The sequence below is a fragment of the Dendropsophus ebraccatus genome, chromosome 15, assembly GCF_027789765.1.
Source record: "Dendropsophus ebraccatus isolate aDenEbr1 chromosome 15, aDenEbr1.pat, whole genome shotgun sequence".
Classification (NCBI taxonomy): domain Eukaryota; kingdom Metazoa; phylum Chordata; class Amphibia; order Anura; family Hylidae; genus Dendropsophus; species Dendropsophus ebraccatus.
The window spans coordinates 7,761,411-7,833,499 of NC_091468.1; the positions used below are offsets into that span (position 1 = coordinate 7,761,411).

At 45.3% G+C, this 72,089-nt stretch overlaps 1 protein-coding gene across 3 annotated transcripts; it reads right to left on the reverse strand.

The window, feature by feature from the left end:
* Nucleotides 1-3,673: 3,673 nt before the first annotated feature.
* SERTAD2 (SERTA domain containing 2) lies at nucleotides 3,674-52,720 on the reverse strand. 3 transcript variants are annotated; one of them, XM_069954655.1, is made up of 2 exons: nucleotides 52,482-52,720; nucleotides 3,674-12,433 (listed from the first exon to the last, which is right to left on the reverse strand). In XM_069954655.1, the coding sequence occupies exon 2, from the start codon at nucleotides 12,427-12,429 to the stop codon at nucleotides 11,479-11,481; it is 951 nt and encodes a 316-aa protein (XP_069810756.1). In that variant the 5' UTR covers nucleotides 12,430-12,433; nucleotides 52,482-52,720; the 3' UTR covers nucleotides 3,674-11,478. The 3 variants fall into 3 exon arrangements, with proteins under 3 accessions (XP_069810756.1, XP_069810758.1, XP_069810755.1); XM_069954657.1 differs by lacking the exon at nucleotides 52,482-52,720 and adding an exon at nucleotides 51,342-51,430; XM_069954654.1 differs by lacking the exon at nucleotides 52,482-52,720 and adding an exon at nucleotides 33,354-33,423.
* Nucleotides 52,721-72,089: the final 19,369 nt, after the last annotated feature.

The window sequence follows — 72,089 nt, forward strand, 5'->3', positions numbered from 1 at the left end:
CAACCAATCACAGCTACTATAGCAACCAATCACAACAACTATAGCAACCAATCACAGCTCCCATAGCAACAAATCACTGCTCCTATAGCAACCAATCACAGCTCCCATAGCAACAAATCACTGCTCCTATAGCAACCAATCACAGCTCCTATATAACCAATCACAGCTCCTATAGCAAAGAATCACAGCTACCATAGCAACCAATCACAGCTCCTATATAACCAATCACAGCTACCATAGCAACCAATCACAGCTCCTATATAACCAATCACAGCTCCCATAGCAACCAATCACAGCTCCTATAGCAAAGAATCACAGCTACTATTGCAACCAATCACAGCTCCTATATAATCAATCACAGCTCCTATATAATCAATCACAGCTCCTATATAACCAATCACAGCTACAATAGCAAAGAATCACAGCTACCATAGCAACCAATTACAGCTCTTATATAACCAATCACAGCTACTATAGCAACCAATCACAACTTCTCTAGCATATAACCAGGTGCCCCCCATTAGGCAGATTGGAGGGTGCCTGGTTAACCTAAAAGTTACAGTCTGGCTTAACTCTATGGGGGCAACACTGAGCTCAGTTGGGGGGGGGGGGGGGGGGTGTTATATTTACCATCAGGGGCTCCCGGCATGAGGTCTTCACTATTTGGCTTCTTTTTTTTCAATGAGCCAATCAGCGACTAAGGTGGGACCAATTGGAGTGGAGATTCCTGCAGTTTCAGTCGGCCAATCCCATCTCATCCGCTGATGGTACTTGCAAAAGAAGGGTCCGAAGAGCGAAGAACTCAGGTCGGTGAGTTAACCCCCTCCCTCCCAAAGCAGCAGTCTGGCCCCCAGTGGGTTAAGTGGGCCGGGCAGTCAGAAGCTATCGGTACAGATGTAGCAGAACACCTGTCAAAATTATTCCATGGACCCTATAAAGCCAATGACCAGGAACCAGTGGATTTTTTCTCTCTCTCCTGGGGGCTGCGCTGAGGCTTAAAGGGGAATTATGACGAATCTAACCTGCTCATAGCTTCCTAGTGGGCACAGGACGCTGAGGATAAAGGTATATCTCTTACCTTCATCCTCGGCACCAACAAAGAAATTTACTTCTTGTTCTCAAGTGCAAAGAGTCAAAGAGGCGTTCCCAAGCTGCTAAAGTGCTAAGGGCTATACTGCCTTCTTGCTCTACCTCCCAGCTGTATCTCTGCTTGAAACTCCAAGTTTCCGCTGACTGTCAATCAGGGATATGGATGGGAAGGGAAGCAGGTAGGCACTCCATCTTGCAGCATTTCATGAGCTTGGGACGACCTGTTTGACACTTTGCACTGGAGAATGAAAGTATGTAAGAAGCAGTTCTCTAAATTCCGAGGGCTGACCTAACAGCATCTAACAGTGTCAGCAGTTTTACAACATGTATTGCAGCTGACAGATCCATTTCAAAGGGGTTTGCTAGATTTAAAGGGGTATTCCACCCAAACATAACTTTTGATATGTTGCCCACCATAGTTAGACTAACAATTCCTTCCATACTTGTTATTATCTATTCAGCCTCCTTCCTCCAGTTCTCAGCTGCTGCTTTGTGCTGAAGACACAAAAAGATGTGTATGAGCCTTTCTCTCTGTCTCCCCCTCCCTTCTGAAACAGCTGATGTAAACAAGTCCCTGACTGTTGATAAGGCCAGGTGATGTGATTTTACCTACTTGCACCGTACCTATATGACTACACCTATATATACTGCCCTCTGAAGAGACAGGAGATGATCAGAGCGGGATCAGAGGGTGACAGAGAGATGTTCTGGATGAAGAAGAGGAATGCTGGCTGCACGTCAATGAGAACAACTCCTGGAAAGTTATCATTTATAGTCCCAATACCCAAGGAACGAAGGAACAAAGAAGAGACTCTCTTATCTATAAACAATTTTTTAATAATAAAACATTGTGTTACCTTGACTGCGCAGTACAGGATGCTACTGACCATATATGGACTGGGCTACCAGAGAGTGACATGTATGTGTCTTGTGACTTAGAACTCCGCCTGTATTGGATGTTACATATTTCATATGAATGAGTAGTACCGCCCCATATTCTGTCTATAAAATGTGATTACCATAATAAAACTTGGGCCATTATCCAGGCTTATAATCATGATACAATGTCTTATCTGTGTCCGTGATTTATAAGGACGAGTTGGTAATACTGCAGGTTACAGCTCTAGATATATTTAAAAACCATCAATCCTGGGTATTTGACTTTTCTCCATAGAGACGGGTCAACATCTAAATTTAGACTTATCACTGTCTGTATCTGCAACATTGTAGCTTCTTTGTAATGCGGGGAGGGTTATTCCTGGTCAAGTTGCTGATGACCTCACTGTGATGAACCCTCTCAGCATTACAAAAAAGCTACAATGTTGCAGATACAGCCTGCCAGGGACTTGTTTACATCAGCTGTCTCAGAAGAGAGGGGGAGAAAAGCTCACACACATCTTTTTGTGTCTTCAGCAGAAAGCAGCAGCTCAGAACTGGGTGAAGGAGGCTGAATAGATAATAACAAATATGGAAGGAATTATTAGTCTCACCGTGGAAAGCAACATAGCAAAAGTGGAATACCCCTTTAAGAAATGGGTTGTTTTCTGTAGCCTGCTTACAGTCATATATACAAGCTGCTATAGCAGCTGCTCAGTCCCTGGGATTACATATACACAGACAATTGTATAACAAAGTTGTCCCCGTTTTTCACTTCAGTGGTTAAAAGTTCTTCTGGAAACTTTCCTGTGACACCTTACACGTTTGCCAATACTGCAGTATTTGTGGTTGCACATCTGGGCATGGTTTACTGCTTTCAGCTTTTGGCTTATTATGTCCTTTACATCAGTTTCACAGAACAATTCACTTAACATGGAGCATTGTTACAGATTGCATTGTCTTTTTGTGTTGAAGGTGTTTCCCCAGCAAGGACATTGATGCCCTATCCCCAGGTCTCAGGCCTCCCAGGTGACTGCATTTCTATGCATAGTCTATGGGCCTATTAGAAATAGCGGAGTACAGCAGCGCACTATCGAGTCCCATAGACACTGAATGGAGGGGCAATGCACGAGCACCATGTGCTGGAATATGTCTCTTCTGAAGAACAGGCAGCAGTTTCAAGGGGTTGTTAACCCCCCAAAAATTCTTTCAGATCAACTGGTGCCATAAAGTGCCAGAAATTTGTAATTTACTTCTACTTTAAAATCTCCAGTCTTCCAGTATTTATCAGCTGCTGTATGTCCTGCAAGTGGTGTATTCTTGTCCTGCAACTGGAAGTGGTGTATTCTTTCCAGTCTGGAGAGGAGAGGGTTTTCTATAGGGATTTGCTACTGGTCTGGACAGTTCCTGACATGGACACAGGGTGGCAGCAGAGAGCACTGTGCCAGACTGGAGAGAATACACCACTTCCTGCATTACACACAGCAGCTGATAAGTACTGGAAGACTTGATATTTTTAAATAGAAGTAAATTACAAATCTATACAACTATCTGAAACCAGTTGTTTTGAAAGAAAGCGATTTTCGTCGGAGTACCCCTTTAAACATAAAACAAGTATCTTTATACAACTTTTCATACATATGTTTCACTCTGACCATATTCATATATTGGTATCAAAATAAAAAAAAAAAAAACGACTTACAAAAACTTTCTTTTAAATGTTTATTGTATAATATAAAACTACAAAAAGACTGCTCATTTCCATGTACATTTGCCCAATTGTTTTGCTTTACAGCCCAAACCTACGAGTGAGTACAGTAATTTGATATCAGACGTGTCTGTCGTATTGCATAGAAAAGGCACAGCTGTAAGGTCTGTAGGAGGAAAATGCGGCCTTAGACGGGGAAAGTTTCATGCATTGCCCGATTCTTTAAAAAAAAAAAAAAAAAAAGTAAATTTTCTGCAAAGACAAAAATGATAAAATTTGCATAAACGTGAGAAGTTTGGTGTCCCAGTATTAAACACTTATTATGGAGACTCAAATCTGAACAGGTTTTAGTCGGTTGTTGGTTGAGGGACGTGTAAGTGCAAAACAACTGATACCCAGAGTAAAGGGGCTGTCTAGGATCAGGGGAAAGTGAAGCCCAGCTGCATTCACTTATATAGCACTGAGCTGCAATACCAGACACAGCCATTGGTTAAGGGCGGCGCTGTTTCTGGAAGAAAGCAAGGCCTTTTAATACAACCCTCTACGCTCTCTAATAATGCTGTGATCGGATCTTTCTAATTTATAATAATACATAGTCAAGATTTTCTGAATATTTTTTAACAGTTTTTGGGGGGCCAACAGAAACCTAATACAATCTTTTTTATAAGAAATTAACACTACAATATGTGTATAACACTTTAGGCGTCATCAATACGACTGATGGACGGAGCTGCGACGCGGTGAACGTATGTAAGTCTAATGTACTGGGAACTATACACCTCTGCAAGGATCATGGCCTCTCTGTAAGAAGGAAAATTCTCTATTGTAGCAGATCAATGGCTAAAATTCTAACAGTTTTAAAGGGGTATTCCACACAAACATAACTTTTGATATGTTGCTGCCCATGGTGAGACTAACATTTCCTTTTTATGTTTTTTTATTATCTATTCAGTCTCCTCCCCCCAGTTCTCAGCTGCTGCTTTCTGCTGAAGACACAAAAATCTTTGTGTGAGCCTTTCTCTCTGTCTCCCCCTCCCCCCCTTCCTTCTGAGACAGCTGATGTAAAGTCCCTGACAGGCTGTATCTGCAACATTGTAGCTTCTTTATAATGCTAGGAGGGCTAATCTGAAGTTACTGTGCTTAACCCTCTCAGCATTACAAAGAAGCCACAATGTTGCAGATAAAGCCTCTCAGAAGGGAGGGGCGAGGAGGAGGAGACAGAGAGAAAAGCTCACACACAGATTTTTGTGTCTTCAGCAGAAAGCAGCATCTGAGAACTGGGGGAAGGAGACTGAATAGATATAACAAGTGTGGAAGGAATTGTTAGTCTCACCATGAACAGCAACATATCAAAGGTTATGTTTGAGTGGAATACCCCTTTAAGGAAAGGTTTTTATAAACATCTAAAATCTATGATTGAACTAATCTGATTAATATAACCAGATGCCTTTGGAAAGATTCCTTATGTCTCCATTACCCATAATTCAATGCCACTACAGCTTGAATGATTTGAGGGAAGTGCTGGGGTCACAGTGCGTCTCTGTTTTCTTTCATCCGTTTTATGTTAAAAAAAACACACAAAAAAAAAACGGATGAAAAAGAGATCAAAACACATTGCCAGCCACATTTTTGTATAAGTTAAAAAAAAGATGCGTTTTTTTTTTTTTTAATGGAAGTCAATGGGAAAACAGATCAAAATGTATGCACACAAATGTATCAAAATTTTCATCCGTTTTTTTTTGCATAAAACAGATGGGGAAAAAAAAACAGATTGCAAAAATGCAGTGTGAACGCGGCCTATCAGGAAAACATATAAAGGATGGAGTATGTCAGGCAGGACACCATGCTCTGCCTTGTTTTGGGGGCCATCTCTCTAGTGTCTCCCCATAATCACTGCTGAGTTGGACAATAGGTTCCCAGTACAGAATGATGGGCGACGGGTAATACTTCTAACATTGTAACTGTTTTTAATGGGACGTATCGGGTTCAGTCCCGGATCACATGGCTTGTGTGGTAGTCACCGCCCTGTGCTTTTCTAATGCTAGAGAACCCCTTTAACTCTCCGATTTTGAATACTGGAACACCAAACGGGATCTTTGTTTTAGTTCTGCACCCATCGAGGGGTATGGCAGACATTTTCCTATCCTTGCCTTACACCCACTTCTGAAATGGACGCACATTCCTAAACAGAGTACATTCCTACCATACATTCTGTACATGTTACAATCCAGATGTTAGCTTCACAATAAAATAAATATATTTACAAAAAGAAAAAAAAAAAGAGAAAAAAAAAATAAAACAAACAAAAAAATAACATAAATAACTTAGGGAAACATCACATCAAAACTCCTAGCTGATCGGATCTGCTCAGTTCTTGTCATCTCATTGCACATGAGTGTAAGGGGATCATTCATCCGCAGTTTAAACCCCATTGGCCATGTTCACACACAGGATTTCCGTCAGTCTTTTTTTTTTTTTTTTAACCAAAATCAGGAGCAGGACTGGCAGGGCAAAATGATAATGCAAAGATCTGCATGGCTTCTGTGTTTTCACCGCCCTCCTGGTCGTGACGGTAACACTAGGTGTGAGCACGGCCTTAATCTGATACCATTGGTTGGCATCAAACGTATGGACTGGATCATCAAATAGTGATATGATAAACAATAAATCTTATTGAAGAACAAACAGAATATAATAAGGAGAGATCACCAGGAATCAGGAGAGTAGCCATTATGTATTTATTTGGGTGGTTTTCTGTGCAGAGGAACATAGAAAAATATTCTTTCCTCTATTAGTGGTAGGTCTCCCGTATGCATCGGGAGGGATCCAAAAGACACGGTGGGATATTCTAAAATCGTTTAAAGGAGAAGTCTGGCCGGGAAGGGGGGGGGGGGGGGGGGGGGGAATTACAATATAGACAGTATGCTTACTGGCCCTCATGCTGCGCTGGGCTCCCGTGCCCCACCGGATGTCATCTTCTCCGGACTTCATCATGACTTGGCTGACACGTCACAAATGGGTGGGATTTAGCCTCCTCAGCCAATCAGTGACTGCAGCAGTGTCCCGCCCCACTCACTGACTGGCTGAGCGGGGCATCCGTCAGCCGGGTCATGATGAAGCTGCAGGAGAGGTAGGAAGACTGCCGGCTGGGGTCCAGGAACGGGATGTGATGAAGTGAGGGCACTGGGTCAGGTAAGTATTCCTTCTTTATTATGTTCCCCCACACTGGACTCTAAGAACGTTGATGCTCCTCCTTCCTCTATTGCACGGCCATACCTCTGTCCAGTATAAGAACACGTTCTTCTGGGTCGGCATTGTTAGATCATACAGAATATAATAAATATTATAAATTATTTACTTAATTGAATACTTATATAAAAAAAATTATATTACCTATACAAAATGGCTACCTTAGGGGGAGGAAAAAACAACCACTCATATCTTCTCAGTGATATATGTACAGGATTCAGCATGGTCGTGCCCGTTTGTAAACACATTTTGTAACTTAAAATATGTCCCTTATATAATTAATCCTACTCGCTATAAAATAAATAACAAAAAATCGATAGTTTTTTTTGTTTTAGCAAATAATTTGTAGCGGAGTAAATTCACATTTCCCGTGCACATATACATCATTATCAAAGCAAACCTTTAATCCAAGCCATTCACAATCCTACCCCCCGCCCCCCCACTGCCGTCACGTGGTGCCTTAAAGTGCCCGAGCTGATCAACGGCAAGAAGTGAGCAGAGACCGCTTTATATCGCCAGAAAACATAATTTAAAAATTTTCTTAAATAAATTAATATAAAAGTAATTTCTAAGGAAGCAATACACATATAAAATAGTAGGATGCAATCTGTAAGTTAACAGCTAAAAGTACCGTACAGAAAGCAAAGAAATACTGCACAGAGTCTGAAGAAGGTCTAGAGACGGTTTCCTTTATAAAATCGGCAACACTCTTAGAACGCCACGGCGGATTTAAAAAAAAAAAAGTTGCAATTGTTTTTGACACAAGACTGGAGTTCTTGTAGTAAGAAGGAGGTGACCCATTCAAGATGGCCGCCAAATGGCCGACAATATTGACTTAGAAGACAGTTTTCAAAATTAAATAGGAAGGATAAATTAAAGAAACACAAAGTATCGGCACAACAAAAACGATATAAAAAAGTACTGATAGAGCAAGTGATGATGTCACTTCCTGACGAACCCTTTAAATATCAAAACAATCGGCTGCTTCCTGCTTACAGACAAAATCTGAGGATCGACAATAGAAAAAGGTTCACTGCAAGCAAAGTGACCCGAATGAAGGCAAGACGTGTACTGTAATGGTAATAGCGTGTCCGAGAGGGTGGAAAAACCAATGCGTTATCACACAGCGATCAGATGACTCCGGTGGGTTCTTACAGCATTTTCCTGTTTTTACAGCCCCCCCCCTTCAGTACGAGGAGGCGGAGCCATCTGACAGATTTGGTGGGAACAAAGAAGAAAGTTTTTGATCGCGTAAGCCCATTTTGTGTAATAAGGTATAAAAATTGCATACAGACCCAGTTACGGGTAATTCATGGTTCTGACCATAGTTACAGAAGCACAATATTGGTAAAATGGCATTTGAACATTTGCTAGAATACAATTATTTCACATCTTTTTTTTTTTTTTTTTTTTCTTGACTTAATGTTGATACCATATACGAAGAGAATGTTGCCGGCTAAAGTTCATCTGTTCCCCTACAAAAAATGTCAATGAGCCGTAATAAAAGAATTATCGAAGGGTTTCCCTATAGAACTGGGTGGGTCAGCAATGGTTCTCATGAGGTAGCTGGGAGGTGTTTATACGCAGAACTCAATAGGAAATTCAAAAAGTTGGAGGGAAAAAAAAACATACCCATCTAGATTTGTCTATGGAAGGATTAGCAATGGGTTCTCCATGGTTTTTATGTCCAATCACAGTTTGGAGAAGGATGCCCCTTAGAGGACAGCTCCAACTATGTTATATACCAGGGATGGGGCACCTTTGGCCCTCCAGCTGTTAAATAACTACAATTCCCAACATGCCTGGACAGCCGCTGGAGGGTAGGAGGGTGCCCTATCCCTGGTATATATCATACCTTTCCCAAAAAGTCATAGCTGTACGTTTAATATTTTGCAGTTTTTGATCTCAAACATGGAGAAACCACACCATAAGTTGGGGTGTACAGAACTAGCGCCCCTAACCTTACACTTATGTAAAACACAGGATCTGAAGTGGTCTAAACATAAGGTCTTGACTGAAGACCAGTTAAATGAGTTATCCCAGGACTTAAAATCATCACCCATTCACAGGACACGTCAGACCATTGGGACCTCCACTCATCACGAGATTGGGGGGGTCTACTGAGCCCCAAGTGGTAAGTGCACCAGAGTGCGTGCTCGGCCTTTGCTTCATTCACTCTCTATTGGACTCTCTCTGAGTGATCTTGGTGATCATTTTAAATTTCGGGATAAACCCTTTAAAAACATGGCCGACATCTTTTATTTCTTCCTTATATTTATCAGCTGCCTGGAAGGATTAAAATGAATAGTGATTCCACACATCAAAAAGGAGCTCTGACAACCCGCTAAAGCTGGCCATGGACAGCGATGTCCCCTAACCGCTATCTTTCCTAACACCACCATAAATGAGCCCATACTGGCTGCTAGATGGACCATGTATCTGTTGAGGACGAGCCATTGTAGCTGGATTGGGCGGGTTGGAATTCGATTCGGTTACCCCCCCGGCACAGAAGTTGGCAGGACGTTTGGCAATCACCATAAACCCAAGAGAATCTCTATCTATGGCCGGCGTCAGTCCTACGCCATGTTTGTATCTGACCTCACAGACCATCTATATGCTCCTGGGCTTCATCACCATAAACCACTGACAGAGTCGTCTATTGCAAGCCGCAAACATCGGGGGGCCAAGGTTTAGTTTGAGCTTGTGCACCATTACGGAGGGTATACAGCCTTCAGAACTACAGATGGTCTTCTGGTCCGACTTCATTGGGTTCCCATTAAGATATATGTACACTTTGGACATGAATGGAAAGGCACGTGTCTGACATATGTCTGATGGGAAATGGACACAAGGAGGACATGGCTGCATTCCCCCTAAGTAATGGTGCTGTTCAGGCTTCTCTGCATCAAGGCAAGTACACATGTGCAATGTTTAAAGGGGTATTCCACTCAAACATAACTTTTCATATGTTGCTGCCCATGGTGAGACTAACAATTTCTTCCATACTTGTTATTACCTATTCAGTCTCCTTTCCCAAGTTCTCAGCTGCTGCTTTCTGCTGAAGACACAAAAATCTGTGTGTAAGCTATTCTCTCCATCTCCTCCTCCCCCCTCCCTTCTGAGACAGCTGATGTAAACAAGTCAGTGGCTCTCTGTATCTGCAGAATTGTAGCTTCTTTGTAATGCTAGGAGGGTTAACCGGAGCTCAAAATGCTCACTGTGATGAACCCTCTCAGCATTACAAAAAAGCTACAAAGTTGCAGATACAGCCAGTCAGGGACTTGTTTACATCAGCCGTCTCAGATGGGAGGGGGAGGAGGGGGAGACAGAGTAAAGCTCACACACAGATTTTTGTGTCTTCAGCAGAAAGCAGCAGCTGAGAACTGGGTCTCACCATGGTCGACAACATATCAAAAGTTTGAGTGGAATACCCCTTTAATATCACCTGTGGTGGCGCCGTCAGATTACAGCTGATGGCCGGTGCTTGGAGCAGGGGGAAACTGTGTGCATTAGGACTGTGTCAATAGTAACAATTGTCACTATTAATGTGATAGAATGTACTGACAACACTGAATCCAGCACCAAAATGGTTATCAAGAGTCTATCGGTGACAGTGGTTCTTGAGTCATACAGCTATATTCCTGGTCTTACCAGAGAAGGGAGAAAAAACTTTTTGTTCTTTTTAAGGAGCCACAATCCTACTGTGTGTATATATATATATATTGGCAGGGACCATGCTGAGAGAAAGTAATGAAGGTCTATGACCAAGTAAAGCGTGAATACACAAGGGAGTTAGAAAATAATACTTTTTGTTGGGCGAGCAGAATAGTTGCCAATTCAGTTCCATTGTTTTTTGGACAATAACCCAATCTCCATTAACACAGAAGTAGAGCCTAGCTATAAACGATATGGAGCGACATTGTACATGTCAATTAGGAAGGAAATCCAGACGCAAATCCTATCAAAATCACTTTGTGGCTCGAAACATCACCTGTCTCAGCTTTTTTTTTTTTACTTTTTTTTTACTTTTCTAAAAAAAACAAACCCCAAAACAATATAATAAATGACAGAATCTGTACAAAAATATAAAAAAACAAACATTTGGGCAAGGGGGATCTAAGCAGCCAGGTATATGCAATTCTTACTGAAAAAGCAGTAATTAATGCCTCCAATGTTTCCTCCCAACCGAAAACGACAAAAGGGGGGGGGGGGGGCAATTCAATTACCTAAATAATAAAATTTACCTCTTGCAATAAACCTTAATGAAAAAATAGACAGTTATGGACATGCAATTTACAGCGTTCCCCAAGGTAACTCTTGTGCTTATACACGGACAGCTTAAAGGGATGTTTAAGTTGTCACTCGATTTGAGTTTGTATGAAATCTTCAGTGGACTGTGGTACAACCCTCCCGAGAGACGGACTTATAAAGTGTATCTCCGAGGTGGTCATACAGAAGGCACTCCGATACAGCGTAATGCAATATCCAGACAAGTATGCATGCACAGTGCTGTGAATGTGAGGGGGAAGGAGTCGAGGAGTATGCAGAGTTCTTCTTTAAGAACCAACCAAAACCTCCATTATGTGATCTAATTCTGTGAGGTCCATCTTGAAAGGCTGATTGGGGGTCACCGCTTGGTTGCTATAAGGAGACAAAGTTTTGAGGAGTTCGTCAGGTGCCATTTTAGAGGCTGCTCCGGTATTGGATGTGCAAGGATCAAAGTCGTACATGGACGTGTCAATGTCAGAAAAAAGGATGTCGTCCAAAGTCAGGTCCGTAAGAAAGCCGGTGGAGGTCGTCAACTCGAAATTCCCCGGGAGAGAATCCATTAGTTTTGGCTCACTTGTTCTGTTCTCTTGTGTTCCCTCAGGCTTAAGGGTTCCTGCCGTCACAGGTTCATCTTTTACATGTAAGGCTGCTTCTGCAGCTGCCTCTGTGGAGGTAGACGATGGACACAGCTCCTCGATTTCATCCAACGCAGAGGAGAAACTGTCTTTTACTGGCTGGACCAGAGGAGGTGGAGGCGGCGGTGGTGGCGGCAATTTGCTGCTAGAAATATTCTGCTGGACTGTCTGGGAAGTGCAATAGGTGTCCTCCTCGAGCAGAGAGGCCGGAGTGAGGCAAGACTCTAGTGGTGTAGTGCTTAACAAGTCAGTGGGCTGAAGAGGCTGGGAGCTGAGATGGCTGAACGCTGGCTGAGCCTCCTGGAACGAGTCGCCCAAAGGATCAGAAGACTGGGAAGTGCTAATAAAAACCGGCTTCAAGCTGCCTTCTTGCTTCAGCTCCTCTTGTATCCGCCTCAGCATGTTATTTATTAGAACGGTCTTCTGCAAGCTGGGCTCCGTCAGCGGCCGGTGGTTGTAGAGCTTCATAAGGGAAATGTTGAAGATAGTCTGGCGCTGTAGAGTGTAGGATACTTTCGATGGCCCGTCTGTCGGAGACACCACTTTGCCTTCCAGCCCATCTTCATGCTCGTCAAACTTTCGCTTTCCCGGTTTAGCCAACATATATCTGAAAGACAAAAAGGCGGAGGACATCAGAGCTATAAATATCACTGTCGCTTTAAGAGATATTTGGACAAATTATTAATTGCTGAAGAATTTAAAGGGAATGTGTCACCTTAATTTTATTTTACTGATCAGAACAGGGATGGGGAACCTTGGCTCTCCAGCTGTCACAAAACTACAACTCCCATCATGCCTGGACATCCAAAGCTTTAGCTGGAGAGCCAAGGCTCCCTACCCCTGGATTAGTTAGATATAAAACTTGTCCTTTTGTTCTAATCTGTTTCTATTTCACTTTTTGTACATTGTTATGGGGGCGGCCATGTTGCCTGGGTTGTTCATAACAGCATTTAGTGACATGCTTTACAGTAAGACTCATGGACATAGATGACAATAGACAGACTCCCCTTGAGATGACTGTGAGACATTACTGAGCACACTCTGTGACCTGTGAAGAGGTAATTCCACAGGGAGCTGCTATTGTCTCCTCTATCTACTGGTGTCACATGACACTGCAATGCTGTACATATCGCTTTACAGCAGCCTCCTCTTATCACCCCAGACACAACAGGAAGTCTCAGCTTAGTTTCAGCCCCAGTGGTGAGAATGAAAACTGCAAGATATCAGGATTATTTTTTAATATAGTTAGAAAAATGGAAAATTAGAAATAAAGTCCCCAAAAATTCTTAAAAATCTGCTTAACATAAAACCTTATTTATACAATAAGTCATTTTCTGATGACACATTCCCTTTAAATCAGGTTTGGAAAAAAAATACAAAAAAAAAAAACAGATTACACCTAACCAATAGGGGTTCCACTTTGTGAGATCAATTTATTATCAATAGAGCTTTACGATATGTAAGGATTGGGCACGGTGGAGAATCCCTTTAAGTAATTCTTATGTTAGTTTATCTAAACAAACACGATTATGTAAAGTGAAATCTAATTGTAGACTTGCAGAGTATGTTGCATGAAATCACAACCATCTGTATAAGATGCTGGCCGTGCCTTGCAAAGAAGGGGTTAACCGGTCACCATTAAATCATACTTGTCCTGGGAATGAACTCTGCTCTGAAGCACAGGAGAATTTCCCTCCTGTAGTGGAAGCTTCACAGTGACCCCCACACCTCACTTCCGTCCCCAGAGAATGTTCAAAAAAGATGAGAAGCCGCAATGGTCCTCGTATTCACAAATACAAATGGCTTCTCCTTCGAATACGTGGAGACTGCGATTAGTCTGTATGTATGGCGGCCAGAACCACTTCATTACATATGGAAATGGATGAGACTACACAGCACCAGGACCCAGCAGGTGAAGTGGTCTGTAGGACCCCCCTCCATCTATACATAATAGTAATGGCTCCAATGGGGTTGTCTTCTGCAGATCCTCTGGTGACCCTACGCTGTGTTGGATCCTGGGCCACTAAAGGTTACTCTGGGACTCCAGGTGGCGGCTTATAGGGTACCTGTGGCCAATCCCATCAATCCTGTGTCTGTACAATCAATAAATAACTTAGGGGGTCTTAAAGGAGAAGTCCGGCAGGAGGGAGTTACTTCGCGTTCCGCTCCTGGACCCAAGACAGCAGTCTTTATAGCTCCCCTGCAGATACATCGCGATCCGGCTGACAGATGCCCCGCTGAGCCAATCAGTGAGTTGGGCGGGACACTGCTGCAGTCACTGATTGGCTGAGCGGGCTAAATCCTACCTGCTTGTGAAGTGTCAGCCGAGTTGTGATGTATCCCGAAGCCGGGAGAAGATGACATCCGGTGGGGTTCGGGAGCCCGATGATGCTGTGCAGCGCAGGCACAGAGGCCATTAAACATATAGGGGGAGATTTCTCAAACATGGTGTAAAGTGACACTGGCTCAGTCACCCCTAGCAACCAATCAGAGTCCACCTCTCATTCCTCACAGACTCTTTGGAAAATGAAAGGTGGAATCTGATTGGTTGCTAGGGGCGACTGAGCCAGTTTCACTTTACACCATGTTTGATAAATCGCCCCCACTGTCTTTATCTCCCACCCCCTGAGGGTAATGATTGGGAATGAGGATTGTGCTAGAACTGCCAAGCCGGTCCCGATAACGTAGACTGCTGCCTGCAACGCGCAGCGCAGCTTTGCCATCCATTGCTTCCTGATCTGAGCGGAGGTCGTGGTGTTTTAGGCCCAGTCAGCCAGTAAGCGTCTGTAGAGAGGTCCCGCCTCGCGGGGGGGGGGGGGGGGGGGGGTGATACGTCATGACCTGGGTCCCCGCTCAGACAGAAGGCGGCTGTAGAGAGGCCCCACCTCGCGGGGGGGGGTGATAGGTCATGACCTGGGTCCCCGCTCAGACCAGGAAGCGGCCGGGGGACTTGGACCCAAAGCAGAGGACAGCGGACCCCAGTGCTAAAGCCGGGGAGGTAGGAACCTGTTGTTATGTTCAGTCACCTCCTCCCCGGCTCTTGTGAATAAAAAAAAGTCTGTGCCCGGAATTCCCCTTTAAATGTGACACTTCAATTAAGAAATCTGTTTTACATGGTGCATTTAGCAGGAACATCTGGTTGGTAAGAGGTTAAAGCAAATGTTCAGGAAAGACGTCCCCGTATCCAGACACAACAGTCTCCGTCAAGGCCGCAGTCAGTCTGCACACCGTGTTTTCTCACCCTGATGCACAATACCTCCGCGCTGACTCCACCAGACTTCAGGATTCTGTTTTCTCATCACTGAATGGGAACCTGAATCTTTCCTCCCAAACCGTATAATAATACGGAGATACCACTGCACAAGGTGCCTGCACTGTATATGGGGGGTGTCCCGTCATGTTCTATTCTCACTGATCATGGTGGCTCCATCCGCTGATCCCGCTCCACAGTTCAACAACAGGGAGCTGACTCTTCCTGCTGAATAGAAAGGTAATGTGCCTGTGGGATTGCATGAGGTCCCTGCGGTCAGGTACTTATCAGCTGCTGTATGTCCTGCAGGAAGTGGTGTATTCTCTCCAGTCTGACACAGTGCTCTCTGCTGCCACCTCTGTCCATGTCAGGAACTGTCCAGAGCAGCAGCAAATCCCCATAGAAAATCTCTCCTGCTCTGGACAGTTCCTGACATGGACAGAGGTGGCAGCAGAGAGCACTGTGTCAGACTGGAGAGAATATACCACTTCCTGCAGGACATACAGCAGCTGATAAGTACTGGAAGACTGCATATTTTTTAATAGGAGTAACTTACAAATCTTTGGCACTTGCTGGGACCAGTTGATTTGAAAGAATGTTTTTTTGAAACTATTAAGGCTATGTTCACACTACATAAAACTACGGCCGTAGTTCTCGCCGCAGAACTACGGCCGTAGTTTTGAGGGGTGGAACATAACCTTACTTTCAATGGGATCCCGGCCGAAGCGCACACACATCGCATACGCGTACACACATCGCATACGTTTCCCTTTAAACAGCACCTAGCGGCCAACAATAAAACTGAAAGTAACCACCTGATTGCTATCAGTACATGAAGGATAACTAATATAAAGTACTGCCTGGCAAAGATAAGCAGGATTCACACTTACAAAGGCAAAGGGAAAAAAAGGAGGAACCAAGTTAAGAGTAGAGTGATTCTAGGTGGACAGCGGTGCCCCCCCTTATGTGATGTGATAGACCATGAACCCCAATGGGGCAGTGACAGGAGTGGATACCCTCTGTGACCAATGGGGAAATATATGGCGGTACACTATATGGGGGTGCAGTATATCGTGAAGCAGTATATGGCGGGCCAGTATATAGTGGTGCACTATATGGCAGGCCAGTATAAGGGGGGGCAGTATATAGCAGTGCAGTATTCATGGTGCAGTATATAGCGGGGCATTATATAGCAGTGCAGTATATGGCTGGGCAGTATATAGCGGTGCAGTTTATGGCTGTGCAGTATATAGCGGTATTGTATATGGTGGAGCAGTATATGGCCAGGCGGTATATAGTGGTGCAGTATATAGCGGGGCAGTATATGCCAGAGCGGTATATGGCGGTGCAGTATATAGCGGTGCAGTTTATCGTGGGGTGGTATATAGCGGTGCAGTATGAATTATGGATGAGACGATCAATGAATCCTGTTCATTTTGTTTAAGCAAATTAGATAATGGGAAAACAAGTCATGTGTATGTAATGGCGCCATAACAGACGCTCCGCCGGGAGGTGACACCATTGCGACTGTCAGACGGAAAGGTCAAATGTTTTGCTGCAGTGAATCAGAAAATATAGTAGCGGCGGAGTCGTCCAATCAGAAGCCATTATACACGGATGTCGCAGCCTTCCTTTAGGGGTGCCGCACTTACCCTCCATTATATTGTTTACTTGCCCTTTAAATTTCCAGGCCACGGTCATTCACCAGTGGCCCGTGCCGCCATTCCCCACCATCTTACCACTAATGAAGATTTCTAACTAACCGGACCTCGGAATCTAAAGGTCAGGAGGGTAATAAAACGTCGCTGGGATTCTGTAACATGAGGAGCACACAGCCAGAGAATTCATTCAACAAAATATGTGGAATCTTAGAAAAAACAGCGCCACCTCTGTCCTCAGGCTGTGTGCGGTATTACAATTCACCTCCATTCACTGCAATGGAACTGTGCTGCAATACCAAACCCAACCTGAGGACAGGAGGGGCGCTGTTTCCGGAAGTGAGGGGCCATGTTTTTCTAACCCCTTTAAATAACTTAAAATTAATCTTGGCCTATTATTATCATTCTGTGGCTATAATTTCTTAGGACGCCCTCCTCTTAGCTCTCTATTTCCTGCATTTATCTTCAATCAGTCAATAAGCTGCTGTTGACAGATCCTCTTAGTATGTGTCTATGTATTGTCCATCCAGCGTATGTTACTGATACCCCTGGTAGCGATGTGTCAGCTATGGGCTCAATCCTGACTCGTGTTCTGTCTAATTCTCTGGAGAGAATACACCACTTCCTGCAGGACATACAGCAGCTAATAAGTACTAGAGGACTGGAGATTTTGCCCCCCCCCCGCCCCCTCTTTATGCAAAAAGTTGATGAAAAAATGAATATAATTGTGTGCATCCGTTTTGATCCATTTTTCCATTGATTTTCACACAAAATTGTCGTCGGCCGTGTCTTTGTGTCTGTGTTTTGATCTGTGCTGACACTCTTTTTAATACAATTTTGTGGGGTCTTTAAAAAGAGGTTTTATAATACAGTATATGCAAAGTGGTACCCACCACAGTCCCCATACCTGACTACCACCACCTATAGGTGCCCACCACAGTCCCCACACCTGACTACCACCACCTATAGGTACCCACCACAGTCCCCACACCTGACTACCACCACCTATTGTCCCCACCACAGTCCCCATACCTGACTACCACCACCTATAGGTCCCCACCACAGTCCCCATACCTGACTACCACCACCTATAGGTCCCCACCACAGTCCCCATACCTGACTACCACCACCTATAGGTCCCCACCACAGTCCCCACACCTGACTACCACCACCTATAGGTCCCCACCACAGTCCACACACCTGACTACTAGCACCTATAGGTCCCCACCACAGTCCCCACACCTGACTACCACCACCTATAGGTCCCCACCACAGTCCCCACACCTGACTACCACCACCTATAGGTCCCCACCACAGTCCCCACACCTGACTACCACCACCTATAGGTCCCCACCACAGTCCACACACCTGACTACCACCACCTATAGGTACCCACCACAGTCCCCATACCTGACTACCACCACCTATAGGTACCCACCACAGTCCCCACACCTGACTACCACCACCTATAGGTCCCCACCACAGTCCCCACACCTGACTACCACCACCTATTGTCCCCTGCTCTACAGTAGCTAAAAGGATGACACACTCCAATAATCTAAGAAACATTGAGGGGGGCCCCCCATGTGTGACTGTGACCAGCAGGGACTATAGCGGAGTATGCATGGCTAGGCCGCACTATAGGGATGGACACTGGGTCGGGGCAGGTGTTTAACATTGCTAGAAAACCCCATGTTCACTCAAATTCTTCTTTTTTTATGTGAAACCCTAGACAACCCCTTTAAGAGGCGTCACTCTCCTGTCCGCTCTGTGTTACCTGTAATGTCAGGTTTCTGTCACAGCCTCAGTGAATGAACGTACTGTGCTCACTGAGTGAACTGTTCCATCGCTGTTGTTTAATAAGCAGCGCCGTCGCTTTAAGAGAGCACAAGAGCCTATTCATAAGTACATATGGGCAAAAGGTCAACTGTTCTTTCCTCTGCAAAAAAACGTTCATAAAATGGTCTGTACAGCAGACACAACCATAAAGCAGTATGGACTCCTATGTGTTTGGTATTATATGGCCTATATGCATAAGCAGCTTTAAAGGGGTAGTTCACCCAAAAAAATGTTTTCTTTCAAATCAATTGGTGCAAGAAAGTTATATAGATTTGTTATTAACTTCTATTAAAAAAAATCTCCAGTCTTCCAGTACTTATCAGCTGCTGTATGTCCTGCAGGAAGTGGTGCTCAGTGCTCCCTGCTGCCACCTCTGTCCATGTCAGCAACTGCCCAGAGAAGCAACAAATCCCCACCCATCCCACCTCTCCTGCTCTCCGGACTGGAAATAACACACCACTTCTTGCAGGACATCCAGCAGCTGATAAGTACTGGAAAGATTGAGATTTTCTAATAGTAAAGTAAATTACAAATCTCTGGCACTTTCTGGCCCCAGTTGATTTGAAAGAAAAAACTTTTTGGTGAACAATCCATTTAAGGCTAGAGCATTATGTTGACTATGGTGACTAGGTACTCTATACTATGCACTCTCACCAGGCACTCTATAGTATGCACTCTCACCAGGCACTCTATAGTATGCACTCTCACCAGGCACTCTATAGTATGCACTCTCACCAGGCACTCTATAGTATGCACTCTCACCAGGCACTCTATAATATGCACTCTCACTAGGTACTCTATAGTATGCACTCTCACCAGGCACTCTATACTATGCACTCTCACCAGGCACTCTATAGTATGCACTCTCACCAGGCACTCTATAGTATGCATTCTCACCAGGCACTCTATAATATGCACTCTCACCAGGCACTCTATAATATGCACTCTCACTAGGTACTCTATAGTATGCACTCTCACCAGGTACTCTATACTATGCACTCTCACCGGGCACTCTATAGTATGCACTCTCACCGGGCACTCTATAGTATGAACTCTCACCAGGCACTCTATAGTGTGCACTCTCACCAGGTACTCTATAGTATGCACTCTCACAGGCACTCTATATTATTCATTCTCACCAGGCACTCTATAATATCCAGGAACTGTCCAGAGCTGCAGCAAATCCCCATAGAAAACCTCTCCTGCTCCAGACAGTTCCTGACATGGACAGAGGTGGCAGCAGAGAGCACTGTGTCAGACTGGAAAGAATACACCACTTCCTGTAGGACATACAGCAGATGATAAGTACTGGAAGACTGGAGATTTTTTAATAGAAGTAAATTACAAATCTGTATAAAACCAGTTGATTTGACAGAAAAATATTTTGGCCGGAGTGCCCCTTGAAGAAGGATTTCTAATGGCCGCCTAACAAGCAGCCATAAGAGGCTGATAATGGATATTGTGCGAGTTTAGAAGTTTCTGGGAGTGCAGTATAATTATGGGGATGTAGCGCAGCGCCATGTTTCCTGGTAGCGCGGTCCCAGCAGTAACGTCCCTGGTAATTGGGAGGTAGAGGAGAGCGTCTGTAACACATAAGCAGTGTAATTATAAGGGGAGTTAATAGCGAGGAGGCGGCTAATGTGTTCCAGTCATATTCTGCAGCTGTAATCTGATACCACTGTTTCCATCCTGGCGCTGGCTTCCCGCTCCCTTGTTGCTGTACTATTTGGAGCCCAGAGGGCAGAGCCGGCGCGCGCTGTTATTAAGGTTCAGACACGGGGATGTACGCCGAGCGCCACCCACGCCACTCCATCCACCGCAACCCCTGAAAGGGTTAATAAGGCTGAGAACTGATAGAGAGTCCGTGTAATGTCTGAACATGGCAGAAGTCCAGGTCCACCCGCTGCACGCTCCTGTCTGTAGGGGGCAGCACGAAGCCAAATACTCACATCATTCATGTCAATATTAGTTCCCGAGTGCCGGCAGCACTATGTCAGCCAGAGCAGCTCCTCACTATATATCATACTGCTTAATATATACTATATACTATAAGCTACGCCACGTTTTATGGGGTTACTCTTCATACTTTACTTTGCTGCCCATGGTGAGACTAACAATTCCTTTCATACTTGTTATTATCTATTCAGTCTCCTTCCCCCAGTTCTGAGCTGCTTTCTACTGAAGACACAAGAATCTGTGTGTGAGCCCCGCCCCCTTCTGTAAAAGAGTACCTGGCTGTATCTGCAACTTTGTAGCTTCTTTGTGATGCTGGAAGGGTTAATATGAGGTTAAGTTGCTGACGAACTCACTGCGATTCAACCTCCCAGCATTAGAAAGAAGCTACAATGTTACAGATACAGCCTGTCAGGTTTTGGAACAAAGCATGGACTGGTGCCAGAAAGTTATATAGATTTGTAATTGACTTCTATTAAGAAATCTCACGTCTTGCAGTACTTATCAGCTGCTGTATGTCTTGCAGGAAGTAGTATATTCTTTCCAGTCTGGGGAGCAGGAGAGGTTTTCTATGGGGATTTGCTGCTGCTCTGGACAGTTCCTGACATGGACAGAGGTGGCAGCAGAGAGCACTGTGTCAGACTGGAGAGAATACACCACTTCCCGCAGGACATACAGCAGCTGATAAGTACTGGAAGTATAACCAGTCTGAGGAAACTTCCGGGACTTGTATTAGGAAAAAAGCAAGGGCCCCAGATGGACAGAATAGCTGTAACTATACCCAGAGAGCCCCATTATTACAGGTGTTCTCTATCTGTTTCCTTTGTGCTGAACATATCCTGAGGTCTGTGCACAATATTCCCTGCAATCCTATCTGCTTATCTCACACACACACATATATATACACACAGGCCTATCAGTATACAGCTGCCTGTGCAGAGCCCAGCGACCAGGAGAAGGCCATGACAAGACTGCTGGGAGGTATATACACAGGCCTATCAGTATACAGAGCCCAGCGACCAGGAGGAGACCATGGCTAGGCTGCTGGGAGGTATATACACACAGGCCTATCAGTATACAGAGCCCAGTGACCAGGAGGAGACCATGGCTAGGCTGCTGGGAGGTATATACACAGGCCTATCAATATACAGAGCCCAGCGACCAGGAGGAGACCAAGCCAGGCTGCTGGGAGGTATATACACAGGCCTATCAATATACAGAGCCCAGCGACCAGGAGGAGACCATGGCTAGGCTGCTGGGAGGTATATACACAGGCCTATCAATATACAGAGCCCAGCGACCAGGAGGAGACCATGGCCAGGCTGCTGGGAGGTATACACACAGGCCTATCAGTATACAGGGCCCAGTGACCAGGAGGAGACCATGGCTAGGCTGCTGGGAGGTATATACACAGGCCTATCAATATACAGAGCCCAGCGACCAGGAGGAGACCATGGCCAGGCTGCTGGGAGGTATACACACAGGCCTATCAGTATACAGGGCCCAGCGACCAGGAGGAGACCATGGCCAGGCTGCTGGGAGGTATATACACAGGCCTATCAGTATACAGAGCCCAGCGACCAGGAGGAGACCATGGCCAGGCTGCTGGGAGGTATATACACACAGGCCTATCAGTATACAGCTGGGAGGACTATTAATGGCTTCTCTTCTCCTTGTAATAAAACTTCTCTGCATCTAGAAACAGATGGTCAGTACAGCCGGGAGACTATGGCGGCCCAGGATGGACACATCTGCAGGGATAGTGATGTGAGCGCAGGAGCGCAGGCCGGAGCCCCAGCAGGAGCAGCTAGTCTGTGAGCTGTGACAGAAGTCAGACAGGAGGAGAGACAGAGAGAGATAAGCAGCTGTCCCGGCCGGTGGGGGAGTCATCCAAACAACCAAGTCTACAGAGTCTACATCTATACAGGAACACGCAGCCAACAGCTAATATACTATATATTACATCCAAACAGCTGATATACTATATACTAACACAGCAAGACAAGACAATGAAAAACATTGCAGGAAATATATCAAGGACTTTTCGCCTATGTTGTGAATCATTGGATTTTTTTACCCATTTTTGGTCTATGTTCTATTTATGAACCAACATTCAATGGGAGAAATTTTTTTGATGCAACTTTTTAAAAAATCTGCCTGTTTTAAGGATTCACCCAAACATTTGCATAATCAAGGAGGTGCGCCTAATTTATAATTTGTGACTTTTTAAAAAGTAGCACAACTGGTGCAGGCCTCGGTCGGATCAGTACTGGTGCAGGCCTCGGTCAGATCAGTACTGGTGCAGGCCTCGGTCAGATCAGTACTGGTGCAGACCTCGGTCAGATCAGTACTGGTGCAGGCCTCGGTCAGATCAGTACTGGTGCAGGCCTCGGTCGGATCAGTACTGGTGCAGGCCCCGGTCAGGTCAGTACTGGTGCAGGCCTCGGTCGGGTCAGTACTGGTGCAGGCCTCGGTCAGATCAGTACTGGTGCAGGCCTCGGTCAGATCAGTACTGGTGCAGGCCTCGGTCAGATCAGTACTGGTGCAGGCCTCGGTCAGATCAGTACTGGTGCAGGCCTCGGTCAGATCAGTACTGGTGCAGGCCTCGGTCAGATCAGTACTGGTGCAGGCCTCGGTCAGATCAGTACTGGTGCAGGCCTCGGTCAGATCAGTACTGGTGCAGGCCTCGGTCAGATCAGTACTGGTGCAGGCCTCGGTCAGATCAGTACTGGTGCAGGCCTCGGTCAGATCAGTACTGGTGCAGGCCTCGGTCAGATCAGTACTGGTGCAGGCCTCGGTCAGATCAGTACTGGTGCAGGCCTCGGTCAGATCAGTACTGGTGCAGGCCTCGTCGGGTCAGTACTGGTGCAGGCCTCGGTCAGATCAGTACTGGTGCAGGCCTCGGTCAGATCAGTACTGGTGCAGGCCTCGGTCAGATCAGTACTGGTGCAGGCCTCGGTCGGATCAGTACTGGTGCAGGCCTCGTCGGGTCAGTACTGGTGCAGGCCTCGGTCAGATCAGTACTGGTGCAGGCCTCGGTCAGATCAGTACTGGTGCAGGCCTCGGTCAGATCAGTACTGGTGCAGGCCTCGTCGGGTCAGTACTGGTGCAGGCCTCGGTCAGATCAGTACTGGTGCAGGCCTCGGTCAGATCAGTACTGGTGCAGGCCTTCATCTGGTCAGTACTGGTGCAGGCCTCGGTCAGGTCAGTACTGGTGCCGGCCCCGGTCTGGTCAGTACTGGTGCAGGCCTACATCTGGTCAATACTGGTGCAGGCCTCGGTCAGGTCAGTACTGGTGCAGGCCTCGGTCGGGTCAGTACTGGTGCAGGCCTCGGTCGGGTCAGTACTCGTGCAGGCCTCGGTCGGGTCAGTACTGGTGCAGGCCTCGGTCGGGTCAGTACTGGTGCAGGCCCCGGTAAGGTCAGTACTGGTGCAGGCCTCGGTGGGGTCAGTACTGGTGCAGGCCTCGGTCAGGTCAGTACTGGTGCAGGCCTCGGTCAGGTCAGTACTGGTGCAGGCCCCGGTAAGGTCAGTACTGGTGCAGGCCTCGGTGGGGTCAGTACTGGTGCAGGCCTCGGTGGGGTCAGTACTGGTGCAGGCCTCGGTGGGGTCAGTACTGGTGCAGGCCTCGGTCGGGTCAGTACTGGTGCAGGCCTCGGTCGGGTCAGTACTGGTGCAGGCTTCGGTCGGGTCAGTACTGGTGCAGGCCTCGGTCGGGTCAGTACTGGTGCAGGCCTACATCTGGTCAGTACTGGTGCAGGCCTACATCTGGTCAGCACTAATGCAGGCCTCGGCCGGTCAGTACTGGTGGAGGCCCCGGTCAGATCAGTATTGGTGCAGGTCAGTACTGGTGCAGGCCTCGGTCAGGTCAGTACTGGTGCAGGCCTCGGTCGGGTCAGTACTGGTGCAGGCCTCGGTCAGGTCAGTACTGGTGCAGGCCTCGGTCAGGTCAGTACTGGTGCAGGCCTCGGTCAGGTCAGTACTGGTGCAGGCCTCGGTCGGGTCAGTACTGGTGCAGGCCTCGGTCGGGTCAGTACTGGTGCAGGCCTCGGTCGGGTCAGTACTGGTGCAGGCCTCGGTCGGGTCAGTACTGGTGCAGGCCTCGGTCGGGTCAGTACTGGTGCAGGCCTCGGTGGGGTCAGTACTGGTGCAGGCCTCGGTGGGGTCAGTACTGGTGCAGGCCTCGGTCGGGTCAGTACTGGTGCAGGCCTCGGTCGGGTCAGTACTGGTGCAGGCCTCGGTCGGGTCAGTACTGGTGCAGGCCTACATCTGGTCAGTACTGGTGCAGGCCTACATCTGGTCAGCACTAATGCAGGCCTTGGCCGGTCAGTACTGGTGGAGGCCTCGGCCGGTCAGTACTGGTGGAGGCCCCGGTCGGATCAGTACTGGTGCAGGCCTTGGTCAGGTCAGTACTGGTGCAGGCCTCGGTCAGGTCAGTACTGGTGCAGGCCTCGGTCAGGTCAGTACTGGTGCAGGCCTCGGTCAGGTCAGTACTGGTGCAGGCCTACATCTGGTCAGTACCAGGGGAATTTGTTTGTGACTTTTTTTTGCCCCCCCCCCCCAACTTTTTGCTTAGATGCAATCACTATGGCAGTGCTACATTTTAATAAATCAGTCACAAGACACTGGAACAAAATATCCGCCAATTAGAAGAGTCACACACATTAGACTCCTTAGTAAACGTCCCCTGGTACGACCCTAAAGGCAAAATGAATCCCGGGCCTTCAGGGCATAAAACAACAAAACTTCTGATGGAAGATGGGAAAATGTACATATAGGGGGAGACTTAGGAAAGGGTGTAAATATACACCTGGTCTAAACCGCCCACAGCAACCAATCACAGCTCCTCTTATATTTTACCAGAGCTGAGAGCTGAGCTGTGATTGGTTGCTGTGGGCAGTTTACACCAGGTGTATATTTAAACCCTGTCAAAAATCTCCCCCATTAGCTTTGCCTGCAAATGGAAGCTTTAAAGTAAATGCACCATCATATACACAGCTGCTTACTTTTTTTTTTAACATTAGCCGATCTGCACTGGTGTGGGGACAGCATGGTCCTTGTTCTGAAACGCAGCCGGTTCCCACACTGAGAACTGTTCTTTTACCATACAAAGGCCCGGTTCTATGCACTGTGGGCAGGCCCGTCACACCACATGGTAACCATACCCCCTCCCCGACTGGGACGCGGCTCCAATGGGGGGAAGGGGTAGAACATCACACCGGGGGGTTCCAGTGCATAGAGCCAGGCTGGTGCCAGTGTGCAGACTGCGTTTCAAAAAAAGGACTGTGCCACCTGGATCCCCACACCAGCGCAGATCGGCTAATGTAATTTTAAAGTCGCAGATAAGGTCTGCCAGGGACTTCTTTACATCAGTTGTCTCAGAAGGGAGAGGGGAGGAGGGGGAGACGGGAGAGAAAAGCTCACACACAGATGTTTGTGTCTTAAGAGAACTGGGGGAAGGAGACTGAATAGATAATAACAAGTATGGAAGGAATTGTTAGTCTCACTATGGGCAGCAACATATCAAAAGTTATGTCTGAGTGGAATACCCCTTTAACATACCTACTAGAAGGGGATCCCCTGGTCAGAAGCTTTACCTTTTGGCCACAGTGATAAGTAGAGACAAAGCTTTTCTTGCTCTGGAGGATCTCCCTTGCCCGGCATTACACAGAAAACCCATTGATATGAATGGGCACGGTGTAATACTTACTTTCCCCTGTGGTGGCGCTGCAGAGAAAAAGGATTTGCTGCCAGGTGTCCGGCATGTAGAAAGACAACTCCTGTACAGGGATGCCAGCAGATGAAAACTGGCAGGATATTGAAATATATACAGATTATATTTTATCTCTGGCTTTTTTTTTTTTTTTTTTAATCATGAAAAAAACCCTGCTGTGTCTTGGCAGCGATGCCTGACTGTGTCTTATTTGGGATTTTTAGTCTAATATCGTACGGTTCTGAGGTGTATTGGGAAAAACAAGTTATCTTTAGGGAAAAAAAAGCTACATAAGGGCTGTAAACCAGGATCAACATTCTGATGCAGACGAGGTAAACAGCTGCTCGCCGAGATGCCGCAATCAGATTCTATTTTTGTTAACAGATCATTTATTTCAAGTAATTTCTGTCAAAATATCAAGAAAAAGTCGTGTCAGGTCATCCGAGGCGTCACTGATAGAAGCGGAGAATTACACTGTGTCTAATAAGAATAGACCATGAACCCCATCAAAGTGAATGGCACTCAGTACTGGCCCAGTGATTGGTCCCCACCAATAAGCAACGATAGAAAATCCCTTAGGGTGCGTTCACACCTACCGGATCCGCAGCGGATTTTAATGGTGCGAGTTTGCAGCGAAATCAGCTGCGGATCCTGTACTGTGAAGCTGAATGGGTCCCATACATGCAGCGGATCCGCGATCCGGCATGCTGGGGGGGGGGGGGATTAACATGGTGATGTCACTTCCTGGATAACATGGTGATGTCACTTCCTGGATAACATGGTGATGTCAGGACTCCCAGAGGTGTGCGTGCTGGAGAGGTTGATGGCAGGGGGACACTGAGGGACACAGGGGAGTGGAGGGACACTGAGCATCCCCCTGCCATCATCCTCTCCAGCAGCCACAGCCTGCACAGCTCTGGGAGTCGGATTGTGACATCACCGTGTTATCCAGGAAGTGACATCACCATTTTATCCAGGAAGTGACATCACCACGTTATCCAGGGAGTGACATCACCATGTTATCCAGGAAGTGACATCACCATGTTATCCAGGAAGTGACATCACCATGTTATCCAGGAAGTGACATCACCATGTTATCCAGGAAGTGACATCACTATGTTATCCAGGAAGTGACATCACCATGTCATCCAGGAAGTGACATCACCATGTCATCCACGAAGTGACATCACCATGTTATCCAGGAAGTGAAGCCTTGATGCAGTAGTAAGTGCAGGGAAAAAAGCACTTTATACACATTTCCTGTAATAAGTGTATATTGGTGATTTGTATAACTTTTGGGGGGCAATACAATGCTTAAATAAAAATTTGCGCCTGACTTCTCCTTTAATGTAAAAAAACAACAACGCCTGTACTGTAAAATTCTATAGGAAGTACAGGCATGTGACAATGCTACAACACATGAAGCTCACAAACGGTGCACTTCCAGATGAATACTGCACAGTTCATAGAAGAGACGGAGGAAAGTGGGCGAAAGAGGAAGGAAGTTCTGTGACTAGCAGGAAGATTTTCTCTGCAAATAGTGACCAGACGCAGGGGAGACAGCTGCTTAAGGCATTAGCCAGCACAAAGAGCTCCTCTAATGTATGCAGCCATGTATAAGTGTGCCGAGCTGCTGACAGCAGTCACCCATGAAGCCACTCATAGCCTGACTTATGTAAGTTACAGTAATGACCAGGGGTCCTGGAGGTAATAATGTTACATCAGCGTCTAATAATGGACAACACTCGGATGGAGGCGGATACTTGTACAGAAAACGGGGTAGTTTATTAACAAAAAATTCTTTCAATTCAACTGGTGCCACAATGTGCCAGAGGTTTGTAATTTACTTCTATTAAAAATAAATAAAAAGTCTCCATCCTTCCGGTACTTATCAGCTGCTGTATGTCCTGCAGGAAGTGGTGTATTCTTTCGAGTCTGACACAGTGCTCTCTGCTGCCACCTCTGTCCATGTCAGGAACTGTCCAGAGCTGCAGCAAATCCCCATAGAAGACCTCTCCTGCTGTGGACTGTTCCTTTCACGGACAAAGGTGGCAGCAGAGAGCACTGTGTCAGACTGGAGAGAATACACCACTTCCTGCAGGACATACAGCAGCTGATAAGTACTGGAAGATTTTTTAATAGAAGTAAATTCCAAATCTCTGGCACTTTCTTGCACCAGTTGATTTTTTAATTTTTTTTTGCAGAACTACCCCTTTAAGGCCATGTTCACACTACGTATATGTCCGGCCGTGGGAAAAATAGACATGCGGCCGGATTGCGAACATGCGGGCGAACCGCGAACAAATGCCCGTAGTAGAGTTCTGCTTCCCTAGCTTGTTTCGAAGCGATCTGAAACAGGTCATTTACTTCGAAATCTTCGCCCAGCCCCGTAAACCACACAGAACCTTTTGGATCTAAAAATCAAGTTCAATTTGGCTGAAATAAGTTCTCCGTACGGGAGCGCATGGAAATCCACGGCCGTGAGTTGGAACAGTTCCGGCCGCAAACAATGGTCTTGTTCATTTTTCACGGCGCCGTATACGATCCAGCCGTAAGCTCATACGTAGGGTGCATTGTACGGCCGGATATCGTATACTTTCAAGCGTACGCATCAACCTCAAAACTATGGGCGTATATTTGCGTTTCGCACTACGGCCGGAAATATACGTAGTGTGAACATAGCCTAAGGATGCAAAAAATTGAGCCACAATATGGCCATGTTCATGAGCCCAACATCTTCTATATTTCTGGCCAGCAGAACATTCCGTGGTCTTGGACAGTGAGATGAAACTGTAATAGCCGTCACTTCTTCCAGAAGGACAAAGAAAAACAAAACTTAAAGCGGCAGAATGTGTATGAATTGAGGGCAAACCTTTAGCTGCTCTTTGGTAGAGAGCGATTTACCACAGAAGCCTATAGACTATAATTATAAGTCCCACTATTTATAGCCGCTGCAGCGTATTAACAATCACTTCCTGTAGAACAGGTGATGTCGCTTTAAATGCCTGATACGTGAGTGTACAGCGTATATGTATATGAGGAGCTCCACCAAAATAACACTCCCATTATTCATAGCATTATACTGTATTACACACCAATCAGTTATATATGGCTGCGTTCACACTATGTATATTTCAGTCAGTATTGCAACCAAAACCAGGAGTGGATTAAAAACACAGAAAGGCTCTGTTCACACAATGGTGAAATTGAGCGGATGGCCGCCATATAACAGTAAATAACGGCCATTATTTCAATATAACAGCCGTTGTTTTAAAATAACAGCAAATATTTGCCATTATATGGCGGCCATCCACTCAATTACAACATTATGTGAACAGATCCTTTCTGTGTTTTTAATCCACTCCTGGTTTTGGTTGCAATACTGACTGAAATATACATAGTGTGAACGCAGCCATATATATACTGTATTACACACTGATCAGTTATATACTGTATTACACACCTATCAGTTATATACTGTATTACACACCGATCAGTTATATACTGTATTACACACCGATCAGTTATATACTGTGTCACTGCTACCACAGACTGAGGAAACTGATACAAAGAAAAAGAAATAATGTCTGTACATATTATAGAGAGATGATATTACCCTAGAAAAAGCCAAGTTTTGTATAGTAATAAAGCCGGGGTCACACAATATGATGTGCAGCACTACATGGGAGATGGCAGTGTATATGCATTATAATAGCCACAATAATCACTGCTGTATGTGTTTATATATAAATGTATGTATTTATGTATGTGTGTGTGTGTGTGTGTGTATGTATTAATGAATGTATGTATGTATGTATGTATGTATTAATGAAAATATGTATGTATGTATATATGTATGAATGTATGTATGTACTGTATGTGTGTATATATATAAATGTATGTATGAATGTATGTATGTATGTGTGTATATATGAATGTATGAATATATGTGTGTAAGTATGTATGTATGTATGTATGTATGTGTGTATAAATGAATGTATGTATGTATAAATGTATGAATGTATATATGCTGTAAAGTCACTGTAAGTGCACCCAGACTACCATGTCCTCCCATCCACCATTGTTCTTCAGCATTGGCTGCTCAGCTGTTGCAGCTCAGACCAGGGCGGCTCTCAGGACTTTCAGAAAGTTGCGATTTTGCATGAACAATGGCTAAAACGTACATACAGGGCGATTACACAGGGAGATCGGGGGCCGGAAAGCAATTGTTTTTTTTGTTTTAGACAGACAAATCTGCGTTTGATCTTTTTGCCGGCCATATTACATAGGTTGATAATCAGCCAATACGACCCTAACATTATGTGATATCACAATGCACACTGCAGATAACATTGGGGGATATACACTATGGACCCTGGCCTAAAACACACTTATAGCATTAAAGGAGTACTCCAGCAAAAAAATCTTTTTTACTTTCAAATCAACTAGTGTCAGAAAGTTATATCTGACACAGTGCTCTCTGCTGCCACATCTGTCCATGTCAGGAACTGTCCAGAGCAGCAGCAAATCCCCATAGAAAACCTCTACTGCTCTGGACAGTTCCTGACTTGGACAGAGGTGGCAGCAGAGAGCACAGAGAATACAGGACATACAGCAGCTGATAAGTACTGGAAGACAGGGTATTTTTTTTTATAGAAGTAAATTAAAAATCTGTATAACTTTCTGACACCAGTTGATTTCTTGTTCAATAGTTTTTATTAGACTTTTTTTTTTTTATAAAACAAATACAACAAAGCCTGTAAGTGAGTTGATTTCAAAGAAAAAAAAAAACTTTTTGCTGAATGCAGAAGTCACATGATGCTGGAAAACCAATGTTAGTAAGGCGGGACTGATCATTTGTACATACCCCGGGATCTCCAGACCTTTAACTGCAACAATCCCTGCAGGGACTGCAAAACCTGCAAACCATTCTGCTGTACAATGGGGCTCCTGACCTGAAACGCCCGGGGGCCCCGATCACCTGAATGTCAGGGACTAGGTCAGTGGAAACGGCCATTTTGTTGCCTTTACAAACACTCCCAAGGCTTTCCTGCCTCAATGGCCTCAATGCTATTACCCCCCCCCCCCCCAAAAAAAAATGGCCGCCCCGAGTGTCTGCAAGGGAAGGGTAAAAAGCTTAAATGTTCTCCGAAACGTACATGAAGCCAAACACGAAACACAACGTTGCCTTGTTCTTCCCGTCACAAAAATTCCTAAAGAAGAAAGAACTATTGATATTTCCTATTTTTATTTGGCTTCAGCAGGAATTGGCAGATGTGGCGTGGCTTCTCAAAAGCTTCGGAAAAGAGAGAAAATATTCTTATGCTCACATGTGCCATGGCGGAGTATGTAGCGGCCCCCACTATGTGGAACACGGCGGGGCTCACGTTGTCTGTACCCTCAGTAAGTGATCTGATTGTAAGCTCCTGGGGTCAGGAGTGTCTGCTACTGCGCTAGAAACAGATGCATTTTGATAATTTTTTATTCGTTTTTTTTTGTAATGGAAGTCAGTGGAAAAAAACGGATCAAAATGCAGTCACACAAATACATCAGTTTTTTTATCATTTTTTTTTTTTTTTTTGCAAAAACAGACAGCAAAAATGCAGTCTGAACCCGACCTTACCCAATAACGGCAGGACTACTAATATCACGGACGATCACATTTACATAGAAAACGACATAAATGCGCATGTACAGATAAAGAACCAGTGACACCAGGGGCGGATTAACTTTACCATGGGCCCCGGGCTGTTCACCAAGCTTGCCCCCCCCCCCCCAACCCACTGTAACTATGGCGGCACTAGCTTTAGTCTTTTTTTTTCTCCATAATGCAGCCTGTAAAGGACCTTTGGTGACATCATTGTCACATGATAAGGTCCTTTAGTATGTTCTCTAATGTTACTGCATTGTCTCCTGGCTGCAGTTTTGCCCTGACTTGTGCAAAATTGCGGTAAAAAGCAGCAATTTTTATGCAAATCATGGCAGAACTGTAGCCTGGAGATAATACACCACTGAAAGTAAAAGTCTGTTTCGGGGGCCATGGGCCCGAAACGGACCTATTATAATCCGCTACTGAGTGACACTATACGAGGTATCCTAAAAAAATTTGTGTGGTATCTGATAGATTCAGTATTATTACTCGCTGGAGTAATGAAATACAAAATCAACTTTACAGTAGTCTTTAAAAGTAAAGTAATCGTTTTACTCATTTAAAAAATTTTTTTTTGCCAAAATCTAAAAAATTACCAACACTAGTCCTGGTAAGGTTCACACTTGGTTTAACGCGTCTGTAGGGTGTGCAGGTACCGTTGGGAGTACAGGTACTGTCGGGTGTGCAAGCACTGTCGGGAGTGCAGGTACTGTCGGGTGTGCAAGCACCGTCGGGTGTGCAGGTACTGTCGGGTGTGCAGGTACCGTTGGCTGTGCAGGTACCGTCGGGAGTGCAGGTACTGTTGGGTGTGCAAGCACTGTCGGGTGTGCAGGTACTGTTGGGTGTGCAGGTACTGTCGGGTGTGCAGGTACCGTTGGCTGTGCAGGTACCGTCGGGAGTGCAGGTATTGTTGGGTGTGCAAGCACTGTCGGGTGTGCAGGTACTGTTGGGTGTGCAGGTACTGTTGGGTGTGCAGGTACCGTTGGGTGTGCAGGTACCGTCGGGTGTGCAGGCACTGTTGGGTGTGCAGGCACTGTCGGGTGTGCGGGTACTGTCGGGTGTGCGGGTACTGTCGGGTGTGCGGGTACCGTTGGGTGTGCAGGTACCGTCGGGTGTGCTGGTATCGTCGGGTGTGCAGGCATCGTTGGGTGTGCGGGTACTGTCGGGTGTGCAGGTACTGTTGGGTGTGCGGGTACTGTCGGGTGTGCGGGTACCGTCGGGTGTGCAGGTACCGTCGGGTGAGCGGGTACCATCGGGTGTGCAGGTACTGTTGGGTGTGCAGGTACTGTCGGGTGTGCAGGTACTGTCGGGTGTGCGGGTACCATCGGGTGTGCAGTTACTGTCAGGTGTGCCCGCAAATAAATTAGCCATTCACTTTAAGTCAGTAGTAATCACCAGTAAATACTTAAAGGGGACCAGTCAGCACATTTGCGCTGACTGGGCCGCCAGAACAGCTACACGGACCTCGCAGCTGGGTCTCCTATGGTGTCGGGGGTTCCGGGCTCCGTAGACTTCATGTCAGGTGGAGAGCAGTGAACTAGTCATCTGGGCTGCGACTAGTCACGGCTCTCTGTCCTGTCCTGCACTCTGTGGGATGAGGAGGATTCTAAACTGAAAGCGTTCACAGAAATGGAAAGAATGGGGAGATTTATCAATCCTTGTGCATAACAACAATGGAGCAGTTACCATAGCAACCGTACCATAGGATCAGATGGCTTCTTATTTTTTAAAAGACCTCTGTAAAATGAAAGCTGGAATCTGATTGGTTGCTGTGGGCAGCTGCTCCATTGATCCTAGACATAAAGCTTTATAAATCTCCCCCGATATCTACAATGTAAGATGTCCGACCGACGTACAGGAGGAGATTCAGACCGACTGAATCAATGGGAACCTCAGGAGACGGACACAAGACTGTTGACTGATCCTATGAAGGGTTAGGATCTGCCAACAACACATCTCTATGGCCGGCCAGAAACTCAACGTCCCTCCTGCACATGATATATTACACAGCTGGGATATTGTCAGTGTCCCCCGATAATCCCAGAAACCTCCGGAATACCATGGCTTAACCCTTTCTGCAGGATTTTCCCTCAGAAATAACCATCATCTTCATAGGAAGCGCTCTCTGGAAATGGTTCTTTCCCTTTCGTGATATACATCCATACGGATTCTCTATGAGGAGGATTATGTCCCTGGATGTAGCCGACCAACGAAGACAATAACATGGGGTAGTTCAGCAAAAAAAAAAAAAGAAAAAATCTTTCAAATCATCTGGTGTTAAAAATTGTCAGAGATTTGTAATTTACTTCTATTAAAAAATCTTAAGTCTTCCAGTACTTATCAGCTGCTGTATGTACTGCGGGAAGTAGTGTATTCTTTCCAGTCAGGAGAACAGGAGAGGTTTTCAATTGGGATTTGCTGCTGCTCTGGACAGTTCCTGACTTGGACAGAGGTGGCAGCAGAGAGCACTGTGTCAGAATGGAGAGAATGTGCCACTTCATGCAGGACATACAGCAGCTGATAAGTACTGGAAGACTGGAGATTTTTTTATTAGAAGTAAATTACAAATCTCTGGCACCAGTTGATTTGAAAGAATTTTTTGTGAACAATTCCTTTATAAAATAACAATCCTCCCCCGCCTCCATACAACAGCTACCCCGTGAAAACTGCTGTGACTATCTCCGGAACATTTTACAATTCTGGATGAATCTTTATTCTGTACTTACTGATCTTTGGCTCTTAATAGATTATATGGGTGACGAGACTGCAGTTACACGGACACTTATCGGCCGCTGAGTGTGTTTGGTTACGGACGCTTTGTAGAGCTCTGTAATAGGAGAATAGCGTGATGTACGGAGACAATGGACGACACCAGGGAGAGCACGGGCCACAACACAACGAGTATGTCCTGAGGGGTTAAAAAAGTGTGAACCTGTGTAAATGGGGAATTCTACAGGTCAGGGACCCGGCATGCGGCAGACTGGTATTTTCTATGTCCTTTACCTGCCAGTCATCAATAGCCATAAAACTCCTGGTAAGTTGCTTTACCGCAAATTGTTGCAATTCTTGGACTTTTGCCGAATTTATGGCGACCTGAAACTTAAAAGAGAGTTTTGATTGTTTGGGGTCTGGGTGGTACATTACAACCAGTACTGCCTCCCCCTGCTCAGGACTGAGATGGTTCCTTAGGGTCCTATTACATGGCCTGATAATAAATAGCAAACGAGCGCCAATCTGCTAGATCGGCGCTCGCTTACTGAGCTATTACACGGGCCGATTATCGGGCAGCAAGGCCTGCACGGACAGCATTAGCGATGTTCGTGCAGCCCTTGCATTTAGTGTAAAATAATAAGTATATTACCTTACTACGTTCCCAGCTGTATCCCTGGTCGTCTGATGGTTAGGGGAGGCCCCTAATCTGTTTCTATTTTCTGACTATTTTTTTTATTTTCTTTTTGTACATTGTTATGGGGGTTGCCATATTGCCTGGACTGTTCTTAAAAGCATTTAGTGACATGCTTTACAGCAAGACTCATGGACATAGAGGACAATAGACAGACTCTGTCCCCTAGAGATAAATGCGAGACATTACTGGGCACGCTCTGTGACCTGTGAAGAGGTCATTCCACAGGCAGCTGCTATTATCTCCTCTATCTACTGGTGTCACATGACGCTGCAATGCTGTACAGATCACTTTACAGCAGCCTCCTCTTATCACCACAGACACAACAGGAAGTCTCAGCTTAGTTTTAGCCTCAGTGGTAAGAATGAAAACTGCAAGATATCAGGATTATTCTATAATATAGATGGAAAAATGGAAAATTAGAAAAAATGTCACCAAAAAAATTCTTAAAAAAATATGTTTAACACAAAAAACATTATTTATACAATAAGTAATTTTCTGATGACACCTTCATTTTAATAACCATATTATTGTGCCGGTAGTAGACAAAGAGTGGCCTGAAAACACCCTGCTACGCCGCACTATCCTGCCGCAGAGCCATCCCACCTCCAATTCATTCGCAGCAGGAGAGTCTCACTTTACGGCTGCCCATAGATACCAGAACTTTTATAATATTATGACAACTAAAATAGCTAAATAACAACTTAAGATGGTGGTCTGTGGCCAAAGCGAAAATAAAAACAAAAAACAAAACTTGATTTAAACAATGGGGCATATTGTGATGACGCATTCCCCTTAAAGTGTTCCTTTCAATTAAAAACTCTTGATGTGTCGGAGACATGTGAAGTGTTTTGTTTGGTCGGGGTCCGAGTGCTTAGATCCCTGATAATCTCTAGAATAAAAGGGGGAAGCGCTCAGTGAAGGAGACAGGCTACATAAAGAATCCAAGAGGGATAGAAGTGCTCAGCTGTGCGCTTCTCCCCACTGGTTCTAGTGATCAGCTGGGGTCTAAACACCCACATCCTAACCAATTGAATTTTTTTTTTTTTTTTTTTTATGAAAGTGATACTTTAACTATCTTCCCGTCCATTCCATGAAACGTACCAGGTCTGAGAGGGCATGTTAGTTATGGAACAGGTAGAAATACTTCAGTCTACTCTCTGCAAATCTCCCTTAAGGCAATTAAAACTAGTCAGACCTGCTGCGGCAAGCTTGTGTGTGTGTGAAAATGAGAGGGATAGCGAAATAGAAAAAAGAGAGCGAGAGAGAGCGAAGCACCGTCCACAGCACCCACCCCCAGTGATCTGCATAGGTTACCTCCAGTCATGGGCGTTCCTACAATGCTGCAGCCGAGCGAGAAACAACTGCTGAGGACAGCGAGATACGAGGAACCCAAACAGAGGGATGACCAGAGTAACACGTATATATAGGGACCAGAACAGGGCCTCAGTGCACCCCAATACTTACCTATCCAAGATTAATCTCTCATATATTGACCTTTCAACTTCTTGATCACCTTTCACCCTATTTGTTGCATATTCTGATTTTGCACTATATATACTGTATATACATATATACTTTAGGCTATGTTCACAGAATGTATTCTTTTATGATAAGAATGGCCATTGTTCAATACAGCCGTGGAAATAATCGACTTGTCAGTTATTTCCGGCCGTTGTGCATTGAAATCAATGTAAGTTTCGCTGCAGCAACGGCCTTTGTTCATGCATTGTGTGAGCATAGCCTTAGGTTATGTTCACACAACTTATTTTATTATTAAAAGAATGGCCGTTGTTTTCAATTAAAACAACTGCCATTCTTGTTATAGAGAAATGTGTTGCATTGAAGTCAATGCAAACAACAGCCGTTGTTTACACAATTGAACAACGGCCCTAGTTTGCTATGCCCGTGGAAATAATTTACATTGATTTCAATGCAATTTTCAGTCGTCTGTACCTTGTGTGAACAGAGCCTGATATTGTTTACACATACAGGTTGGTTTGTAGATGATCCTTATTTCTCTGAGTAGCTCGCTGTGGACGTCACTCAGTCCTTGGACATGTTCTTATTGTTAACGGTTCTCAGTGTTACGGTTTTATAAATTCACTGAAGAATATATTTATGATTCTTTTTTTTTTTATCAGTTAATTTTTATAGTTTTTTTTTTTTTCATTTTACTTTTGATATGTTTTGATAAATTTTTGATCAGTCTGGGTCTGAGAGTTCACATCCTGACTGATCATGAGAATGAGCGAGGAGAAGTCCATGCTCCGCCAGTAGGTGAGTAGGGCTTATAGACTTTCATTATGAGTGCGACTCATCACGTGACACAGAGCGGGGGAGGAAGACACTGAGGAAGGACTTCTCCTGGCTCATTCTCATGATTGATAAGAATGATGGCTGACCTCAGGGAGATCAACCATAACACCGCAGAGACACCATCACATGTTTCTCGGTGTCAGTGAGCTAGCCCGACCTTGACCTTCTACCGGGAAGGAACAACCAAGCCAAGGGGGGTTCTCCAGTCAAGGAAACCACCCAAGGTCTCCATCCACCGTCGGCTGTTTTGGGGTGTTTGCCCCTCATCAGTGTGGAGCAGGATTCTGGCTAGTGCATTCAAGAGAACGATGGCTGACCTCAGGGAGATCTACCACAACATAGCAGAGACAGCATCACCTGTTTCTCAACGTCCGCGAATCTAGGATCATTGCCCTCCCAATGTCAGTGAGCTAGCCAGATGTTCTACAAGGATGAGGGGCAAATACCCCCAAACAGCTGTCTGTGGATGGACACCTTGCTTGGGTGGATTCCTTGACTGTAAACCCCCCTTAGCTTGGTTCCTTCCTTCCCGGTAGACGGTCTGGCTAGCTCACCGGCACTGAGAAACATGTTATGGTGTCTCCACAGTATTTTTGCATGATTGGTGTGAACTCTCAGACCGGAGTGATCAAAACTTTGGACACATCCCTCTGATATATAACAACCGTGACACGTTATAAAAAATAAAGCTGAGGGGCACAGATGTGTTGGATTTGCCAATTGTCTCCTAAATTTGTCAGTCACATATTGCAGCCAGTCTCTATGTGTCGCCACACCATGCGGTATCGCTCTATGGAGAAGGTCCATGCAGAGACGTAACACATAATCTACGGCCTTCCTTCTTATATACCTGAAGCAGCTTTTATTTACGTCATTGCAATCTCACCCATTATCGATTATTTTTTTTCCCTGTACACCTTAGAAATACAGAACATGTGGCTGTATCTATGTATGTCAAGGCTCGAATGAAGAACATCATGTGACAAACTCATCCAAATCAGTTTCAGAATTCATGAGAAAACGGATCAGTAAATCATCAGGAATCACAGCGATTATTTCCTGCTCCGGCTATAGGCACGCATACACTTCAGTCACTGAAAACCAGGGCACAATCTATGAATACTGATCAGGGATATGCTATCCCCATCACATCAATTCATTGGTCGAGAGATGGAAAAGCTCGAACAAGGACGTATATAGAAGAGACGGAAAGTAGCTGATGTATATTCAGAATATAGCTGCCATATTACTTCTATCAAGAGTGATGGGTGCAGGACGGATCCAGTCACACATCTTTATACTGTGTACAAACACAGAGATGTCACATTACGGCTATGTTCACACACTGTCAAAATGACAGCTGTTTGTACAGCTGCTGGGGTTTACAGAGATACCAGTGTGGACAGCCACCAGGGTTAACCAAGCAACCAGTGCAGAAAGCCACCAGGGTTCACCGAGATACCAGTGCGGACAACCTCCATGGTTTACCCAGATACCAGTGCAGAAAGCCACCTGGATTTTCTCAGATACCAGTGCAGACAGCCACTGGGATTTACCACGATACCAGTGCAGACAGCCACTGGGATTTACCACGATACCAGTGCAGACAGCCACTGGGATTTACCACGATACCAGTGCAGACAGCCACTGGGATTTACCACAATACCAGTGCAGGCAGCTACCAGGGTTTAGATACCAGTGCAGACAGCCACCAGGGTTTCCCAAAATACCAGTGCAGACAACCTCCAAGGTTTACCGAGATACAAGTGCGGACAGCCACCAGGGTTTACCGAGATACCAGTGCGGAAAGCCACCAGGGTTTACCGAGATACCAGTGCAGAAAGCCACCAGGGTTTCCCAAAATACCAGTGCAGACAACCTCCAAGGTTTACCGAGATACAAGTGCGGACAGCCACCAGGGTTTACCGAGATACCAGTGCGGAAAGCCACCAGGGTTTACCGAGATACCAGTGCAGAAAGCCACCAGGGTTTATTGAGATACCAGTGCGGAAAGCCACCAGGTTTTACCGAGATACCAGTGCGGAAAGCCACCAGGGTTTACCGAGATACCAGTGCGGAAAGCCACCAGGGTTTATTGAGATACCAGTGCGGAAAGCCACCAGGGTTTATTGATATACCAGTGCGGACAGCCACCAGGGTTTAGATACCAGTGCGGACAGCCACCAGGGTTTATTGAGATACCAGTGCGGAAAGCCACCAGGGTTTATTGAGATACCAGTGCGGAAAGCCACCAGGGTTTATTGATATACCAGTGCGGACAGCCACCAGGGTTTAGATACCAGTGCGGACAGCCACCAGGGTTTATTGAGATACCAGTGCGGACAGCCACCAGGGTTTACCAAGATACCAGTGCGGACAGCCACCAGGGTTTATTGAGATACCAGTGCGGACAGCCACCAGGGTTTATTGAGATACCAGTGCGGACAGCCACCAGGGTTTATTGAGATACCAGTGCGGACAGCCACCAGGGTTTATTGAGATACCAGTGCGGACAGCCACCAGGGTTTATTGAGATACCAGTGCGGACAGCCACCAGGGTTTATTGAGATACCAGTGCGGACAGCCACCAGGGTTTATTGAGATACCAGTGCGGACAGCCACCAGGGTTTACCTAAATACCTATGCGGACAGCGACCAGAGTTTACCCAGATACCAGTGCGGACAGCCACCAGGGTTTACCTAAATACCTATGGGGACAGCGACCAGAGTTTACCCAGATACCAGTGCGGACAGTCACTGCGGTTTACCGAGATACCAGTGCAGACAGCCACCAGGGTTTATTGAGATACCAGTGTGGTAGAACCCGTAAATGACATCACAGCGAGGGATGGGTGCTACGCTGCCCTGGTGAACGGCACAAGTGTCTCCACCTCATCCCATACTGTAGATGGACACTGAAATCGGTGTCGAGGGAAAACCTAGGGGGCGCTACCACTAAGACTGATGTAAATAACACAAATCATATCAACTACATCCAAATTGCAGAATGAATTTCTGTTTGATTCAGATCTTTTGTTGGATAAAACCGTCACTCTCCAGACAACCTCAGAGTTATATCAGGATTTACCATCGGACGGACCTAAAAGCAGGTATTAAATGTGGATTTATGATACATCCAGTTCTATTTCGGGGTGTTCACAATCTCCCTGAAAGTCTGAGCCTGTGAGTGCGATGGCAGGGAGAGAACATGATGTACTTACTGGAAGGAGAAGTAAGAGCCCTCCTCCTCCTCCTCCTCCTCCTCGTGCTGTCTGCCCCTCACAGCTAGTGCAGGCAGCTACTATAGTGGAATGTGAACGTGAAAAGCTGAGGTGCCGACAATGGCCACCGAGCACCCAGCATAGCTTCACCATTACTGGAAGAGGCCCCGGTGAACATCTCCAGTAATAAACCCCTGACTCACTCATGAATCACATGTTTGTTCTTACCCAAATGAATCACCTGCAAAATAGCCAAGAAAGGCATCTATACATCCTGAGCGGTATGGTCTGCGGCCGAAGGAAGGCTAGTGAGCAGCATTATTTCTGGCCATTGTTGTCTCTTTGCTGTAGACTAGCGGCTGTGTGTTCCTTATATCTCTATAGTAGACCCTAAGGAGCAGCAGCAGCATGGAGAAAGTCCAGCACTAAGATATAATACTACAAGCTGCAGCCATGGCTTTTTGTGCCCCTCTCCCTATAGATATCTATGTGCCGCTGTAACCTGATCCCTCAGTGATTGACCCCTACTCTAGCCTGAACAGTTGGCCTGAATGATGAATTTTTGAGGCGCTCAATTTACTACTTTCCCATACAATGGACACCGGACAATAAGAATATCCGTCTATAATTTACTATTACAGTCTGGTAATTCAGGACATTAGGCTCCATTAACCTGGAACATTTTACTGTCAGGGAATAGTCACATACCCACTAGTGACCCGAGCTACAGCCGCCCTCAGTGGGGCGATGCAGAGCAGGCCGGGGTCAGCAGAATAGGATCATACAATGTCTATTTCCATACAGCCATCCCTGCTCCTGCCACGATTTCCCTCTCATACAGGAGCGCCTGGTATGCATCACTCTGTCACACTGCTGGCATTAACCTAGAGGGCCAGAGTCAGACCTTAAAGGGATTGTGTCACCTAGATTTTCTTTTACTGATTAGAGTCTGATAAAAAAAAATGATTTTATTCTAATCTGTTTTTATACATTGTTATGGGGACGGCCATCTTGCCTGAGCGGTTTTTAACAGCATTTAGTGACCTGCTTTACAGCAGGACTCATGGACATAGATAACAATAGACTCTGTCTACTGTCCCAGTGGGAAACACTTGCTCAGCCAGTCACTGACTGCAGACGTATCCCACTCCACTGACTGACTGCAGAGGTGTCCCTCCCGAATCACTGACTGACTGCAGAGGTGTCCCATCCCAATCACTGACTGCAGAGGTGTCCCGCCCCAATCACTGACTGACTGCAGAAGCGTCCCACCCCAATCACTGACTGACTGTGCCGGCATTTCTGAGCCGTACCAGGAGCAAAAGCTGCAGGAGGAGACTGGTGCCGCTGCAGGGGGCACGAGGACGAGCAAGTACAGATTTTTTTTCTCCCCCCCCCCATAACCTATGGAAGGGGGAAGGGCCGAGGGGGATGAGTGAGCAGGAAGAGCAGAGAAGCAGCTGTACAGGTTGGAGACTGTCTGGGCATATAAAACACTGGATTCAAAGGTGAGAAAGGTCAGTGCTGGTCTGGGATCTTGGTGAGAGAAGATTGCAGGATGATGTGCTGTGCAGAGCTGCCTTTTCTCCTCTCCACACTCACTTATCCCCCCTCAGCCCCTCCCCCCTCTATAAGGTATAATGGACACAGAAATCCTGCTTCTCCTGAAGTGAGAGGGGGGGGGGGCGTAGGGAAACAGCTTTTTGAGCACAGAAAGAAACTCTTTTGCTTAATAAAACCTATTACAGAGTTTGTTATAATCGCTTGTGCTATTGATAGTTACTGATTTCTGAAAAGTGACATTTAAATACAGTTACACTTTAAATCCTCCCCTTTTTTTCGAAATCATTCCTCAGTTTTTGATGTCGGGTGTAAAAGTGTGATGTGACTTAAGATGCACGTCCTGACTTTCATGCAATATGAGGTCCTCAACATTAGATCCTGGGTGACACAGTTGGCCTCCTGTCTCTCGGCTTTGTGCTATCACAGCTGTCGCCCCACGTAAATTTTATGTGTGGTCTCAGCTGAAGAGAAACCCTTTTGCAGCCCACTCTGAGGGCCCCGCCATAGGCACAGCCTGGGTGCAGTACATCACCAGCAATGCAGCTGTCAGACCAGTGACAGGCACGGCGGCAAACCAAGGAGCCCACCGGTCTGACCCCAGAGGTTGGTATTATCCTACAGACTTTCTGTATAGGTGCAGACAGAATTCCTATATGCAGTATACACTGGTCACCAGTCCATTACACCACACTAATTAAAGGGGTTATCCAGCACTACAGAAACATGGCCACTTTTCCCCCTCTCTTGTCTCCAGATTGGGTGGGGTTTCAAACTCAGTTCCGTTGAAGTAAAAGAAGCTTAAAGGGGTTATCCAGCGCAACAAAAACATGGCCACTTTCTTCCAGAGACAGCACCACTCTTGTCTCCAGTTTGGGTGCAGGTTTTGCTGCTCAGTTCCATTGAAGTAAATAGAGCTTAATTGCAAACTGCACCTGATGTGGAGACAAGAGAGGGGGAAAAGTGGCCATGTTTTTGTAGCGCTGGATAACCCCTTTAATGGTGCGTTCACACCTACAGGATCTGCAGCTGATTTTCTGCAGCAGATTTCATTTAAATAACTGAACACAGCATCAAATCTGCTGCAGATCTGCTGCAGATCCTGTAGGTGTGAACGCTCCCTAAAGCAGTACTTCACAAAAAAAAAAATCAAATTCAAATCAGCAAGTGCCAGAGATTTGTTATTTACTTCTATAAGAAAATCTCCAGTATACCAGTACTTATCAGCTGCTGTATGTCCTGCAGGAAGTGGTGTATTCTCTCCAGTCTGCGGGTCCTATTACACACAGCGATATTTAACGATTAACGAGAGATCACAAACGAGATTGTTTATCGTTAACCTGAAATCGTTCACCATATTACAAAGAACGATGGTCGTTAGTTACGATCGTTACTATGATCGTTTATTCCCTCTGATCCCAGCAAAACAATGAACAATGTGCAATAATGGTACGTTTACACAGACAGATTTATCTGACAGATTTTTAAAGCCAAAGCCAGGAATGGATTCAAAAAGAGGAGAAACCTCAGTCTTTCCTTTATGACCTGTTCTGTTTATAGTCTGTTCCTGGCTTTGGCTTTAAAATTCTGCCAGATAAATCTGTCTGTGTAAACGCACCCTTAGGGCCCTTTTACGCAGAAAGATTATCTGACAGATTATCTGCCAAAGATTTGAAGCCAAAACCAGGTACAGACTATAAACAGAGATCAGGTCATAAAGGAAAGACTGAGATTTCTTCTCTTTTCAAATCCAGTCCTGTCTTTGGCTTCAAATCTTTGGCAGATAATCTGTGTAAAAGGGCCCTTACACTGAACAATTAGTGAAAAAATGCGGAACTACAGCAAACGAATGTGAAATTACAGCGAACGATTAACGATAATTTTAGGTTCAGATCTAAACCAATGATCAACGTCATACAAACGATTTTTTGATCAATGCCTGCAATTACACAGACAATTATCGTTTAAATTCGAATAATATAATGATTTTTCGCATGATAATCGTCCAGTGTAATAGGGCCCTGACACATTGCTCTCTGCTGCCACCTCTGTCCATGTCAGGAACTGTCCAGAGCAGCATCAAATCCCCATTGAAATCCTCTCCTGCTCTCCAGACTGGAAAGAATACACCATTTCTAACAGAACATACAGCAGCTGATAAGTACTGGGAGACTGGAGATTTTTTAATAGAAGTAAATTACAAATCTCTTTTTTTTTTTTATGAACAACCCCTTTAAAAAATCAGGATAAAAACAACCCAGTGAATTCTCCTTCAGTAGGAGACAGTGAAAGGAAATTCTATCTCCTGTGGCGAGTGAAGAGTTACAGGCCGCCCGGCGCACAGGATCCTGCACAGAATGCCGCCAGCCGCTCTCCATTAAATGGACCTTGCCCCTTTTCTTCTGGCTCCGGAGAAGTGCAGCTTGCGATCTTTGGACTCGGTAATGAGCCAGTTTTCTCTACTCCACGCTCTTTATTGCCAAGTGCTGTTGCAACTGGAGCCATCGCCTCTTGTGTCCGACGCACAGAAAACAGAGCGGCCGAGCTGCAAGGAATCACTGCAGCCATTATTTATAATCTGCCATACAATACCACCATGCATGTCCGCCGCCCGCTCATACAAAGGGATCCTGCCACACCAGGGCTGTAAGGTCGCTCAATGTTACATGCCTGTATACTATAGACTGATATATATATATAGTATAGTATATAAATATAGATTACAGTATAAATCTATGGGAAATATTCAGCTGTAAGGTCTGCAGAATTATATCACACCAGCTGAGAAAAACTTGCATCATCAACCATGCCATAAAGGACCGTACATAGAGTCAGCCTAAAATGGCTGATACCAGAGAGCAATAGACTGCACTGAACTAAACTGTGGCCTTTATGTCTCAGCACATTGCCTCTCTGTATAAGTCATCTATATAATATCAGAGCTGCAGGCACAGGCAGGTAGCTGATAGCACGGGATGAAGCTTTTGGCTGTTTGCAAAGTTATAAAATCAGGTTTTCCTTTCCAAGCTCAGGTATCATAGAGGCTGGGCTGAGCTACTGCATGCTGCCCCTTCCCTGCCCCACTCCTCCCTGCATTATTAATGCACAAGGCTCAGTGCTGGAGGCCAGACCCTGCACCGAAATCATGTGAGGGAGGGAGGAGGCGTGCATGCTGCAGCTCAGCACCTCCTCTATAACACTTGAGCTTAAAAGAAAAACATGATTTTATAGCTTTGCAAACAGCCATCAGCTATGAGACCGGTATCACTTGTTTTTTTACATCTGCCCGTGTCTGTAGCTCTGAGCATCATATACAGCTGACTGATTCTCTTAAAGGGCCATGCACATGCACCAGCTGGGCTGATAACAGCAAGCAACGGAGTACAATGATAGTACTACAATGATAGTAATGTGTGCCTCACTATATATATATACACAACAATCTAGGAAAGACTGAACAACTGATCACATGATGGGTCTGATCACTATCCTGGCCGGGGCCGAACTCACAGACACCGATGAAAGAATGTGATGTAATAAGCCGGAAAAAGGTGATGACATCATTCCTAGCGAGAGAAGGAATCCTGGCAACCCTGGACAGACTAAACAGTCATCTGCCAAGATTCCTGCCAGGGATGAAAACCTGCAGCTATTCTGCCCGGAGAGCAGCGTAGTAGTGGGGACTTCTCTATCGGGTCCGTCCCAGCGACATTTACTAGGACTTACTGGAGTGTAAGGGCCGTGTTACACATCCCGATCAGTAAACGAGTGCTGATCTGCTAGATAGACATTGGTTACTGAGCCGATTACACAGCTCGACCATGGTGCAGCAAGGGCTGTGCAGATCTCGCGGCGGCTGCAGGGACCAGGCGGGAGCCAGGGAGCTACAGGGGAGCGTGGAGAGGTAATATATATACTTAATTATTTACTTTACACAGCGACCAATGATTTTAGGTCAGGGTTAAAAGACACGATCGGCCGATCAGGTAACTCAGGTTATGAATAATACTAATAATTCTAACTCAAGCACAGACTTTATAGCTGATCCTTTGCACATTATTTGTTCCTGGGTCCTCCCAGCCAATCAGAAGTGATGGGAGGAGTCACAGGCGGAGCCTGGATTGTTGGGTGGAGCTATATATAAAGAAGCCCATGCGTTTACACTTCCTGACTACGTCACATCGGTAAATTTTGGGAGTGCGGCCAGAATATTGCGGATCTGCAATTACGGACAAAATTACAGAAGGTTGGAATAAGGCCTAAGGGTGTGTTCTCACTGAGGGATTTCAAGCTAAATCTGTTCTTAATTGTATTTGTATTCTGCTTGAAATTCCGTCAGTAAATATGTACAGAGCGATGTCTCATTCTGCTCAATGGGATTTCCACACTACTGGCGGAATTTACCTGCGGATTTGGGTGGATTCCGCTAGAGAAATCCCATAGAAGTCATTGGGGCTTTGAATTTCCACTTTCCGTGCCTATTTTGCCGGAGCTGAAGAAGAGGAAATTTCAAGCAGAAAACTTTCCTCTTCAATTCCTCACCTATTCCTCAGTGTGAATGTACCCTTCAACTGCCATATTATACCAATACAACGTCCAACCATAGGCCCAAATGTAGTTAAGGTTCTTCATATAAAGCAGTGATCTCCACCCTGCGGCTCTAAAGCTGTTGCAAGACTACAACTCCCATCATGCCCTGCCAGCCAAAGGTAATAACACTCTGGAAAAGCAAAAATGAACAGTTCTGACCTTGTTCACACAGGGCGATTTGTTTAGTGAGTCTTTAGCTGCACTATTTTACTACCGTGGGAATATTATCAGGACAATTAGTCCCTATTATCACAGTGTTTTACACCATTGGAGCCTTTTCCCTGTATATACTGTATAGGTTGTGCAAGTGTTACTGTGCGTATAAGGAACAATTGCTGGAATGGTGGAGTACAGACTGACAGCCGGACAACCTCAAAGAGAGGGGAAGAAGATTTTATATAGAAATGTTCCCAAAATTATATTTACAGTCATTAATGTGAATGGACCCCCTTCCCTTAGTAAACATATGGGAGAGATTTATCAAACATGGTGTAAAGTGAAACAGGCTCAGTCGCCCCCGGCAACCAATCAGATTCCACCTTTCATTCCTCACAGACTCTTTGGAAAATGAAAGGTGGAATCTGATTGGTTACTAGGGGCAACTGAGCCAGTTTCACTTTACACCATGTTTGATAAATCTCCCCCAATATTTTTATATGCCGGCGCATAGATTCCGATTGTATACTCCTATACTATGTATAATCCCATAGGCTATGTTCACACAACGTAAGTTCTGTGGTTATCCCGGCCGTTATTACAACGGCCATGATTCCCACAGAACTTACATAGTGCTGCCTTCTGAGGGAATCCTGGCTGGAGTGTATACACATAGTACATATATACATACACATAGTATACACTCCTCATCCTTGAATAGCAGCAGCAGAAAACCCTGTCAGTGCACACAGTGGAGCAAGCGGCTCCGGCCACTCACTCCATTGCGAGTGATGAGTTCTGATGCAGGCGCGCATGGATGCTCCTGTATCAGAACTTAGCGGCGCTAAAGATCATCCGGCTGGTACGATCTTTTCTGAGACCAGCCATTGGTTAGTTGGTCTCATACGTAGTGTAAACATAACCATACTCTGTATACAACCATACTATATATGCTCCCATACTATCAATACTCCCATACTCTGTATACTCCTATAGGCTATGTTCACACTACGTAAAAGTACGGCCGTTGTTTCCATCAGTAACAAAGGCCGTACTTTATGCGATGTGGATCACTGCCTATTCTTCTATAGGATCCCGGCCGGAGCGTATACACATTGTATATGCTCCGGCCGGGATCCCATGTGGCGCCGCAAAAAACTGACATGTCAGTTTTCTGCGGCCGCAATTCAGTGAATTGCGGCCGCAGAAAGACCTGTCAGTTCACAGAGAATTGCTTGGATTGGATTCTGCCTCCGTTCTGGAGGTAGATTTATTATTACGGGGCACATTTGCGCCTTCGCTGCCCAGCACTAATATTGTATGGTAAAAAAATTCCACGTCACATAGAAGACAAAGTGGATTCCCACTGAAAACAATGAACCATGATGGAGGACGGATACACGCGAATTCCCAGACAAGACCTACATATAAACCCATTGTGTGAACGACACCCAAACATTTACATTATTATTGTATAACTCAGATCCGATCCGGTGACAACTGCCAACTGCCAGCTGCCAACGGGCGGCCGCCATTCAGTAGCCTGGGGAAGCAGGCGGCAGGATCGCTGGTGACTGTGATAACAAACTCTACATCAAATTCTCCAGAAAAAGAGAAAAGACTAAATGGAACTTTAACAAAGTGACAATGGAGGAAGCTGCTGTAACATCACACAGACTCATTGTAAAAGCTTTATACGGATCATTTTCTGTTCTCATTTTATAGGGAAGGAAATCACGACCTTAAAGGGGTTGTTCACCGAAATGTTTTTCTTTCAAATAAACTGGTGTCAGAAAGTGTCATGGATTTGTTATTTACTTCTATTTAAAAAAAAAAATCTAGTTTTCCAGTACTTATCATCTGATGTATGTCCTGCAGGAAGTGGTGTATTATTGCCAGTCTGACACAGTGCTCTCTACTGCCACCCCTGTCCAAGTCAGCAGGGCCGGCTCCAGGTTTTTGAGGGCCCCTCATGCATCCACTATGCACCCATCATCCACACATTATGCACAATCACTTGAGACACCACTAACATACACAAACACACATTATTGACACAGACACCGACTGACACTGACTGACTGACACCTAGCACTTACAGCTCAGTCCTCTCCCTCTTCCTCTGGGGGGGGGGGTGCTCTCCACACAGTCAGGTTGAGGACCTTTCGGTCATGTGATCAGGTCCTTCACCCCTCTCTCTCTCTATCTGTGCAGGACACTCACAGGTCCTGCTCTTCTGATGTTCATCCTTCTCACACTGCACTACAGTGAGCCGGCTGAACATTAGACTTCTGGGCCCCCAGACGCGCTGTGGGTCCCGGCACTTGCCCAAGTAAACCCTGTGCTGACCCCGACCCTGCATGTCAGGAACTGTCCAGAGCAGGAGAGGATTTCTGTGGGGATTGGCTGCTGCTCTGGACAGTTCCTGACATGGACAGAGGTGGCAGCAGAGAGCACTGTGTCAGACTGGAGAGAATACACCATTTCCTGCAGGACATACAGCAGTTAATAAGTACTGGAAGACTGGAGATTTTTAAATAGAATTAAATTAAAAATCTATATAAGTTTTTAAAACCAATGGATTTAAAAGAAAAAGATTTTCACTAGAATACCCCTTTAACTTTTTAAGGCTATGTAAGATTATTTTGTGACCTCAGGAAAGGCAGTAAGCTCCCTGCAGTCCTGTGTCCGTGCAATACCCAGGGTCTGGAGGATACCCCCCCTGTATAATACATCCCTCTTAGTCCAGGGGTGAGCACTAATGTTTTGACTCACTGGCGCCCCCTGACTTCACGTTCACACACTGTGTTGTCTCTGTAGAGTTCTGGTTATTAAATGTTTTCTATTAGTAGTTCAGTTTCTTGTCTTGTTCCAAATACAACTGATGGTTTATTACTAACTCGAAGGCCTCTATAAACATATGTGAAAGGTCGGCAGAACCTATGGATATGGGACTAACTAAGGCTGGGGGAACATGGTGACCCCCGCAACAGGGGTCACGCAACCGAAGAGTCATAGTAAATCGTTGTTGCTGCCACTTTTGAGACACAGGGCCCCATTCACTGATCTTAGGGGTGACACCACAAAGTGATCTTTGGTCATGTGACCACTGTTGTAGTAAAATCCCTGTGTAGCCCCAGCCTTATGTGTATGGCGGCCTCCAGACTTTCCCAAACAGGTGATGTCTGGGAGAAAAGAAGGATCAGACATGTTGAGTCCTTTTTGTTTCCCCCTCTCCCCACTGAAGACACACGCATGCTTGGATATGGGGGAGGGAGTTATTGAAGGGGCACTCTAGCAATTGGTTTCAGAAAGTTATATAGATTTGTATTTTGCTTTTATTTAAAAATCTCCTGTCTTCCAGTACTTATCAGCTGCTATATGTCCTGCAGGAAGTGGTGTACTCTTTCCAGTCTGACACAGTTCTCTCTGCTGCCACCTCTGTCCATGTCAGGAACTGTCCAGAGCAGGAGAGGTTTTCTATGAGGACTTGCTGCTGCTCTGGACAGTTCCTGACATGGACATAGGTGGCAGCAGAGAGAACTGTGTCAGACTGGAAAATGTACACCACTTCCTGCAGGACATACAGCAGCTGATAAGTACTGGAAGACAGGATATTTTTAGATAGAGGTAAATTACAAATCTATAGAACTTTCCGAAAGCAGCTGATTTTCGCCGGAGTACCTCTTTAATAAGTAATAGTTGGCCAGCAGCTATTGAAGGTGTGTGGTGCCCGAGATGCCACTGGTCTGAGCTGATAAAATCTGTGAACTGTGCTGCAGACTATGTTGGTGCTATATAGAAAATAAGAAATCAATTAATTCAGATCTTTGACGACATTTAAGTCCCTGGTCTAAAAACAAAACAAAAAAAATGACAACTATTATAAATTGTACTTTACACGTAAATTTCTTAATTTCACAGATCAAATAGAATAAACCAGTGAAGTCTACGAAGCGCGAGGACTTGTTTATCCACTCCAGGACTGAAGAATGGAAAGCATCTTACCGGAGACGATAACTAATCCCAAAAACATCCCGCTAGCGCCGCGCTGAGATTACGCACAAAGTTTTACCGCAAACTCGGGAATCAACATGAAGCTCAAACAACAACAAAAACATCCAAAATCCAAACGTGTATGAGAAGAGACTATGGGGGAAACTACGGGACGGACGCTGTCACGTCAAACAACAACATTCCCACCTGTTTTATGGTCCTCAAACATGTAGACACCGGGGTGATGGCGAAGTCTCCTGACTAATAGTCACCCAGATGGATCCTACAAGGAATCCTCAGAAGAAGCCAAAAGAAAGTGCAGCCACACGGAGCCCCGGCGCCTCCACGCTGGGGATTGTAGAGAATCCGGAGACAAAAGGTCCAGGGACACATTGTGGATTTGTGGCCATCTGTCTCCAGCTGCAGATACCCAGGGCTTGTCCTCCGCCTCAGCCTCCTAACACGGCTTCCCCTACCGCCTAGGAATCCAGGGAAGGGGATATTCTCATCCTGAAAGTGGAAAATTACTTAAAAAAAAAGAATTCTAGAGAATGTCAATCTAGACTAGAGACGGCGTACGCTTTATTAACCCTTGTGTCCACCTACAGCTGCAAAGTGCACGGCTGACACCGCGTTAACTCTTCACACCCCGGCGCCTGGAATACACCAAAAATAAAAAGCAGGTTATAGAAAGAGAAACTAAGTTTCCAAGTAGTCACCACCGTCTACCAAGCCGTCCTAGTACCCAGAGCTCCTGGAAATTGTGGAGAGCCAACCCTGTCCTCTAACTCAAGGGAAGTGCCTAAAGTAGCACGGGATAGCTGACACGGTCACACCGCCACCACCGACGGTGTCATCTGACATTTTCCTACGTCTTGTCTGTCAACGACAACTGCAGAATCCTCCGGCTTGGTTGAATGAGAATTGTCTCCCTAGGGAATGTGGCACCCACAGAGCAGGTCGCCGGGACGTTGCTGCCGCCGCTGATCCTGCGATGGCTTACGGACACATAGAGCCGCAATGTGTTAGCGACACATGTCCGTATTTATTTGACCAGGTTTCGTGTGTTGCCGCGCCGACTCTTTCTCCTCCACGGAAATATAAATAATAGATAGAATGTATTTAGCCGTCATGACATATCGGCACTCACCCGGAGACGTAGAGGAAGAGGACTCCGCCAGACAGGTCACAAATCAATGTTACAAGCTCCAACAACACTTGCAACAACTCCGACCCAATGGAGCCATGAAGGCAAGTGATGGAAGTTTCCTGATCTCCGGCACCGCCGGCCTGTGCCGAGTTTGTTGCCCCCCATCCCAGACCCTGCAGGATATGACGGGAACTTACCACATGCAGTTGCACCTGAGGTCTAAAAGCATGAGGATGGCCACCGTCCCCTAATCCAGCAGCAGCAGCAGCGGATCCATGGCTCCTGGGCGCTGCACGATTATGAAGCCAGTGCTTTCTGCATGATACAATGGAGGAGGAGGAGGTGGGGGAGAGGAGAAGCCACTGGCTGGGAGGCTGCTGTGCTCCCAGCACTTGCCATGAAACAATATGACGTGAAGTAAAAGCTCTTGCAAGCTCCTTGCCCTGTAGCTCACGTCAAGGCTCCTCCTATGTCCCTGGCAGAACTCCCTCCTCATAGCTGTGTGTCACCCTCCCTCCTTGTGTTGTCTCCCTTCCCCCCCCCCTCCTCCTCCTCCTCCTCCTCCTCCCTCAGCCTCTGATCTGCAGCTCCAGACTACAAGGCTAGAAAGTAGCAGCTCCCAGCCACAGCCTAGCACATGCCCCACATGGAGGGCCTGGCCAATGGCTGAGGGGAGGCCTCTCACAGATCACTTACATGTGTCTTTGTCCCAAGAGATGAAGATATGTTAATGCAAATCTGCTGCAAGGCAGTGAGTGCTGCAATAATAGTGAGGTGCAGCCTGCATGCTGACCTGTCACATCTCCCTCATCTGCTGCAATGTATAGGGGGGGGGGGGGCTACAAAACAAAAATGGAGAGGTTTATTTTTGCTTCAGCAACTTCTCCTCATCCACTACTGCTGTTATTTTAGGAGACGGCAGCGGAATAATTTTTTATTTTTTTGCATTATTCATGGGTAAGGTGCAGTCCATTCGCCCAATACGCCGTGTCCTCGTTATACCCCATCACTGTCAGCGACCGGGGAAAGAGCTGCAGGTTTAGGGAGAAATGTGAAGGGGGGGGGGGGCTGTATTTCTTATTGCAAATTCTAGAGCTGTGTGAAAAGTGTCTGTCGGGGCTATAAGAGGGGTCAGCCAGATGTGCTGGGGGTCTGCACTCTCCTGGGTCGCTGGGGTGACCTTTGTGGGGCTGTATGGTGCCTCTCGGAGGCTTTTCTTCTGATGGTTTCGGCATCTCCCAGAGGCGATACGGTGGCTTATAGGGGCTCCGTATGGTAACCCATGGAAGTGCCTATGAATCCATATTACAGAGCTGGAGGAGCTCCCTGCATGACCAGTGGTGTAGCAGAGAGGACTTTGTAGAGAGGATTTCTACCATATGAAATCACTTATCGCTGGGATACGCTTCTTGGAGGATGTGTTTGCCCGCTCTTCGGCACCTGCCGTGTAGGTACAGCTGGGTTCACCTTCGAGGTCCTATTACAGTTTCTGTATTAAATAGCAGACACAGTAGCGCAGCATGCAGTAAAGTGGCAGACACCATGGTGGAACCGCAGTCGAGTGCAGACCCCCCCCTTGTTATAGTGACACGGAGCACTGAGATTTACAATGGCAAATACAAAATCCCCACATTTCACATTAAAATTGATGGCGCCATTAGGTGAAGTCATCAGGCGCTGATGGAGGCCACGTCTGGCCGAAACGTGTACCTGATGTAACATGATACATACAGGGGCGGTCTTGGCATTTCTGGGGCCCCAAGCGAAGTTATGTCTGGGGCCCCCCCCTCGACACGCACTCCACAACAATAGACCGCTGTGTGCTGCCCCCAGTAGTATATACCCCTTGTGCGCAGCAACCACTAGTATATACCCCTTGTGTGCTTCCCCTCAGTAGTATATACCCCTTGTGTGCTTCCCCCAGTAGTGTAAAGACACCTGTGTGTTCCCCTAGTTATATCTAGTCCCCCCGTGTGCTCCCCCAAAAGTATATAGACCTCCCGTTTGCTGTCCCAGTTGTATATAAGCCCCCTGTGTGCTGATCCCAGTCGTATATACCCTGTGTGCTGCCCCCAGCTGCATATACCCCCTGTGTGCTCCCCCACTAGTATATAGACCGCCTGTGTGCTCCCCCACTTGTATATAGCTCCCCTGTGTGCTCCCTCAGTGGTATATAGCCCCCCTGTGTGCTCCCCACTTGGATATAGACCTCCTGTGTGCTCCCCCACTTTGATATAGACCCCTGTGTGCTCCTCCAGTAGTATATAAACTCCCTGTGTGGTTCCCCCAGTAGTATATAGACCCCCTATGTGCTCCACCAGTATTATATAGATCCCTGTGTTCTCCCCCAGTAGTATATAGACCACTGTGTGCTCCTCCAGCAGTATATAGACCCCTTATGTGCTGCCCCCAGTTATATATAGACCCCCTGTGTGCTCCCCCAGTTATATATAGACCTCCTGTGTGCTCCACATTATATATAGACCCCCTGTGTGCTGCCCCCAGTAGTATATAGACCCCCTGTGTGCCCCACCAGTAGTATATAGACCCTCTGTGTGTTCCCCCAGTAGTATATACACACCCTGTGTGCCCCGCCAGTAGTATATAGACCTCTGTATGCTCCTCCAGTAGTATATAGACCCCCTGTGTGCGGCCCCAGTAGTATATAGACCCCTGTGTGCCCCCCCAGTTATATATAGACCCCCTGTGTGCTGCCTCAGTAGTATATAGACCCCCTGTGTGCCCCACCAGTAGTATATAGACTCCTGTGTGTTCCCCCAGTAGTATATAGACTCCCTGTGTGCCCCACCAGTAGTATATAGACCCCTGTGTGTTCCCCCAGTAGTATATAGACCCCCTGTGTGCCCAACCAGTAGTATATAGACCCCTGTGTGCTACTCCAGTAGTATATAGACCCCCTGTGTGCTCCCCCAGTAGTATATAGCCCCCCTGTGTTCTCCCCCACTTGGATATAGACCTCCTGTGTGCTCCCCCAGTTGTATATAGATCCCATTCTGCTGCCCAAAGTAGTATATAGACCCCCTGTGTGCTGACCCAAGTAGTATATAGACCCCTCTGTGAAGCCCCAGTAGTCTATAGCCCCCCTGTGTGCTCCCCCAGTTATATATAGCCCCCTGTGTCTTCCCCATTATAAAGCCCAACTGTGTGCTCCCCCCATTTATATAGACCCCCACTGTGCGCTCCCCCAGTTACACAGGCCCCTGTGTGCTCCCCCTCCCATATAGTATATAACACAATAAAACAAACACTTAAACTGACCTGGGTCCGGGCGTCTCTTCACTCTTGTGGCCGCGCTTCCCTTATCCTGGCGCTGATGCTCCATTGATGTCACTGGAGCACCGACACCACAAGGACAGAGTGGCCACTTATGACCGCAGGGAAAACACTTCCTGTGGCCACAAGAGTGATTGACAGGAAGGGAGCCAATGGCTCCCGCCCTGTCAGTGCTGCTGCTGCATGTAACTGTGAGCGCTCATTACGAGTGCTCATAGTTACATTTCAGATCACAGCAGCGAGCAGGGCAGCGGCCCTGTCTAGCGGTCTTGAGCACAAGAGAAGAGCGGGGCATGGGGGCCCCCCTGGATGTAGGGGGCCCCTAGTGATTGCTTGGGGTGCTTGGTTCCAAAGACCGCTACTGGATACATATTGCACTGAATAAATAGGCTTATAGTCATCTGGTGAGTGACGGGATCCTTCTATCCATACATCAGGTGACGTCCAGCATGACATGGATCCTATGCCGCCACTTATATAGTGGTGAGTGACATTAGTGACATTGGTTCTGACTGTTCTCCCTGCGATGGGGCACCTGGCAGCGGCCACACATGGGGTTTGAAAGAGTTATTTATTTTTTATTTTTTTTTGCTGATATAATAACAGTATGTTCTCGGCTGATAGTTGGCCTGGGCTGTTTTTATTTCTTTTGGATTCTGAATGTTTGTCTAAAAATTGGTATAAAAATATGAATACATTTTGTATTAAAGGGGTAGTTCAGCAACAAAAAAGAATTCTTTTAAATCAACGGGTGCGAGAAAATGCCAGAGATTTGTAATTTACTTCTCTTAAAAAATCTTCAGTCTTCCAATATTTATCAGCTGCTGTATGTCCTGCAGGAAGTGCAGTCTGGAGAGCAGGAGAGGTTTTCTATGGGGATTTGCTGCTGCTCTGGACAGTTCCTGACATGGACAGAGGTGGCAGCAGAGAGCAGTGTGTCAGACTGGAGAGAATACACCACTTCCTGCAGGACATACAAGTCAAATACAAATCTCTGCCACTTTCTTGCACCAGTTGATTTGAAAGTAGAATATATTTGGCAAACTACCCCTTTAAAAAAGAATTGAAAACAGAGCTACAGCACGGGCCCATAGATTTCTTTAAATTCTGTAGATCTAAATAAATATGAATTTGTAATGTTGGTTTTGATTGTATGTTTTGTGAAAGGATAATATTGGTGAACTGATATACTGTATCGGCCATATGTTTTGTGATAAAAATGTATTTGATTTAAAAAAAAAATCTGTAGATCTGTATAAAACTTTCATACAGCTTTGTGCCCGAGACCAGGGCGGATGAAATGTACCCGGGGGCCCAGGACTGTCCATGCCACCTGGACTCCTCTAAATACTCCAGCCTCCCCCTCCCCTGTGGAACCCTATAGCAATGAGGAAATGCCTCCTGTGTAGCCCCAAATAAACCTGTGCCCCCCTTTGCTTCTGCCCCTGTAGTAAATACCCCCCCCCGTGCTGTTTCCCACTTGAGTAGTCTCCCTATAGTCGATGGTCCCCTGTGTTGTTTCCTACTATAGTAGATGACCCCCAATGTAATTTTCCCCTATAGTTAATTGCCCCCTATTCTGCTTTCCCTATAGTAGATGGCTCCTGCGCTGCTTCCCCCTATAGTAGATGGCTCCTGTGCTTCTTCCCCCTATAGTGGATGGTTCCTGTGCTGTTTCCCCTATAGTAGATGGCTCCTCTGCTGTTTCCCCTGTAGTAGATGGCTCCTGTGCTGTTTCCCCCATAGTAGATGGCTCCTGCGCTGCTTCCCCCTATAGTAGATGGCTCCTGTGCTTCTTCCCCCTATAGTGGATGGTTTCTGTGCTCTTTCCCCTATAGTAGATGGCTACTCTGCTGTTTCCCCTATAGTAGATGGCTCCTGTGCTTCTTCCCCCTATAGTAGATGGTTCCTGTGCTGTTTCCCCTATAGTAGATGGCTCCTGTGCTTCTTCCCCTATAGTAGATGGTTCCTGTGCTGTTTCCCCTATAGTAGATGGCTCCTGTGCTTCTTCCCCTATAGTAGATGGCTCCTGTGCTTTTCCCCCTATAGTAGCCATACCTACGGCTTTACCCATAACAAAGAAGCCAGGGGCCAATCCGGAGATCGGTGCGGGGTTTGGAGGTCGGACTCCCTGTAGGGGACAAGTTCATTTTGCCGGACAACCTCTTTAGACTTTTTCTCAGCCATAGTTGATAATGTGTAAGCGTATGCCAGGTGGAGCAATGTAAGATGGTGTGCATCAATGATACGTAATAATTTCCATTAGGACCATTGTGATAATGACAGGATGAAGCATTGTAGTATTGTAGCATTACCATGTTTATTTACAGGGGGAACGATTGAGGAAAAAAATCAAAGTTACAACGTAAACTTGGCTTTAAAGTAGACCAGGCCAAGTGTTTACTTTGCAGCATTATTTATGTTGTTACACGTGTATCACGCTCTCTTCACGTGTTATATCAGGTGTCACCAGATCGTCATGTGACGGCAACAGAAGAACCCGGGAAGGATCCATTTCTAACTTTGGCTAGAAAAAAAAAAAATGTTGCATCAAAAACTCCAGTAGTCTTTTTTTTCCACTATACATACTTGCCAACATTTATGCAGCTAACATTTTAATATTTAGGCTATGTTCACACACCGTTAGAGACCGGCTGGGTCACGGAACAGCCGGTTTCTGCCTGGATCATCGCGGCCGGTACTTAAGTACCGGCCGGATGATCCGTCCGAGCTCAGAGCTTACCATAGCGCACAGTGAAGCGAGCGGCCGGAGCCGCTTGCTTCACTGTGAACTGACAGGTCTTTCTTCGGCCGGAATTCACTGAATTGCGGCCGCAGAAAACTGACCTGTCAGTTTTTTCCGGCGGCATATGGGATCCCGGCCAGAGCGTATACGATGTGTGAATGCTCCCGCCGGGATCCCGTTGCAAATAAGGCATTGTTCCACAACGCAAACCTACGGCCGTAGTTTTACGTTGTGTGAACATAGCCTTGAAGGGGAAAAATAGTCCACAGAATGGGTCATCATTAGTGATCAGCGAACATGCTCGTCCGAGCTTGGGACTCGTTTCAGTATTAGGATACTCGATGGTACTCGTTACTCGGACGAGCATCTCGCGATACTCGAGAAAATCTCATCATCCGTTTCCTGTAAGTTTGGGTGCTATTTCTCAGCCAATAAACATGCAGGAGACTCTTTGGTACATCCTGCGATGACGTGGGACCCCTACATGTCGATAGCAGCGATTGGTTGGCCAGATCAGATGACCCTGCCATATAAAACTCGGCGCCGGCAGTGCTCGCTTCAGACGTATGCTGTGAGAGATCAGGGACAGAGCTGCTGCTGGTTAGGGAGAGTGTCAGTGTAGGATATAGCCTTCCAGTAGGCCGGGTATATACTAGCAATACAAACAAACAGACCTTTTCAGGGCTTCAAATCATTTTTTAATTGTATTATTAGAGACTGCTGGCTGGGAGTTGCAGTGCTGCTACCGCGATTTAACCAGCACATTGTGGTGACCGGCTGCTGGCAGAAAGGGGACATTAGGTGTTGCATACACACCCCTAAGGGCCCTCTACTATATTTTCTGATTTCTGTATTTCTTACACAAGGCATATCTAAGCTCACTACTGCTTGTTCAGTGTAAGGGGGTGTCACAGAGTGTGTATAGGTGCAGCCACCAACAGATTGTATCCCACAGCTGTTGCCCAGAATTAGGCATAATGGTGCCATTAGGCAGCCTCAGAAGCATCCATACATGCTGCCCCTGCTGTTTCCTGTCCATTTCCGTTGTGTTTCCATCATTTTCTGAGGTTGACAGGTTTTCACACGACCTTCCCTCTACCAGACTTGGGTCCCCTGCAAAAATGCTCGAGTTTCCCATTGACTTCAATGGGGTTCGTTACTTGAAACGAGCACTCGAGTATCGGGAGATATTCGTCTCAAGTACCGAGCACCCGAGCATTTTAGTACTCGCTCATCACTAGTCATCAGTCATTGATCAGAGCGGTGCCAACACCCAGCGCCCGCACTATACCAGGATCGGGGCCGGGAGCCATTGTCTCTGATCACTGTGTAGCGGGAATGATGCGTCACTGCAGCTCCTGTACAAGTAAAAGTCAGCTGAGCTGCAGTAACAAGGCCTGGTATGACACAGTCAATGGAGAGTACTCCTCCAGGTCCCGTTCACTGTGAACGAACAGCTGATTGACCAGGGTGGCGGAGGTGGCACCCTGCTGATCAGTGACTGATGACTGATCCTATAACTCAGTCTTTTTTGCCCAGAACACCCCTTTAAGCCCACCACTAGCATTGCTAAATTACTTTCATGATGCGGTTTTGGTAGCTCTCTGGTATAAGAAAGTTGCAATCTATTGCACAAGCTGCAGTTTTGCATGGGATTCACCATATTTGTGAGGAGACATCTTAAAATGTAATGTAATCATATAAATGTCAGTAAATATCAACAGTATAAGCGATTTTAAGCAAAATAGTTTCTTTTTGTACTCAAAAAGCTGCTTTCCCACCTTCCCCCATTTCAGGAGAAGCAGAATTTCTGTGTCCATTATGCTCTATGGAGAAGGGAGGGGTTGAGGGGGATGAGTGAGCACAGAAAAGAGAAAAGGCAGCCCTGCACAGCACAACATCCTGCAATCTTCTCTCACCCAGACCAGCACTGACCTTTCTGACCTGTGAATCCAGCGTTTTATGTGCTGAGACAGACAGTCTCCATACTGCAAGGCTGCTTTTCTGCTCTCCCTGCTCACTCATCCCCCCGCCCCTCCCTCCTCCATAGGTTATAATGGACTCAGCAAAATCCGTCTTCACTTTCCTCCTAAATAATTTAGACGACTTTGACTGATAATGTACAGATTAAAAGTGAGGGGGCGGCGGTAGGAGAACAGCTTACAGGAGTACAGAAGGAAACTCTTTTGCCTAATAAAATCTATAACAAAGTTTCCTAAAATCGCTTGTACTAACGTTCTTTTGCTGGTTGTCCCACTATGCTCTCTCCTTCCATGTATTTTGTGTGTATCATGCAATCCTAATTTTTCTGTAGGTTGATAGGGAGTTTTAGGCTATGATCTCACAATGAGTTTTTATGCAGAATAACGCCCGGTAATGACAATCATGATCATTATTTACGGCCGTCATTGTCAAACAACGTATTTTTTTTTTTTTGCCTAAAAAGACATCGCGGGAACATAGCCTTGAATCGCACTACAAACAGACCATTTTTCTGTGTTGTTTTCTGTGGCGCTGCTAGGGATCCAGGCCGGAGCTGCTCGCTCCATAGTGTGCGCTGACAGGGTTTTCTGCGGCCGCTATTCACTGAATAGCGGCCACAGAAAACTGGCATGTCAGTTGTTTGCTGCACCGCTAGGGATCCAGGCTGGAGTGTATACTATGTGTATATACTCCAGCCGGATCACATAGACAGCAAGGTTACGTATATTTTTGTAATAATCACGACCGTTGTACAACGGCCGTGGTTTTACGAAAATATACGTTGTGTGAACATTGCCTGACAGTGTATATTTAAATCCAGGATCTATGAATCTCCTGATTTGTTTGGGGAAAACAATAAAAAAAAAAAGCACAAAACAAAAAAAATGAAAACGTGAAAATAAATTTCCAGGGTCCATGTGCAGAATATACAGATGAGGTTCTGTATGTATTATATACAGATACAGACATATCTTATATATCTTTATAAAATGGTCTATGTATCCCCTCTAAGGATGAGTTCACAGATGAGATTTGCTGAGGATTCGCTGTAGTGCAGCGTGATCTGTAGATGTTTGCATGGAGGTGACACATTGACTCTTTTTTTAACTTGTAATCAAAATCCAAATCCATATAATAAAATCCAGCCAAAATTTGCATGTGTACATGTGTAATTATACTATAACATGTGCGACTATACGATAACATGTGCGACTATACTATACAATGTGTGGCTATACCATAACATGTGTGACTATACTATACAATGTGTGACTATACTATACAATGTGTGACTATACTATACAATGTGTGACTATACTATACAATGTGTGACTATATAATAACATGTGTGACTATACCATAACATGTGCGACTATATAATAACATGTGCGACTATACGATAACATGTGCGACTATACGATAATATGTGCGACTATACTATACAATGTGTGACTATACCATAACATGTGTGACTATACTATACAATGTGTGACTATACTATACAATGTGTGACTATACCATAACATGTGTGACTACACTATACAATGTGTGACTATACCATACCATGTGTGACTTAACCATAACATGTGTGACTATATAATAACATGTGTGACTATACCATAACATGTGTGACTATATAATAACATGTGTGACTATATAATAACATGTGTGACTATACCATAACATGTGTGACTATATAATTACATGTGTGACTATACCATAACATGTGTGACTATATAATAACATGTGTGACTATATAATAACATGTGTGACTATATAATAACATGTGTGACTATACCATAACATGTGTGACTATATAATAACATGTGTGACTATATAATAACATGTGTGACTATACCATAACATGTGTGACTATATAATAACATGTGTGACTATATAATTACATGTGTGACTATACCATAACATGTGTGACTATATAATAACATGTGTGACTATATAATAACATGTGTGACTATACCATAACATGTGTGACTATATAATAACATGTGTGACTATATAATAACATGTGTGACTATATAATAACATGTGTGACTATACCATAACATGTGTGACTATATAATAACATATACGACTATACCATAACATATGTGACTATATAATAACATGTGTGACTATATAATAACATGTGTGACTATATAATAACATATGTGACTATACTATAACATGTGTGACTATATAATAACATGTGTGACTATACTATAACATGTGTGACTATATAATAACATATGTGACTATACCATAACATGTGTGACTATATAATAACATGTGTGACTATATAATAACATATACGACTATACCATAACATATGTGACTATATAATAACATGTGTGACTATATAATAACATGTGTGACTATACCATAACATGTGTGACTATATAATAACATATGTGACTATACTATAACATGTGTGACTATATGATAACATGTGTGACTATATAATAACATATACGACTATACCATAACATATGTGACTATATAATAACATGTGTGACTATACCATAACATATGTGACTATATAATAACATGTGTGACTATATAATAACATGTGTGACTATACTATAACATATGTGACTATATAATAACATGTGTGACTATATAATAACATGTGTGACTATATGATAACATGTGTGACTATACCATAACATATGTGACTATATAATAACATGTGTGACTATATAATAACATGTGTGACTATACCATAACATATGTGACTATATAATAACATGTGTGACTATATAATAACATGTGTGACTATATGATAACATGTGTGACTATATAATAACATATACGACTATACCATAACATATGTGACTATATAATAACATGTGTGACTATACCATAACATATGTGACTATATAATAACATGTGTGACTATATAATAACATATGTGACTATACTATAACATGTGTGACTATATAATAACATGTGTGACTATATAATAACATATACGACTATACCATAACATATGTGACTATATAATAACATGTGTGACTATATAATAACATGTGTGACTATACCATAACATGTGTGACTATATAATAACATATGTGACTATACTATAACATGTGTGACTATATGATAACATGTGTGACTATATAATAACATATACGACTATACCATAACATATGTGACTATATAATAACATGTGTGACTATACCATAACATATGTGACTATATAATAACATGTGTGACTATATAATAACATGTGTGACTATACCATAATACGTATGACTATATAATAACATATACGACTATACCATAACATATGTGACTATACCATAACACGTGACTTGTGACTATATAATAACACGTGTGACTATACCATAACATGGGTGACTATATAATAACACGTGGGACTATACCATAACATGGGTGACTATATAATAACACGTGTGACTATACCATAACATGTGCGACTATATAATAACATGTGCAACTATACCATAACATGTGCGACTATACAATGTGTGACTATACCATAACATATATGACTATACCATAACATGTCTGACTATATATATATATATATATATATATATATATATATATATATATGGTCAGTTTAGGCTGACAGGTACAATCACTGTGACTTTCCATGAATCCCTTTGGGGCAATAAGGAATTGAGTGTCCGGCCTTGTGAGTCCTATAGAGATGACTGTCCTGACCTTCTTATCTATAAGGGAGGGGAGGAAACATCATACAGTATTGGACGCTATAGGGGATGTCTAGGAGGGAAGGAATATATACAGAGATCCCTACGTTCCTCATCTGATGGATTTCTTGCCCCCTATGAGCTCAGCATTGGCGTGCCTGCATGTTTCGCCTGCACGGTGTCTCCAGGGGTTTGTGTCACAGACATTTGCCTCCCAGTGCAGGGTGATGTCAGTGCAGAACTCAGCAGGGACCGCCACCTCCAGCGAGGGACAGGAGGAGGTGCACATGGAGAGACACCCGCTGTGCGGCCATTCTGGATTCATTTACAGTCGATATATATATCTATATAAGCCGAGTCATAGACCACATAGACACCCGCTGCCGTTATGCTGCCATCCTCCACACATACAGTATATTGTCTATTGCTTCTTGTTTGCTTTGCACATGTGATGAATTTATGAAGGGGGTTCAGAAAACGTATATACATAGGCCTATAAGGGCATTCTGAGTTAAAGGACTGGTCACCAATAATGCTTTCTTTTCAAATCAACTGGTGTCAGAAAGGTATACAGATTTGTAATTGACTTCTATTAAAAAATGACAAGTCTTTCAGTACTTATCAGCTGCTGTATGTCCTGCAGGAAGTGGTGTATTCTCCCCGGTCTTACACAGTGCCACCTCTGTCCATGTCAGGAACTGTCCAGAGCAGGAGAGGTTTTCTATGGGGATTTGCTGCTGCTCTGGACAGTTCCTGACATGGGCAGAGGTAGCAGCAGAGAGCACTGGAGACTGTCAGACTGGAGAGAATACACTACTTCCTGCAGGACATACAGCAGCTGATAAGTACTGGAAGACTTGACTCGAAAGAATGTTTGTTTGTTTGTTTGTTTTTTTTTTGGGGGGGGGGGGGGGAAACTACCCCTTTAATAGTGGATTCCCCAGCGGATTCGTTCTTCGGGCTGATGAAGGAATCTGACAAACCATATGGAACCAGTGGAGATGCACATGACTGTCAATATCGGCGTGCGGGAGCGAGCTGCGGAATCCGCGGCAGGTGATCTGCCAGGATTCTGTTGTGTGCCCATACCCTAATGGGTACTCAAGAGACAAGAAAATTATATTCAATACATTGCTTTAATAAAGCATATAACCTTATTAAAACAAAATGTATGTGCAGTGTACAGAGACAGGTGTGACTGCTAGGTAACTGTATTTTGTCAAGTGGCACTGAGGTTCCTATGCTCCCCTGTATTCTATTTCAGACCTGTAGTATTCACTTTTGGCCACAAGATGCCACTAGAGAGTATTTCTATGCTGTAAAAGCAGCATATTGAAAAGTCCATTGGGGGATATAGTAATGAATGTTTATGTTGTTTATTGGTGCAAGAATATGATTGCCAGCCACGCCCCACTGCCCTGGCCTATTAGAGACCTATTCCAGAACGTTCTCACCAATGGGACATCAAGTTGCGTCATGGTGGCTCCACCAATGGGGGACTAGTCAAGTTCTAGGCCTTACATAGAGGGGTAATGTTTAGCCCTGTAGCTTAGAGTGTGCATTCTGATAGTGTTCCTAAATAAACTGCACGAAAAAGAATTCTGCTCAGGCCTTGGCCCTTGTGGTCCGGTGCCGGCCACTGAAAAGGACTATTCCTTCTTTAAGTATCCTTAACAGATTATGCCCTGCTAAAACCCTAAAGAGGGGCAACTAACATTAATGGGTACTACTGTCTGTCTATGTCTAGGGTGACTGAAGTTCTCTACAAAAATTCTTTAAGGAAATCCTTCAGCTGTTCAGGACTGTCCCCACCGGGTTGGGAAAGTGCACTTAAAGCCGAAGTACCCCGCTGATACTGCTCGATCACCTTGGGTAATCTTGAGAGATTAGCTCCTTCTGGTTCTACCAACCTGGGGGTCTGGCACTTTGTGATCTCTTCCGTAATTGGCAGTATTCTTCAACCGTGAGTACGGGTTTCTTCTATGAAGTCTTGAAATGACTTTAAAAATGAATTTATGTTAAACAGATTTTGAAAGAATTTTTGGTGAAGTTTTTTTCTGAGATTTTGCAGTTTTTATTCTCACCACTGGGGGCTAAAACTAAGCTCAGACTTCCTGTTGTGTCTGTGGTGATAAGAGGAGGCTGCTGTAAAGTGATCTGTACAGCATTGCAGCGTCATGTGACACCAGTAGATAGCAGCGACATTAGCAGCTCCCTGTGCAATTACCTCTTCAAAGGTCACAGAGCACGCTCAGTAATTTTTGGCACCGTTGATTTGAAAATCATTTTTTTTGTGAACTACCCCTTTAATCGCTGTATTTACTTCCTGTAAAGAAAATTCCTGTACATAGTGAATGCTGGCGCACATGCACACACTGATATATGCACACGCTGAATACTACAGGATGATGAACCACACAGGAACAGCAAGACCATGAGGACCCAATAGGTAGGAGAGCGCAGGTAAGGCCTGTGATACACTAGACGGGCCGAAACGCTATGCTTGTTCCAATAAATTTTTTACGGAGTCACGCTCATGTACTAATATCTTGTACACCACGGCACCTTTCCCTGAAGCGCTTACCTGCGCTCTCCTACCTATTGGGTCCTCATGGTCTTGTTGTTCCTGTGTGGTTCATCATCCTGTATGCTTCTACCCACCACTGGTGGCGACGACCAGAGGAGAAGCTGCGGTACGCTGTCCGGGTTATAACCTCTGCCTACAGTAGAGTTGTGCCTATGCTTTGCACAACTCCACCAGGTGAGTGCGTTTATTGTGCACTTGCACTACACCATCTCCACCCTACCTTATTGCACCAGGAGGGGCCCCTCTCTTTGCTTTATTTCACACTGAATGCTGGCACACATGCACACGCTGGTATATGCACACGCTGGTATATGCACACTCTGGTATATGCACATGCTGGTATATGCACACTACGGTTTATGCACACGCTGGTATATGCACACTCAGGTATTGGCACACGCTGGTATATGCGCATGCTGGTATATGCACACTCTGGTATATGCACACTCTGGTATATGCACACTCTGGTATATGCGCACGCTGGTATATGCACACTACGGTTTATGCACACTCTGGTATATGCACACTCTGGTATATGCACACTATGGTATATGCACACTCTGGTATATGCACACTCTGGTATATGCACACGCTGGTATATGCACACTCTGGTATATGCACACTATGGTATATGCACACTCTGGTATATGCACACTCTGGTATATGCACACGCTGGTATATGCACACTCTGGTATATGCACACTATGGTATATGCACACTCTGGTATATGCACACGCTGGTATATGCAAACGCTGGTATATGCACACTCTGGTATATGCGCATGCTGGTATATGCACACTCTGGTATATGCGCACGCTGGTATATGCACACGCTGGTATATGAGCATGCTGGTATATGCGCACGCTGGTATATGCGCACTCTGTTATATGCACACTCTGGTATATGCACACTCTGGTATATGCGCACTCTGGTATATGCACACGCTGGTATATGCGCATGCTGGTATATGCGCATGCTGGTATATGCACACTCTGGTATGTGCACACTCTGGTATATGCGCACTCTGGTATATGCGCACGCTGGTATATGCGCACTCTGGTATATGCACACACTGGTATATGCGCACGCTGGTATATGCGCACTCTGGTATATGCACACTCTGGTATATGCACACTCTGGTATATGCACACTATGGTATATGCACATGCTGGTATATGCGCACTCTGGTATATGCACACTACGGTATATGCACACGCTGGTATATGCGCATTCTGGTATATGCACACACTGGTATATGCACACGCTGGTATATGCACACTGTAGTATATGCACACGCTGGTATATGCGCACTCTGGTATATGCACACTACGGTATATGCACACTTTAGTATATGCACACGCTGGTATATGCACACGCTGGTATATGCGCACTCTGGTATATGCACACGCTGGTATATGCACACTCTAGTATATGCGCACGCTGGTATATGCGCACGCTGGTATATGCGCACTCTGGTATATGCACACTCTGGTATATGCGCACTCTGGTATATGCGCACGCTGGTATATGCGCACGCTGGTATATGCGCACGCTGGTATATGCGCACGCTGGTATATGCGCACTCTGGTATATGCGCACTCTGGTATATGCGCACGCAGGTATATGCACACGCAGGTATATGCACACGCTGGTATATGCATACGCAGGTATATGCACACGCTGGTATATGCACACGCTGGTATATGCACACATGTGTTAATGGAGCTGAAGAAGCCAAGAGTGACAAAAGCCAATTCCTTTAATGCACAACAGAGTGAACCCGCTGAGTGGAGCGACCACAAATATGAGAACTATTCCAGCTATTCAACAACTTCAGACTGGTCAACAAGTTGGACGAGCGAGCGAGCGCAGCAGCGGAGACTTCTGCGTTTCCAGCCGCCGGAGCAGCAGCAGCAGTCAGGGATTTCTTCTTTTTTCCTCCGTCTATTATTTAGCAGCCATTTTCAGGGACGTTGAAGTGGCCGTAAACCCGTCCTATCACTATAAGCAGAGAGCTGCAGAAATGCCCTGTAAGCAGTGGATGATAAATGTGCCTGAGAAGGGAAGGTACAACGTCCGCCAGCGGCTGCGCACTCAGCAGGGATGAGACCGTCTAGGGACAGATGTACTAAGGCGTGTTTATAACGCCATATTTTATATGCAGCTTCTTCACTATTTTTTATCTGGGTCTATCCAGCATCTTCCATATTACAGTGATATACACTATGAGAATTGGAGGAGGACAAAGTGGACATAAGTGGATATAAATACAGCTATAGTGGGGACATATACCCTGTACATATTACCACCATATTCCTGCTGTCCAGAAACCAGCGTTATAGGCTATGTTATTACAACAGTTTTTTCTTGTCCTCTTATGATTTTTTAAATAAAGTCCGTTATTTTGTGGTTTGTCCGCCTGGCTGTAGGTACATTATTCTAGCTTGGGTGAACTGATCGCCCTTGTGCCGTGGCCCGTGGCGCTGGATACTGGCACTGAACCAGCCGGTGGGCTCTGGTGTATTGGGGCGACTTGTCACGATGGCCAGGAGTGGTATCACCCACCCTCGGACACATGGGTACCTTACCTTTGGTAGGACCAGTGTGAAGTACAAGGTGTGATGACTTACTGTGTGTCCCACTTAAACAATGATTAACTTTACTCCTTGTACTCACGTTTTGATACCTCTTTTTTATCTGACCGCCTTCTGCCTCTCAGTATCGTTGACTGCCCTGATAGGTCATAAACCGTATCGGGAAAAAAACGAGGGAATAACTCAGCACTAACTAGCAACACAACCTACAAGAATATATTACTGATAACCCAAATGATATTGATAAAAATATAATTAAGTATCAATAAAAAGTATTTTTATCAATATCATTTGGGTTATCAGAAATATATTCTTTGGTTGTGAAGCTAACTAGTAGTAGAGAGCGGCTAACTTGCATCTGTGCTCTACTGCGGATCAGCCTTTCTTTTCCTCTCCTTCTCAAGGGAGTGGCTGTCCTGAAGTAAGGAGTCCTCAGCGTAGGCAAAGGGGGTTATCCCAGGGTTAAAGAAGCAGTTCACTTTTTATTTTTTTCGCCCCCCCGGGTAGCCGCTGTCAAGTATACTTACAGAAGATGATCGATGTCCCGTTCCCGTCGGTCAGTTCCGTCCCGCGGTGCCGTTCACATCAGGCGCGCGCTCACTTCCGCCGGCTGCTGCGAGTCCTCTTCTCTGCCCAGTGATTATACGCCGGAAGTCACTCGCTTTCATGCATTCTCTATGGAAGCGCGTGACTTCCGGTGTTCAAATGACAAGGGAGAGAAGAGGAGTCACAGCGCCGGCGGAAGTGAGCGCGCGCCCGATGTGAACGCACCGCGGGACGGAACTGACCGACGGGAACGGGACACCGATCATCTTCTGTAAGTATACTTGACAGCGGCTACCCGGGGGGGCGAAAAAAATAAAAAGTGAACTGCTTCTTTAAGTTTAGCAGTGCATGACCTGTCTAGCACTGAAAAAGAGGTGTTGTCTCTTCTCTAGCCAAAACTAATATTGACTGAACTTCACAGAAAGTTTGTGTGTGACTGGCTGAACCTTCCTACTTGAACTGCAGCTGTGCACAAGGGGATTAAGACACCTAGTGGCTGGAGTTGGGTACAGCAGCTACATAACCTACCTGTGACCTGAGGTGACCTGAAAGAACTACTTTTACCGAGGTATGTAGATAAAGAAAAACCTGTAGTGGGACACTACAAATAGATAGATAGGAGACAGATAGATAGATAGATAGATAGATAGATAGATAGATAGATAGATAGATAGATAGGAGATAGATAGATAGGAGATAGATAGATAATAGATAGATAGATAGATAGATAGATAGATAGATAGATAGGAGATAGATAGATAGATAGATAGATAGATAGGAGATAGATAGATAGATAGATAGATAGATAGATAGGAGATAGATAGGAGATAGATAGATAGATAGATAGATAAATCGATAGAAGATAGATATAGATAGATTTAAGATGGGAGATAGATAGATAGATAGATAGGAGATAGATAGATAGATAGATAGATAGATAGGAGATAGATAGATGATAGATAGATAGATAGATAGATAGATAGATAGATAGAAGATAGATAGATAGATAGGAGATAGATAGGAGATAGATAGATATATAGATAGATAGGAGATAGATAGATAGGAGATAGATAGATATATAGATAGATAAATAGATAGATAGATAATAGATAGATAATAGAAAGATAGATAGATAGATAGATAGGAGATAGATAGATAGATGATAGATAGATAGATAGATAGATAGATGATAGATAGATAGGAGATAGATAGATATATAGATAGATAAATAGATAGATAGATGATAGATAGATAGGAGATAGATAGATATATAGATAGATAAATAGATAGATAGATGATAGATAGATAGGAGATAGATAGATATATAGATAGATAAATAGATAGATAGATGATAGAAAGATAGATATGTGATGCTTGACCGGTCACCTGTTGAGTTGTTCCTGGTGACACCACTCCTATGGTGGTTGGTCGGTGGTACAGCCCAGCCAGTGATAGGAATATTGTGACGCCAGTGCTAGTTCAGCACACAGGTTGGGTGTTACACCTGCTGTTTCCCTGAAATGGTTGGCGATCTGCTGGGTTGTGATGGGTCCCTTCGGCTCTTGTCACAGTGGTCCGGAGTGGGAAGATGACCCACCCAGACTGTCGGTACTGCCACCCACAGAAAGGGGAAATACCCTAAGGAGTGTGTAGCCCCTGTGTGTGGATGCTGGTGCAATGATTACTGAGTCCCAATAGAATAAATAAATAACTGATAATACAGGATAACTTGGCAATAGATAACTTCTATGATGCAGACTTGAGCTCACTGAATCTGTACTGGGAGATACTCAAAGTGCTGAGGTAGAATAGCAGTGTTGGTGTAGTTTAGCGTTGAGGAGAGTAGAGGAGTTTGTTGGGAGAGCCCCAACCCACGGTAGTAGTGTGCTCTACCGGAACGTGAGAGAAGAATACTGAAGAGAAGAAGACTTGAGAAGAAAATACTTTTGCCTGTGTTTTACTAAACCACCTTCTGCCCTGCTGTGTCGGGGTACCTGTCCTACGAGGATGACACAAGCCCAAGACTAAGTTACCTGGACGAAGCTAAGTGTCCGAGGGTGTCCCGATTTCACCTGCGCTGCAAGAAAGAGTACATAGACCTTGGTTATGGTTGCTGTGCTCTATGCGGGTCAGTTCCCTGTGTCTAGGATACTGCCCTGCACTTTTAAGAGAGGTTCACGGAGTGGGCTGGGGTGATCTCTCATTTGTCCTCCGGTAGGAATTTAACACTGCCTAGTGTCTGTAGTCATAGCTTGGAAGTGACAGGGAACCTGGCAGAGCCAGGCCCTGGCTAAGTTCAGCAGGAAAGCCTGTTCTGTGTATGTCCTACACTTCATAGAATCAGAGGGAAACTGATGCTACACTTCCTCACCCCAAGTGAC

Bases quoted from the DNA above. Each gene is read 5' to 3' on its own strand.
- SERTAD2 (XM_069954654.1), bottom strand. From the start codon at position 33,406: ATGAAGTCTACGGAGCCCGGAACCCCCGACACCATAGGAGACCCAGCT. The intron at 12,434-33,353 runs GTCCGTGTAGCT...TTTGTCTTTCAG, and splicing joins ATAGGAGACCCAGCTGCGAG to ATATATGTTGGCTAAACCGG.